General features: G+C 33.3%; 3 protein-coding genes across 3 annotated transcripts in view; all 3 read right to left on the bottom strand.

Moving 5' to 3' along the window:
* Nucleotides 1-5,628, bottom strand: part of LOC132271319 (serine carboxypeptidase-like 20) — a 7,373-nt gene extending 1,745 nt beyond the window's left edge. Inside the window, exons 1-11 of the mRNA XM_059772664.1 lie at nucleotides 5,133-5,628; nucleotides 4,851-4,999; nucleotides 3,584-3,660; nucleotides 3,337-3,456; nucleotides 3,146-3,248; nucleotides 3,019-3,056; nucleotides 2,784-2,885; nucleotides 2,135-2,215; nucleotides 1,171-1,434; nucleotides 639-704; nucleotides 394-506 (exon numbers count right to left, since the gene is read on the bottom strand). Of these exons, the coding sequence (XP_059628647.1) occupies nucleotides 394-506; nucleotides 639-704; nucleotides 1,171-1,434; nucleotides 2,135-2,215; nucleotides 2,784-2,885; nucleotides 3,019-3,056; nucleotides 3,146-3,248; nucleotides 3,337-3,456; nucleotides 3,584-3,660; nucleotides 4,851-4,999; nucleotides 5,133-5,272 (1,253 nt within the window). The 5' untranslated portion in view covers nucleotides 5,273-5,628. The remainder of the gene's footprint in view (nucleotides 1-393; nucleotides 507-638; nucleotides 705-1,170; nucleotides 1,435-2,134; nucleotides 2,216-2,783; nucleotides 2,886-3,018; nucleotides 3,057-3,145; nucleotides 3,249-3,336; nucleotides 3,457-3,583; nucleotides 3,661-4,850; nucleotides 5,000-5,132) is intronic.
* Nucleotides 5,629-8,791: 3,163 nt separating this feature from the next.
* Nucleotides 8,792-17,229, bottom strand: LOC132268601 (serine carboxypeptidase-like 20). The gene is made up of 15 exons (XM_059769431.1): nucleotides 17,070-17,229; nucleotides 16,802-16,950; nucleotides 15,702-15,778; nucleotides 15,453-15,575; nucleotides 15,260-15,362; nucleotides 15,129-15,166; nucleotides 14,923-15,024; nucleotides 14,353-14,433; nucleotides 13,678-13,726; nucleotides 13,463-13,647; nucleotides 13,003-13,068; nucleotides 12,754-12,866; nucleotides 12,148-12,261; nucleotides 11,984-12,029; nucleotides 8,792-9,030 (listed from the first exon to the last, which is right to left on the bottom strand). Exons 1-15 carry the CDS (start codon nucleotides 17,207-17,209, stop codon nucleotides 8,947-8,949), a joined length of 1,470 nt encoding a protein of 489 aa, XP_059625414.1. The 5' UTR covers nucleotides 17,210-17,229; the 3' UTR covers nucleotides 8,792-8,946.
* Nucleotides 17,230-19,768: 2,539 nt separating this feature from the next.
* On the bottom strand, nucleotides 19,769-36,543 carry LOC132271318 (aspartic proteinase 36-like). Its single transcript, XM_059772663.1, has 10 exons — nucleotides 35,758-36,543; nucleotides 35,157-35,286; nucleotides 34,784-35,031; nucleotides 33,180-33,404; nucleotides 30,100-30,262; nucleotides 29,942-30,015; nucleotides 28,275-28,365; nucleotides 23,896-23,971; nucleotides 21,992-22,063; nucleotides 19,769-20,286 (listed from the first exon to the last, which is right to left on the bottom strand). The coding sequence occupies exons 1-10, from the start codon at nucleotides 35,985-35,987 to the stop codon at nucleotides 20,138-20,140; spliced, it is 1,458 nt and encodes a 485-aa protein (XP_059628646.1). The 5' UTR covers nucleotides 35,988-36,543; the 3' UTR covers nucleotides 19,769-20,137.
* Nucleotides 36,544-72,089: the final 35,546 nt, after the last annotated feature.

Raw genomic sequence — 72,089 nt, 5'->3', positions numbered from 1 at the left:
TGGATACTCCATACGGGTTGCATCAAAACTCGTCCTCACTGGTGCCTTTGTTATTCCATACTCAATTGTGTATGCTTGCACTTCACTTAATTTATTTAAATTATGAAATGACAAAATTACCCTTCAACTTGTAAATTAATTAGAATACTTTTTTGATAATTGTAGATAGTGTAATAAACAAATAAATAAAATAAAATAAAAAACTGGGGTGCAAGTGCACAACATTGAAATGCGAATATCATCTTCTTATACAAATTCTGATATATATTTTAACTCAAATATAATTTTTCATACGCACTATAATTAAATTACACGTGATCATATATTATTTTACTCCATTTCAAGCCACATCAATCTTAATTATGAAATAAAAAAGGAGGATACTTAATTTACCTGAATATAAGAGCACGATAACCCTGCATGGTGAGGTTTTTGTGGTAATTAATCATGCTTCCAGCATCACTATAGTAAAATAGAGAGTTACATATGCTCCAAGCTCCACTTTCCTAATTTCAACAAAGAAACAAGAAATTGGGGTAGTGATAAATTAAAAAACACTTCAATTTAGTTTTGAAGAAGAACTACTAAATTAAATTGAAATTAATTTCTACAAGAAAATAAGTAGGAAGTGCACATACTGGACTTGCATGAATTGCTTTTCTAACTTCATCATTGTTCAGCCACACTGTTGCTATTGTATCATCCTGTATATATATATATACACACACACATATATAAAACCATTATTATGATCATTAATGAAGTGAGACAAAGAATTTGTTCCGCACACTTTTTTTTTTTTTTTTACTTGATAAGGAGAGTTAGTAGTTAGTGAGGTTAGGGAAAAGAGATTTGAACCTTATCAGACACTTAAGACTTAACACTTTACCACTCTAACATCACCGTCACACTCTTTAGAGCTACCAAATTTGTTATTAGACAAAGAAATGAAGAGTCTTTTTTTTTTTTTTTTTTTTTTTGGCAATACAATTCCGAAAAGAAAATTAATTAAAAGGGAGGTCAAAATAGCTATGCTAGGTTTATAAGGTAGTGAGTGTAAATTACCTTAATATTAAAAAGTTCAGACTCATCGGAAAAGATTTTCTTAGGCTTATATATATATATATATATATATATATAGAGAGAGAGAGAGAGAGAGAGAGTAGTTACCACACAAGGAACGCCACTGAGCTCCTCTGCCATTAACTGAGGCCAGGATTTCATAAGGCCAAATTTGACAGGTGCTCTGAAAGGCCATGCACGACCAAACATCCTTTTTCTCACTCCATCAGGCTTCTCACTATTATTTCCTAATTCCTTAAAGCTTGTTGGTAAGCTGCTTCTGCTTCCATTTACTTTTTTGTCTTTTCCACTTGGCTTGCCACCATGGTAGCATGGCTCAAGGATGTCATATATGTTTAGACCAGCCAAAGCCTGCCAATCATATATATATATATAAATAGTCACCGAAAAAAACAAGTACAAAATTAATTAGACAACTACTTTATATATATATATATATATATATATATATATATTAATTTTCTTACTTTGAGGAAAAGAAATGATAGTTTTTTTTTTGTTTTTTTTTTTTTTTTAATTACAAAACCAATAAATGGTATTAAAAAAAAAAAAAAAAAAAAACCAATTAATCATGAGGCTACAGTATAGTAAATGATACATTATCTTTTGATAGAACAATACTTGTCTCTCACCTGTGAGGATGAACCTTCTTCCAGCCATTAATGTGACATAATGATAGGGTGACATCCGTCAATTTGTAATTTTTAATATATAAGAGATAAAAAGTTGCAATATATATATATATACATATATATACATATATGTTTTCTTTTACATATTTTAAATTTAAAATAGAGAATGTGTCATTGCGCCACATTAGCAATGTGGAGGAGGTTTCTTTTCACTGGCGAGGAGGCAAGTATTGTTACTTTTCATATAGTAAAAATCATAATAACGAGGTCACTCTAATTGAGCTCATACCATCTAATTAGTCGTTAAAGGTTGTACGGATATATATCTCGATCCAACAATTGAGATAGAGTGAGCTATTGTTACTAGATATGGGCGCACGTGAAGTTAAAGAATATGTGAAATAATTGAGCCAACTTACACCATAGATTTTTCCAAGTATATTTGAACATCTCGTGCTGTTGTCATCATAGTAGTTACCTTTGCAAGCCGCTTCAGCTTCCTACAAACAGTTTTATATCATTTTACTGTCTTTGAAACTTATTTATAAAAGCAAGAACTACTCAACTTGGAAGCAAATGTATATTAATATGTGCACCAAACAATTAAAGTACATTAGATGTATGCATATACATAGTTAAACCTCAGTTTCATCCTAAGTAGTCTCACATGTAGCATTGAAAATAATTACTAATTAATGTTATATAGGAATGAGTCCAAATTGCATAATGTCCAAAACTTTGAAATGGTTATTTCAGAATCAAATGGATGATAAAGTGGTAAAAGTTTAAGGTCTGTTTAGTTCAATTTTTAGAAACCATTATTAAGAACTCATAAAACAGAAAATCGTTTTTGGATATCATTTTTCCGAAAAGATACCTCTTTTAACTGAATTTTTGTAAAACAGTTTTCAAAAACAGCAATCCAATAAAATATATATATATATATATATATATATATATATATATATATATATATATATTCTCAGAAAATTGAACCAAATATGCCCCTAACTGTTTAAGATGATCCATGCAACATTCAAATCATATATATATATATGTTTCACCCACCTCAAACATAGCATCTGAGATTAGGCTCATTCCATGTGCAAATGGGACAAGAGCATTGCCATCAAATACTTCGTCAGTGACCCCATTTCCTACCATGTAACCCTGCACAATGTGATTCAAAGTTCAAACCATGTATGTATGTATATATATATATATATACACAAACACACATATATACACACACAATTATACATATAACCTAATTCTTGAATTTGGAGTTGCCAAAGTTACAAACCTTGAAATTAATAAGGGGATTCACACCACTTTTGATTCCTGTCAAAAAGACCAATTAATGTTACACTAAAATTAAAAACTTGATCATAGAACATGAATGTGTCACTATATGTGTGAGCATAAAATACCTTCTGCTACATTTGAAGCAAGAGTTGGCACATAAACTCCGGCATAAGACTCTCCGGAGATGTAAAACGGATTGGAAAGGAACTCCGGATATTGTTCAAACCACTATATATAGTTTCAAAACAACACAAATTTATTGGATTGAATTCATCTTCAACTTTATCTCAAAAAATTCGAGAATTAACAGTATTACCTTGAGGAGAAAATTGTGTGTGTCTTTGGCTGTTTGTATGTCCCCAGTTTTGTATGTGGTGTTTGGAGAGTAAGAAAAGCCAACACCAGCAGGGGAGTCCAAATAGATGATGTTGGAAACCTTGGGACAAGAATTCGAAAATCGCATACATGAGAGAATTTGAGATTAATATGAGAAATAAATTAAATTTGGAAAAGTGAAATAAATATGGAATTATGAACTATTTTAGTTCAAGTCATTGTAAAACCTTAGACCAACTATATGGATTTAGATGTAAGGTGGGCAGGCTTCCTTTAGACTTTCCAGCTTCAAAATTGAATGGTCCTGCAAAATAAATAGTCTATTCCTAGTAACAAACCATTCTCTTTGTACGTACTTCTCAATCAATAAATTTGCTTTACCTTTCAAAAAAAAAAAAAAAAAAAAAAAAAAAAAACAATTGATGGAAAAAAGGAATCACAAACATTGATATATATATATAGTTATAGTTTAATGTATTACAACAACAACAAAGCTTTTTTCTAATTATTTAAAATTTGTTGCATGAATCAGGCGTGTGCTCTATTTAGTCATAGAGCCAGTCATTAATTCACATTCTATGAGCCAGCTTAGGTCAAGGGGGCAGGTGCCCTGATCCAGGTTGGCCCACTAAATCTTCTATACGTATAGGTATAAAATTTATAAAATATTACTTTGTGCCCCTTGAAAATTATTTTTCTTTCTAAAACACCCCTGAGCCTGATTTTATTTTATTTTATTTTATTTTATTTTATATATATATATATATATATATATATATATACACACACACACACATATAGGTATTTGTACCCCCCTAAATTAAGTCTTGGCTCCGTCCTTGCATGCTATCCTATCAATAACTCAATCCAGGTTAACCTTGATCTTCATCTTCTCTACTATTACTTTCAATGTAAAACTCTATCCAGCTTAACTTTGATCTTCATCTTCTCTGCTATTACTTTCAACGTGGACTATATCACTTATTTAACGTGAATGAATGGATTGAGAATACGTCTACATTCATGTGACTTGATATATATGAGGTAATTCATGTGACTTGATACACAATGCAGATTGAGTACCAGCTCTAATCAGTGAAAATGAAACAGCCCACCTTACAAAAAAAAGGGTCCTTTTGCAAATACATTGAATCACTCAAGCATTCCATTCTAAAAACTATTTTATCCCACCCTTCCAAAGGACCACAACCCTATTAGGCATTTAAATATTGAGATAAAAGGGACCCAAAAAAAAAGGGCCTAACCTATGAGACAAGGCATTTTTAGTGATCGAGTTTTAAATATTGCTTTGTAACCAAGTTCATGGGCAAACATACATGATGATCAATTCAACATATATAGAACAGTGACATGAAAATAATCAATTCACTCACCTTTTAGAATTAGAATATATATACATATATATATATATATATATATATATATATATATATATATAGAGAGAGAGAGAGAGAGGACATTAAGAAGAAGTACCATGTTCATAAACAAATCCATCAAAGCTAGAGCACCCTGGTCCTCCATTGAGCCACAAAACAACAGGATCACTTGATGGGCTTCTTTCAGACGCGACGAAGTAGTAGAACAGATTCTTTGGCTCTGGATTCCCATCTATGGTGACAAACCTTCACATCCCAATTCACAAAAATCAACCACAAAAACTCAGTGCTTAATTTTTATTTTTAATAGAATTAATATCGTATATATGCACGAGACATATACACACACACACACACACACATATATATATATATGTACCCTGAGTAGTGCTTTGAAAGGAAATTGCCATTGAACCCTGGAAGGCTTGTAATCAGAGCAGCTTCAGGAGCTGCTTCAATCACACCAAAACACAAAAGCATCCAAAGTACTAAAACACTGTAAGAGATCGAGTTTGCCATTGCTATTGCCAAACAAAGTCTGTAGGACTCCTCTTATATACAAAAAGAAATGAACTATAAAATAACTATGCAGTTTAAGATCTCTCTCACACACACACAGCCAAACAAGTAAAGACAATGGAGGGGAAGGAATTAACAAGAAAAGAGCTGTGATAAAAGCAACAAAAGAGCAGCTTGGATAAACCAAACAGGGAAGGACAGAGGAAAGAGGAACAAGAAAAGAAAGGAAGGCAAAAGAAATGGAAAATTAAGAAAAGTTAGAGCATGATTTTTTTAAAAATGTATATTTGGCTGGCTAATGGATTGTCCTTTCTTCATCGATCTCCAATGATCAGTGATTGCATTGACAAATTAAGAAAAAAAGAGTCTTGGTACTTTTGGGGTCCATATTTGCACACATATTTAATACAATTTCTGATTTACTTTAAAATATAAGGAAAATGATAAAAGTCCTAAAACAGTATTATCATAATGATAAACGTGTTCTTTTGTATCACTACTAATTAAGAGTTTTTGTTGCATACTATGATTGAAATAATCAAAAAATATATATATATAAATTCATGATTAGTTGATTCGGTAATTTATTGTAAATGTATGGACTTTTGACCTTATAATAATGTCCCATATTAGTAGCTGACTCTTTTTTTTCTTTTTTTAAGAAAGTCTTAAATTAGTAGTACATTTTAATAAGTCATCTATCCATAATTATTTTTAAAATTTTTCATAATTATCTTTTTAATTTTTTAAAAATCTTCTGAGGTAAGATTGACATGCCCTTAAAAAGTTATAAATTCAAAAATAGAATTAAGAAAGAGTATTAGCATGACCAATTCACATCTTTCATCACTTATAATAAATAAAAGGCAGAAGAGTAAAATATTCCTCTATACTGTACCTATAATGCATAATGCTCCCGGATTATTTTTTAAAGCAAATTGCTCTCTTCAATTATCAAAAGCAAGCAAAATGCCTCTTTAAAGGTCACTGGAGGCCGAGGTGATTGCTTTATCGCCGGGTACTCTAACGGCGACGAACCGATTTGTGTGCCAGATCTGTAACAAAGGATTTCAACGGACCAGAACCTTCAGCTTCACAGGCGATGCCATAACTTGCCTTGGAAGCTCTGTCAGCGAGTGAGTGGAGAGGTCCGAAAGAGAGTCTATGTCTGTCCCGAACCTACCTGCCTTCACCATGATCGGTCGAGAGCGCTTGGAGATCTCACCGGCATAAAGAAGCACTTCGGCAGAAAGCACGGTGAGAATATATGGGCAAAGTAGTCATTTGATGATAGCAGATATTTTGATTTATTATAATAAATTAATAAGTAAGGGTAAATTAGTAATTGTGTTATTATGTTGGTCGGAAATTAACTTCCGACATCCTTTAAGAGGGCATTTTGCTTGCTTTTGATAATTGAATGGAGCAACTTGCTTCAAAAAATAGTTAAGGTGCATTATGCAATATAGGTATGGTATAGGGGGCATTTTGCTTGCTTTTGATAGTTGAAGGGACAACTTGCTTCAAAAAATAGTTCGTATGCAACATAGGTATAGTATAGGTGGGTATTTTACTCTTTTGTCTAAATAAAAAATAATTTACTAAAAAAAAATGAAAGGAATTTCAGTGGCATTTAGTAAATTGCAGAGCATTGAGAGGGAAGTGATTGGCGTGAAGACCGAGAAAGGAAGGGCACGTGGGACCCATTAGTTTTGGAGATTGCAATATCTATTAGTATTTCATGAATCTAACTTTCAATTTTTCAAACTTGTAACACTTTTTACTAAACATATTTTGTTTCCAAAAATCTTGCAACAAATTTACAATACCAAACAAACTTTAAAATAGTGTTGAACACATTCTAAAGAAAAAACAATGCTTCTGCTACATGTCAAAGCAAAAGCAGTTGTCAAACGAGTGCTTTGTTATTCACTACCATAGACTTTAATTTATAGCGGACAAGGCAACTGTAGGCTACAAAGTTGTTTTTCATTTGATGGCACAATCCAAGAGAGTGAGAATATACTTTGTTAGAGCATCTCCAACGCTATTTTAAAAGTCTTTTCAAACTCAAAATATAGCAGGTTTCTTTTACAAATACACTCCAATGGTCGATTATAGAAACCTTTTAAAATAGGAGAATCTCAATAGTTTTCTCATATAGCAATATATAGCAGGTTGCCATATGTTGAGATGCCGAGACTTTTTTCGATTTTTGTGCAAACATGGGATGAAAAGTCAATAATGCATTGATGAAATACACCATTAGAGTAGAATTGCTAAAATATAATATTTTGACATTATAACTCATCTTAAAATATAGTGTTACCTTGAAAAAAAAGCACTTTTATTGGAAATATTCTTAGAGGTCTCAATCCATCCAAATTTTGACAATTCACAATCACAACAAAATGTCACTGCCAATCTCAAAGACCAAACATCAATATCCTATCCAATTTAGTTACATGTTGTCAATTAAATAAAAAATTTAAACCCGCGCGACCACATTAAATTGAGAATACAATAATAATAATAAAATATTACATTCTTGATTTAATAGTGATGTATGAGTGTGTTCATCAATATCATATAAATATTATATTCTTGATGTTGCGGGTTGCATTCTTAGATGCCAAAGAGGCAAAGAATTCAATTCAATACACTAGAAAGGATCCAAGTCCGCTAAACTAAGTCACTAAAATATTACATTCTTGATCACATACTATTGCCTGCAAATTCATTTTCTTGAATGGTCCATGTGTCTACTAACAACACATTGTAAAAACCAAGGCCAATTCAGGACATAGCATATATTATGCTGCCAACTGAATTTGAGAATAAAAATTGGAACTTAAGGAATTTGACAATTTTTGCGAAGAAAGAACTTGAATATTTTATTACCATTTTCTAATTCGTCTGAGAACTCAATTTAACCCACGGTTCAAAATTGGGGACCTTATGTAATGAACTTAAGAGTCATATCGGACGAAACATAAGAGAATTGACTATTACAATCGTAAAATGTTATTCTTCTTACATAACATCAAATGTGTTGATTCAATCTATTCTTAAAAATTCCACGAGTCTTTGTATTATTTTAATTCTTATTAAGTATTAGATTTGGACATCATTGCGATTTGATGTGACTCGATTTTAGTCTTGTTAAATGTAATGAAAAAGGTTTTATCCTCTACAGTCGGTCTCTCCCATCAACTGAATTAAAAATCAACTTTTGATGTGATCGTAACACATTTCTTGTACTTGTTGTACCAAGAAAGCATTAGGTATGAGGTTTCTAGCACTTTGTTTCGCAAACCCAACTCTATTTCCATAACTCAACTTTAGTTTTTCATTTAAGAATTTGTATCTGCATTTATCATTTTTATTTAAGGACTTGCATAAATATAATTCCCAATACATTATTTTATTTTATTTTATTTTTTGAATTGTGAGTTGTTATAGTACCAAATAATAATGATCAGTCAATTCAGAGAGAAGCGTTGATGAAACAAAGTGCATGATCTTTTCATTGTTGCCTTTTCTGGTGTATTTGAAACATTTATATATTATTCATTTTCTTGTGTAAATTAAAAATAATTTACATCTTGAACAGGGACTAAATGGAATGGTCAAATAATCAATCTTATTAGAGGTGGGGTCATAAATGTTGTGTATCATATTGCTTTTCCTTCCAACCAGCGGCTGTAGAAGTCCAATGACTCTCTTGGCTTGTATTCAGGTACAGTGTGTCCTGCGCCCTGCACAATTTCACAACAATAACATTTTAAATATATATATATATATGCAAAAAATAAAAAATGCTTAAGTGTTATGATATTATTGGACTACGTATCTTTTGTAACATTAAAAATTAATAAAAATAAAAGGAAATATAATTTCTTTTTTAGGTGAGACAAATGATACCAAATCTACTTATGTTTTATAATATTTTAAATAAATAAAAATTTAAAAAGAATATAACCTATTAAATGGGTTCAATTAATACCAAATTTATTAATATAGTCAAATCATATCATTACTCATAGATTTCACACATTAATGCTACTCGAGCATGAGGAGATGAGTTTGTTTAAAAACAAGCCAATAGGCCCCAAATGATGTTATTCCATCAATATTCATAATATCAATTTTATTTTGTTTGGTTATTTGACAATGACAGCAAGGTCAACATCAACAATAAAGCTTAAAACTTTGTTCTTAATTACCCACCAAGAAAAAACAAAATTATACGGCTAACACACAATGTTTGGTTGTTTTCTTTAATAGTTTTTTTTAGGTTGAATTGACTTGAGCCAAGTAGGCACATGTCAATTTTGATTTGAAAAATAATGTTATTTATAATTGCACCAAGTAACGATGTCTATAATAATTTTATATTATGTTTGGTATCATCGAATCGGTATTTTAAATTTAAAATTTGTACTAATTTTTTTTTAATTGCAAATTCAAAACACGAATTCAGTGCGACCAAATATAACATTAAAAAATTAGCTATAAAATAATAAACAAAAATTATAATTTCTTAGGTGTTATGATATTATTGGACCACGTATCTTTTATAACATTAAAAATTAATAAAAATAAAAGGAAATATAATTTCTCTTTTAGGTGGGACAAATGATACCCAAATCTACTAATGTTTTATAATATTAAAAATAAATAAAAATTTAAAAGGAATATAACCTATTAAATGGGTTCAATTAATATCAAATTTATTAAATCAGTCCAATCATATCATTACACGTCACTAGAGATTTCACCTTAATGATGTTATTTAATCAATATTCATGGAGTCAATGTTATTTGGTTTGGTTATTTTACAATGATAGCAAGGTCAACATTAACAATAAAGCTTAAAACTTTGTTCTTAATTACTCCCAAAAATTAAAAATTAAAAAGTTTAAAACTTTATTGAAAAAATGGATCCAAAATCATAATAATTTGACCCCACTAAGTTTTCATAATGTGATTATAATTTCTAGACTAATCAATTTAATTTGTAAGCCCGATTATTGGGAATTCTTCCTAAAAAAAATTTTAAAAATGCAATGGTTTTTAAAATCTTAGAGCTAACACAATGTTTGATTGTTTTTTGTTAATGGTTATGTTCCATTTATATCGAGTTTTTATAATAAAAGCTTTTTTTGGAGTCGAATTGACTTGAGTCAAGCAGACATACGCCAATTTTGACTTGAAAAGAGAGGATCTGCTTGGTTTGTAACTCTAAAAATAGTTTCTTCTAGCCCTTTGCTCATGGAACTGGAGGAAGCTTCTCCAACTGAGGGCTGCATTTAGACCTCTTGTCAACCTAGAAATTGGGGATGGAACACAAACCAATTTTTGGTTTGACAATTGGTGCTGCCTTGGACCCCTATTTCAGCTTGTATCTCCCCAACAAATAAGTGAATCAACCTATGATAACAAGACCAAAGTTAGTTCTTTCATCCAAGGATCTACATGGTCCTTCCCTCCTGATATTACCAACATCATTCCACAGCTACAGCAAATTCACAACCTTCCCTCGAAACCTTCACCATCTGGTAAATTCTCAGTTGCAATGACTCTCAAATACCTCAACCAACATTTACCCTCTGTACCATGGGCTCATCTTGTCTGGCCTAAGCTTTCAATCCCTGAACATTCATTTACCCTATGGGTGGCTATCAGACACGGATTACCAATACTGGATCGGAAATGCACGGACCACATCAATTCCACCACATGTGTTCTTTGCAATAATGCTTTCGAAAATCACGATCATCTCTTCTCTAAGTGCTCCTATGTTAAACCCTCGTGGACATATATCCAAGCACGTTGTGGGTATTATTTTATGCCTTCTAATTAGGGAAGCTTAATCTCATGGATCTCCTATAACTGAAGAAGGGATACTGCCTCACTTAGCAGCTTTCTTACCTTGTCTACCATATCTGGATTGAGCGTAATAGAAGAATATTTCAGAAGAAAAGAATGTCACAAAATACAATCTTACATCTCACTCTGGACACTATCCAATTGAAGCTGATGGCATCCACTTTCCCTAACTTCCCCGTCGGCAGAAGAATTGTAGATGATTGGGACCTTCCTCTGTCTGTTCTGAGACCTCCGGCGAAACCACCAGATATCTAGCTTATGGGAATTCGAGGCTCTGTCCATGCTCACCGGATTGTGAAGTTCCCTTCAATCTTCAACTGCTAACCGTTTCCTCTTTGGACTTTGTTCGCCTCCTAGGTTTTTGTTTTGACAACTTGGCGTATGGGGCCTGGTTGATCTATGATGTATTGCTTCCTATCCTAGCCCATTATCTTTATGGGTCTGTTGTATTGTTCATATTTATCTATAAATTGAAATTCACTTTTCAAAAAAAAAAAAACCTCTGCTTGGTTTTATTTTCTGAAAGCTCAATTATAAAAACGTCTGTTTTCAGATAAGTTCTCTGAAAACTGTTTCCTGTTATCTGAATTTTTAAAAACTGTTTTCAGAATTACAAACCAAGCAAGCCCTAATGCTCTTTACAATTACACCATATAATGATTTTTTGAATACTTTTATATTATGTTTGAGGACGAATTGAAGTTTTAGATTTGAGATTAGAGAAAGTTTAGTCTTCAAAATCTGTGCTAAAATTTTTTCAATTTTAAATTTAAAGGGTCTAAAACAATAAATAAAAAATACAATTTCTCTCATACAAACCTTGATGGTGAGATAAATAAGGTTGTTAGCATATCCTTGTGTGTACCTGCAATAGATAAAATTAATCCATTTGTTTTGAGTAAGTCTTTATCTTAGTGGTAGAATACAATGTCATTAATTAAGGCCATAGAAAGAAAATTAAGTGACACAGAGAGGGTGTGTACCCAGCAATTTGATCATTGGACACCCAAGACCTCCATTCATCCACAATCTGATATCCAAGTGATCTGGTCCATGCTTCACTCCCAGTATGTGGAACACACATATCATGATCTCCACTGTAACCAAATTATATAAACATGTATCATCATGTTTGTGCATGAAAATGCATGACGTTCACAATTGGTATTCTACAAAAGAGAATGGTTTTCTTGTTCCAAACCTATAACCTTCATGTTATAATAGAACAATTTTACCAATCTGCTAAAACTCACACTCTAATACTACATACGGGTTGGACCAAAACTCGCCCTCACTGGTATTCCATATTTGTGTCTATGTTATTCCCTAGTCAATTGTGTATGCTTGCACTTCACTGAATTTTTTAAATTTTGAAACAACACAATTACCCTTCAACGTATAAATTAGAATACTTTTTCTATAATTGTAGATAGTGAAATAAAAAAAAAAAAACTGGAGTGCACAATATTTTGATATATATTTCAACTCAGATATAGTCTTTTATGTTACACGTGGTCATATATTATTTTACTCCATTTCAATTCACATCAATCTTAATTATGAAATAAAAAGATGAGTACTTAATTTACCTGAATATAAGTGCACGATAACCCTGCATGGTTAGGTTTTTGTGGAAGTTAATCATGCTTCCAGCATCACCATAGTAATATAGAGAGTTACATATGCTCCAAGCTCCACTTTCCTAATTTTTAACAAAAAGCAAGAGAAATTGGAGTAGTCATAAATTAAAAAGACTTCAATTTAGTTTTGAAGAAGAAGAAGTACTAAATGCAATAGAAATTAATTAGTACAAGAAATTAATTAGGAAGTGCACATACTGGACTTGCATGAATTGCTTTTCTAACTTCATCATTGTTCAGCCACACTGTTGCTATTGTATCATCCTGTATATATATATATATATAACCATAATTATATGATCGTTAATGTAGAGAGAAAAAGATTTTGATGCAAGGGAATGGAGATTTATTTTTCCCCTTTTTCGCAAGGGAATTCCGAAAAAGAAAATTAACTAAAAGGGTAAATTACGCTCACATCTGGTAATGGCCAAAGTAACTATTGAATCAATACTGTGTAGTTGGGTGCACCCAATGCACTATACATCAGGCTCAGACTAAGTAGTACATGTTATGCACGTACGGCTCGAATAAGCTGGTGCACTATGCACATAGCGCACCCAATATCTATTCATTTCGGAGGCGGTGAGTGCAATTTACCTTTGATATTAAAAACTTGACTCATCGAGAATATATATATTGAGAGAGATAGAGTAGTTACCACACAAGGAACACCACTGAGGTCCTCTGCCATTAACTGAGGCCAGGATTTCATAAGGCCAAATTTGACAGGTGCTCTGAAAGGCCATGCACGACCAAACATCCTTTTTCTCACTCCATCAGGCTTCTCACTATTATTTCCTAATTCCTTAAAGCTTGTTGGTAAGCTGCTTCTGCTTCCATTTACTTTTTTGTCTTTTCCACTTGGCATGCCACCATGGTAGCATGGCTCAAGGATGTCATATATGTTTAGACCAGCCAAAGCCTGCCAATCATATATATATATATATATATATATAGTCACCCAAAAAAACAAGTACAAAATTAATTAGACAATTACTTCATATATATATATATATATATATATATATATATATATATATATATAATAGAGTAATTTCTTACTATAAGAAAAGAAATGATACAGTACGTGTTAAAAACCCAGTTACAAATATTGTAAATGATACCTTATTTTTTGATCCAACAATACTTGCCTCTTACTTGTACGGAGGAACCTCCTCTAATTAACTGATAACTGATGTAACATAATGATAGTATGACACGTGTTAATTTGAAATTCATTAATATAAGAGAGGCAAAGTTACGATATTTTTTTTATTATTATTACATATTTTAAATTTAAAATAAGTCATGTGTCATTCTATCATTGTATCACTTTAACATCACGGAGGAGATTTATATTCACCAGTGTCCCAGAATTTTTTTTTTTTTTTTTTAAGTAATATACCCTATTAATTTACATTTTTGATACAAAATTACACTACCGTCTCCACTAAAATTATTTAAAAAATTACACTATTGCCCCCCTCAAATGCTACTATACATGTGTGTGGAAGTAAAAGAAAATGTGAAATAATTAAGCCAACTTACATTGTAGATTTTTTCCATTATATTTGCACACCTCGTACTGTTGTCCTCATAGTAGTTACCTTTGCAAGCCACTTCAGCCTCCTACAACAGTTTTATAACATTTTACTATCTTTGAAGCATATTTATAAATGCAAGAACTACAAAACTTGGAAACAAATTAATATTTGTATATAGTATATAGTATACAAAACTTGCATATATTAACATATGCACCAAACAAGTACATTAGATGTATACAGTATATATACATAGTTAAACCTCAGTTTCATCCTAAGTAGTCTCCCGTGGCATTTAAAATAATTTCTAATTGATTTTATATAGGAATGAGTCCGTTTGGTTCAGTTTTTAGAAATAGTTTAAAAAATACACATTTTTTAATTGACTTTTCGTAAAACAATTTGTAGAAAACAACAATCAAATAGAAAACAAAAAATTATTCTCAAAAAAATGAACCAAATATGCCCTTGATTGTTTAAGATGATCCATGCAACATTCAAATCATATATATATATATGTGTGTGTGTGTGTGTGTGTGTGTGTGTGTGTGTGTGTGTGTGTGTTTCAACCCACCTCAAACATAGCATCTGAGATTAGGCTCATTCCATGTGCAAATGGGACGAGAGCATTGCCATCAAATACTTCGTCAGTGACCCCATTTCCTACCATGTAACCCTGCACAATGTGATTCAAACCTCATTAAACCATTATGTGTGTGTGTGTGTGTGTGTGTGTGTGTGTGTGTATATATATAATTTTGAGTTGCCAAAGTCACAAACCTTGAAATTAATAAGGGGATTCACACCACTTTTGATTCCTGTCAATAAGGCCAATAAATGTTACACGAAAATTTAAACCTTGATCATACAACAAGAATGTGTCACTATATGTACGTGTGAGCATAAAATACCTTCTGCTACATTTGAAGCAAGAGTTGGCACATAAACTCCGGCATAAGACTCTCCGGAGATGTAAAATGGATTGGAAAGGAACTCCGGATATTGTTCAAACCACTATATATATAGTTTCAAAACAACAGAAATTTATTGGATTGAATTCATCTTCAACTTTATCTCTAAAAATTCGAGAATTAAAAGTTTTACCTTGAGGAGAAAAGCGTGTGTGTCTTTGGCTGTTTGTATGTCCCCAGTTCTGTATGCGGTGGTGTTTGGAGAGTAAGAAAAGCCAACACCAGCAGGGGAGTCCAAATAGATGATGTTGGAAACCTTGGGACAAGAATTCGAAAATCGAATACATGAGAGAATTTTAGATAATATGGGAAAGAAATTACATTTGGAAAAGTGAAATAAATATGAAATTATGAACTATTTTAGTTCAAGTCATTGTAAAACCTTAGACCAACTATATGGATTTAGATGTAAACTGGGCAGGCTTCCTTTAGATTTTCCAGCTTCAAAATTGAATGGTCCTGCAAAATAAATTAATAGTGTATTCCTTAGTAACAAACCATTCTCTTTGTAAATTCTTCTCAATTAATAAATTTGCTTTACCTTTCAAAAAAAATGAAGACGAAGAAGAAAGAATTGATGGAAAAAAGGAATCATAAACATTGATTTATATATATATATATATATATTGTTATAGTTTAATGTATTACAACAACAACAACAAAGCTTTTTTCCAATTATTTAGCAATTATTTAGGGTCGGCGGCTCCATGAATCACGTGTTATTATTTATGCTCTATTTAAAGTCATAGCTTTAGTCAATTCACATGCTATCAGGGACGGAGCTAGCTTAGGACAAGGGGGTATGTGCCCTCTGGACCCAGGTTGGTCCACTAAATTTTATATACATATAAGTATAAAATTTATAAAATATTACTTTGTGCCTTCCTGAATTTTATTTTTCTTTCTGAAAGACCCCTGAGCCTGAATTTTTTTTATACATATAGGTATACAATTTGCGAATTATTACTTTGTGTCCCCCTATATTAAATCATGGCTCTGTTCTTCCATGCTATTCAATCACTAACTCTACCTAAGTTAACTTTGATCTTCTTCCCTACCATTACCCTCAACAAATATGAATGGATGGATATATTGAGAATATTCCTACATTCATGTAACTTGATATATATGAGGTAATTCATGTGACTTGATACACAATGCAGATTGAGTGATTCAATGTATTTGCAAAAGGACCATTTGTTTTTGTTGCCACCCTTCCAAAGGACCACAACGCTATTTGGCATTTTAATATTGAGATAAAAGGGACCAAAAAAAAAGGGCCTAACCTATGAGACAAGGCATTTTTAGTGATCGAGTTTTAAATATTGCTTTATAACCAAGTTCATAAACAAACATAGATGATGATCAATTCAACATAGAAAGTGACATGAAAATAATCAATTCACTCACCTTTTAGAATATATATATATATATATAGAGAGAGAGAGAGAGAGAGAGAGAGAGAGCATTAAGAAGAAGTACCATGTTCATAAACAAATCCATCAAAGCTAGAGCACCCTGGTCCTCCATTGAGCCACAAAACAACAGGATCACTTGATGGGCTTCTTTCGGACGCAACGAAGTAGTAGAATAGATTCTTTGGTTCTGGATTCCCACCTATGGTGACAAACCTTCACATCCCAATTCACAAAAATCAACCACAAAAACACAGTGCTTAATTTTTATTTTTAATAGAATTAATATCGTATATATGCACGAGACATATATATACACACATATATATACGTACCCTGAGTAGTGCTTTGAAAGGAAATTGCCATTAAACCCTGGAAGGCTTGTAATCAGAGCAGCTTCAGGAGCTGCTTCAATCACACCAAAACACAAGAGCATCCAAAGTACTAAAACACTGTAAGAGATCGACTTTGCCATTGCTATTGCCAAACAAAGTCTGTAGGACTCCTCTTATAGAAAAAAAGAAATGAACTACAAAATAACTATGCAGTTTAAGATCTCTCTCTCACACACACACAGCTAAACAAGTAAAGACAATGGAGGGGAAGGAATTAACAAGAAAAGAGCTGTGATAAAAGCAACAAGGGAGCAGCTTGGATAAACCAAACAGGGAAGGACAGAGGAAAGAGGAACAAGAAAAGAAAGGAATGCAAAAGAAATAGAAAATTAAGAAAAGTTAGGGCATGATTTTTTTAAAAATGTATATTTGGCTGGCTAATGGATTGTCCTCTCTTCATCGATCTCCAATGATATGTGATTGCATTGACATATTAAGAAAAAAGGATCTTGTACTTTTGGGGTCCATATTTGCACCCATATTTAATACACTTTCTGATTTACTTTAAAATAAAAGGAAAATGATAAAAGCCCTAAAAATAGTATTGTCATAATGACAGACGTGTTCTTCTGTTTCACTACTAATTAAGAGTTTTTGTTGGACACTAATAATTAGAATAATCAAAAATGTATATATATATATAAATTCATGATTAGATTCGGTGATTTATTGTAAATGTTTGGACTTTTGACCCTATAATAATGAATAAATAAAAATGAAACTCCTATGTAATTCGATGTCCCATATTAGTAGTGGACCTTTTTTTTTTTTTTTTTTTTTTTTTTTTTTTAAAGAAGTCCTAAATTAGTGGTACATTTTAATAAGTCATCTATCCATAATTATCTTTTTAATTTTTCATAATTATCTTTTTAATTTTTTAAAAATCTTCTAACATAAGATTATATATATTTAAAATTAAAAGAACAATTTAATAATTTAAAAGAAGAACAACATTAATTAATGAGATGCCCTTAAAAATTTATAAATTCAAAAATGAACAATTAAGGAAGAGTATTAAGATGATTAATTCACATCTTTCATCAGTCATAATAAATAAATAATACTAAAAAGAACATGAAAGCAATTTCAGTTTTTAGTAAATTGCAGAGCGTTGAGAGGGAAATGATTGGCGTGAAGACCGAGGAAGGAAGTGCACGTGGGACCCATTAGTTTTTTCCCCACATAAAAAAGAAGAGTTCACCATACATACGAGTATAATATAGTAGTTTGTGTGTGTGTGTGCATGTATAATGAGTTTAGATCAAAGGCAGCCTTTTTGGAACGCAAATATTATTATTTGGACTTTGGAGATTGCAATATGTATTAGTATTTCATGAATCTAACATTCAATTATTTCGAAAATGTTAAATTTAAAAAAGTGAAACTCATTACTTCAAGAATACAACATATTAACCCAGAAAGAATGTAACACTTTTACTTCAAATTAAATGAAATTACATTTTTATGTAAATAGTATCACATTTTTTAAAATAATAATTTTACATTCTAATAATGTTTTAATGCACAAAAAATTACAAGAAGCGTGCATTTATTTATTTTTTATTGTTTTATTTTATTTTAGTGTTTTTTTGTTCTATTGTAGTGGAGGGAGTTGGACACCACCCTTTATATAAAATTGTTTATTGTTTCCTTTTTTGGTGGTGGAAGGTAGTTTAGGTGGTCCAAAGTCCCAACGACATTAATGGTCCCACCCATTTAGGTTAATTAATTCCTAATCACATAAGTCGTGGTCGTCCTCCTCGTCATCATCTCTCTACACACAGAAGTGCAATAATTTTAGGACAATATGCTCGCGTCCAATTCAAATTGGATGAATTTCATCCTACTTGCTAATGTGACTCAACAAATTAAAAATAAGTGTTCAAAAATAAAAGTTAAAATAAGTGTTCAAAAATAAAAGTTAAAATTAAGTTAGATATTGTCTAACTATTCAGGTTTAATTCAATCTAACTTGAGTTGGACACAAGCATTGTCCATAAATTTATTTATTCGGATCTTCATGTGATCATGCAAATAAGTCATGTGATCTTCATGCCTTGTATCAAATGCTTTCTGGATTTAAACTGGTTTCATTCAAAGAAGAAAAAATAACTTTTGCACGGAATCCAATGCTGGCTCCGTGTTAAATTACTTGCTGTTTGCATTGAGTTCCGTGCACCAAAACTCGAACTCTTAAATAACATTCCCTATTAAAAAGAGTAGTAATAATTTGAACCGAATACATTCGACCAACAACCCAACTTTAAAATTATTTTTCCGTTATCCCGTCATAAAATTTCAATTTTCTTGGGGATAATCACACTAATGTTGTACATGTCCCACGCTTGCCAATAATCATGTGAACTTTCAACATTACATTAAGCCATTATAAAATTCACCAGTATCATACATATAACACAAACATAATAACTGGTAAGATGCCTCCCGTTGGCTCTTGGAGCGCATGAGTTCGAGTCTTGACACCAACTAATCCTTAACATTTACCCTTCAAAAAAAAAAAAAAAAAAACCGATGCAACCTTTCTGAAAAAAGGCTTCAACTGCATTAATGTAGTCATATCCCCAAAAAACAAAAAAATAAAAAAGATAAATGGTAAAGGAAAAACTTGAACTCCGTAATTGACAACAGTATCTAAAAACCAATTATATATTAAAAAAGAAACCCTGAAAATAATGGCCTCAGTCAAATCTTTTCTAAACTAATAAATTCATCACTATGGAAATCCAAAAATAACACGGTTTTCGGCCATCTTTCTCATCCATTTATCTGTGAATTTGTATATCCGATACATCTACCTTCCGGGAGGAAAGTCGAAAGAGTAAAGTGGCATCAACAATATCATTTCTAAACACTCGTGGGCTTATGATAACTTGGGGTGGGCATCTTGTGACTGAAGCACAGTTAAATAAGATGAAGACATCAAAGAATGAAATCAACCACATTTTCAATGGACACAATGGATCCTTATCTATTCATTTCAACCTAACTCAGTGTATGAAATTGAGTAGGATAGCCAATAACAACAATACTAGAGTAGTCCTTCCTGCATTCAGAAAGCAAGCTGAAGAAAGATTGTGGGCACCTACGAGATACACAGCTCCAGTCTCTTCATCCTTCACTTGGATGCTCGATGAGCCTGAAAACAAAGATCAACAATTAATGTTTATGCAATGTTGAATTCATTGAATTGAAATCATTCTAAGTCGACTGAAACATCATTCACATTCAAGGACGTTGTCTTCTAACTATTATTTTGTTCCTAGTTGAAACTCACACCCTCTTTTGCTCATATTGGGAATTGACACCCAACCTTCTACTTTGAAAGATGAGGAAGCACCACTAGGCTACAGCCTTGGTGGTTTGTCTTCCAACTGTTTCCTAAAACTGAATGAGAAGCACATGCCCATTTTTTGTGTTTGGGTTTCGGATCAGTAAAAAAATCCGTGTACACACCATGTGAATACATGCTATGAAATGATAGAGCCACATTTTTTTCGTGCAACAGAATCTTCATCTACCTGCAATCATTAAAAATTTAACCAAGACACAAAAATCTCATTCACATTCAAGCACCTCGTATTCCAAGTTCACTCTTCTCCGTAACTGGAAGAAAAGCACCTTGTACTACTGCTAATGTTTCACTTTCCTATCCAATAACAATGAATTACTCACTACATAGCACATTATTTCCTAAGGGAAAACAGAATAAGAAGAAGAATCTCTCACTACCTAGCACTCATCCAAGACCAAGAAGATAGAAACACTCTACATCCTAATTTTAGGAACACAAGTATATCTGAAAACAGAAATGATACTCAAATTTATTTTTGGAAAACCAAAGAAGAAAATAGGGTTGTGCCATCAGTGAAGTGCAAATGCAATATAGAATCCAACTCCCAACAACCTACCAAAAGGCCAAAGGTCTTTCACTTTAACAGTGCCCTGAGCATATTCAGAACCATAGTCAATCAACTTTATATCAAAGATCAGAAACAACTGTTACAGTTTACCAGACAATATGAGAGCATATGGACTGATGGGTAAACACAACATACTCAAGAACATGGCTTAAGTTAACATGATCTGACAAAGATCTTTTCTTCTATGCAAAATAATCCAAGTGTTCTCCTCTGAACTTTCCATTAAACACCCTTCTACAAGATTCTCGAGTTTCCACGAAATATAAGAACCATCCCAAACCTTTATCATAACCTTCTCGAACAACTCTTTCTGTAAAGTTTGGAGCTTAGGTTTGTCAATTGAATTAAAAAAAAAAAAAAAAAAAATCACACCCCAGCATCAGTCAGGTAAGTCAGGACTCTGATGATTAACAAAGCGGCTTCAAGTTGACAAAAAAAAACACCATATTCAGCCACCCCAAAACAATAGGAGCCATCGGGAAAGATGATGAAGCCTTGACTGGTTTCAGCAATATTTTAGTTAGAAACATGACTTTCCACCAGAACTGTATTATCGTTCCAGAAGTCTTATGTGGCTAAACTTACTAAAAATTCCTTAAGTCTTTTATCTGAAATACAGCACACCCCTTTCAAAAATCTAGAAGTCACGCCATGGATTAACAGGTATAAGAGATTCTACCACTCAGTATATTTTCAGTATAGTTGAAGACACAGGAAAGTGCCAAAAAAGGTTCTGTAGAAGCTTATTAGCAGTTACTTGATGACAAGAACGACCAATACCACTTTTAATTATATAATGAGAATTTAACCTTAAAATTATTTTTCCCAATGCGTAGCGAGTAGTGTCAAACAAGAGAAGAAAAAAGTAGTTACGAAATCAACCGGCAATGCAGAAGTAACAGAACAGTAAATTGTACTCACAGTTGTATTTAGCCCATCCAATACTCTGCTTTTCGAGATCATACAAAACTAGCTTATTGGATAGAACAAAATCTGCAATTGGAAGCAATGAAAAAGGTCAAATAAAATTCACCACCTCTTTTTTCTTTTAATGCAAATTCAAAGATCAAGACATCAAACTTTGCACAATTATGACTAAGGACCTCCAACATTTTCAGTTCATACCTGGAGAGTGTTTAGTCAACTATACCAGATCTCAACAGGATGGCACACAGTGAAAACAGAAGAATATTGAGAAGTTATGGGAAATTTCTGCCAGGTATATTAACATGCTAGCAAAAACAAATTAGAACCTATTTCGTGATGAACCAGCTTAATTAAAAAGGATATTAACCTATTAGGCACATCATATCAAATGGCAGTTTCAATTATTTTAAAAAAAAAAAAAAAAAAACAAAAAACAAAAAACATGAGACTCAATAGACCTTCAAAGAGGACAGCCATACTTTACAAATTGTACACAATTGGTGAAATGGCAAGGAGAACGATACAATTACCCATATCACTGGGTCTTATACTCTTGTATCTAATACCTTCCATGTTGACAGAATTTTTGAAGAGGTCAGACCTTGATTACAAGTTTAAACCACATAACTAATAGAATGTTTCCAACAGTACATTTCAAGGCAGACAACCTCTTGCCATCAACAGGTCTCCAATAAATTTGGTATTGATTCATATAGGATTGACATTATTGTCAGAGGCAGTCAAAAGTAACTCCAAATTTAATTTTCATAGACTACTTGTAAAATTACCTCATATAAGTGTCATTAAAGCTTATTGATTCTGGTTCTGGTTTGGTCTCATTCACCATCTTACATAGACAAATTTAAAATGTTCGAATGTTTAAGTGAACACAACAGAAAAAAGCATATCATGAAAACTAGAGAGGCACAACGCTATTTTTTTTTTTGGTAAGTGAGAGGCACAACGCTATTAAAAGAGCACCCATCAAACAAAATCAATATATGCAACCAAAAGGGAGGGAAGGCCAGAATAAATAGTTCACTGTTAGTACAACAGATAATCAATTCTCCATACACTCAATGGATAGTAACAACGTCACAATACATTATAACAAAGATAAAGATGGTCAGGAAAATGTGTTCAAGAAAGAAAAAATGATAGAAGGAAGGGGGCAATAAATTGTTACAAAAAGAACTTAGCTCGAGTAATATCTCTAGGCTCTAACCACATCAAAAGGAGAAGATGTAAGGTTCAAGACTTCAAGTACCAACTCCCAATTAATAGATGGATGTGTATGTGTGCTGAACTTAATAGGGAAAAAAGAGAGAGAAGCCCAAACTGAGCAACCATTAAATACAGGACAGGAAAGAGAGAAGTGGGGTTGGGGGTGGTTGTGTGTGTGGGGGATTGCAGAACATGTGAGCAAAGGAAGAAATAATAAACAACATGGTCTGTATGTAACCAAACACCTAGCCAAAGATAAAAGGGATTGCAGGTCATGATTGGTGCAGTTTATCCGAAATACAAAGGGAATCATTGCTGAATTCACTGGAATTAAGAATTATTAACAATCGAAGACTTTACAATGATAGATTTTCTAATTTACTGAAGTTCTTAAATCTTAAACAATTTTAGCAAAACAAATTTTATGCTCGAATAATCACTAGTAGAAATTCCCAATGAAAATGACTAAAACACACAGGTTTTATAGGGATCTGATGAAACATTAATTTATTAGTGATGCAATAGTTCATAACATTAGTACTTGATCTATCACAATCTTGGATTGAGCATAATCTACATTGACCAACATGCAAATTCTGGAGTCAAGATTTTAAAAGGCTGTTAAAGTGTATAATAGCCAAATTCAATAATTACGAATAAAATTTGAATCGCACCGCCCAAAAGGGTCAATTCTTTTCCATCCTTTGACTGCATCCCGCTGTTCTGCCAACCAACACACCACACATCTCTCTGCAAAAAATGACAACCAAAAGATATAAATTGAAAAACCTTTAGAAGATATTAGGACAAGAAATAAGAAAATGAAGTATAATAAAAATAAAAAAAGGTAATGTTGACAATATTACGCGCCATGGAAATGTATGTCACCAAGAATATACCATTCTATAGGACATTTTATGTACAGATGTGAAGACGCTCGCCACTTCTAAACCAAAAAATATTCTCACCCAAACAAAAAGCCAAGGACATGACAATCATCTTACAGAACGTTTCCTAGTACTGTCCTTGATTTGTGTGGCTTTTAACTTTTCATGAATGCATTCATTTTTCACCCTCTTCTTCCATACCTAATCATGCATACCAACATCATGTAATTATCTATAGCCATCGCTAGGCACTTCATCTCTTAACTACCCTGCATTCCATACCCCAAAATGTGGCTAACCTAAATTCTCAAAGCCTTGGTATTCTCTACTATAAAATATGTTTATATGGTTGTTCTCATATATTAACAGTCTTAAAAATGCCTTGAATTCCAACTAATTGATGTTGACTGCATGAATTCTTATTTATGGTTCAACTCTATTAGAACCCATAATTTATGTTCAACTGAAATTCATTTCTATGCCCTCATCCTGCTTTCATTTTAGCCTCTCTTATCCATGCATTGCCTCTTAATCTTTTAGCTGACTCAAGTCAAATCAAATCACTTCTCCAAAGAAGTGCCTTCATGGGTCATGCACAGACCATAAATAAATCACAGACAACTTCCTCGCAACTTATTGTAAATTAGTGCCCTCTCTAGCAATTCATCAGTGCAGTCATTTTAATTTCTTTTCCTTTTCTTTGAGTTATTGTTTATCCATTTCATCACCTTCCTTTCAAGACGATCATTCTGTAAATTAGTCCTTTGTGATTCCGATGGCAGCGACTAGATCAACGCAGTATTGCTTCAAGAGAAACTCCCATCAAAGTTCACTATGAATCTTTGAAAGAAAAAAAGTATAGTAGGATCAAACAATCTAGATACTTTTACCTGACTTAGTAGGACTGGTTGCACAAAATTTCATAACCACCTTGCTACTTATCCATCTTGTTCTAATTTTATGCAATGTCTGGGGGGACCATGTGGCCTTACTATTCAACAAACTGCTGGACCAACCAGTAGAATTTGGTTGACGTTGTTTAACTTGTTTCTCACTCCTCTTGATTTAAAGAGATCATTTTTTTTTGAAGGGTATCTTAGAAGTGATTTAGTACAATTATTTTGATTATTATGGGTTCAAGTGCTTTTCTTGTTTGAAATTAGTTAAATTTCTCTTTGGAATCCTTCAGCCATCAGCAGTTGCTAAATCTGAAAATTTCTCACTTTCAGCAATGATATTATTTGAATAAGTCCTCAAAAGAAAATTCAGTAAATTTTGATCAATTTAATGGTGAGAATTCATTAATCTCTTCTTGGTATATATTTTATCTTTTGTTTGTTTTCAACATTATTGTGCACACTTAATAACCACAGCCTGAAGTTAACTTTTTCCTAAAACCACAACACTCTGGTCATGTACAGTGGCCCTAATTCACGTCAAAGTTCTAGCATTTCAATCATTTAATTCCTTCTTGCCAATAAGCTCCAACAAACAATTGCTTTGATTCTAAATCAAACTAAACTTGGACTCACTCATTGGGCAAGTCCTGACGCCTTCGTTACAACTTACATGGGCTCTCCTATTTTTCTTCATGCACCAGTTTTGAATAGGATACGTGTCCGACACATGAACTCAAATCGGACACTTCGATCCTTCACATAAGAAAAAAAAAAATCAAATTAAATAGCAGAACTGAGATCCACCACATCCCATCTAATTTGAGTATTAATTGAGTATATTCTTATAAAACAACATTAAAAATAACACTATAGTAAAAATATATAGTGTATTTAAATGCATAGAGCATGTCCATGTACCCATATCTAGCTTTGAGACACATACCCGTATCTTGTGTTGGGAGAAGATCATAGGAGTGATTTAAGCTTTGATAGAATATTAGAATATTGATAGGAGTGATTTATTGGATTGATTTTAGAAAACCTCCATCAATGTATTTTCAATATTTATCATTAGTATTCTTTCACCTATAAATAGAAGTGGTCATTGTAAACCAAACTGAGAAAGAATAAAATAAAGGGAAAATTATATTTTAGAGACTCCTAAAAAATATTTGCTTAATAGTGACCATAAAGTCAAAAAATAATAATAATAAAATAAAAATAAAAAGATTAATAGTGACCAAATCTAAAACTTAAATGCTAATGAGTGACCATTTAATCTTCTATTACATAAATGTCCTTAAAATAAATTATTTTATAATTAGACAAATTTACTCCTTCGTTCTTTTTTCGGCCTGTAGCTCAAGTTTGTGAAAGGCATGAGAAAACTATGTTCACAGCCTTCAGTTCTATTGTTAGCAGATTTCCAATCAAGACTTTTAAGTAGTTTTAAGTGGCCTACAATTGTAGACATTGTTCCAGTGAATTGATTGTGTGCTAGTTCTAATGAAATGAGCATGGAAGAATTGGACGTATATATTTTTTTGTTTTTTTAAATAAGTCGAATGGAGATGTTAAATAGAGAATCAGAGGTGTGGTACCGATGTGAAATATTATCACCCAAGATATGACTTGAACCTGTCTGCTTAATTTAAAAAAAAAAAAAAAAAAAAAAAAACAGAAGAAATTTGTAAACTTGCCGGGTAAGAGAAAAACAAACCCAACAAAACCCTAATCTCTCTGATCAGACATGGCCTCCCCAAAGAATGCGACAACTTCAAAGCCAGGTAAGGGAGGGAGGGAGCAGGGATGGAGACCTCCAGGCCATGCCATGGGGCGGTGGCTGTGGTTGCTATGGTGTGGGGATTGACGTAGAAGATAAGGTGAGGGCTGCTTCGCGGTGGATGTTGTGCCACCGAACATAGAGGAAGTACCAGATGATGATAGGACTAATATTGAAACACAAGTATTTGTTACCCATAGAGAGAAAGGGCCGAGGATGGAGATTAGAGTATTCATGTTCAGTGCTCCTTGCGAGGTCACTTATTACTATTTAAGTTTTAGATTTTGTCACTATTTATCTTTTCTTAATTTTGTGGTCATTGCAGAGAAATTTTATTTAGGTTAGGTCACTTAAATCTAATTTTCCCTATGATAAAAGTGATGTAGCCCTTTGGGCTTTGCATGCCGTGGATGTAGATTGTAGTGACCGAACCACCTATATCTTTATGTTCTTTCATTCTTAATTTCTCTCTTCAATCTTTTTTCTTTTTTTTTTTTATCAACATGGTACTAGAGTAGGTTTATCATACCCTACTCTAGACTGTCTCAGATGTTCATATCTACTCGTCTTAGATCTTCAGAACTACTCGTCTCAGATATCATGATCAACTCATCTTGGATCTTCAAATCAATTCATCTCGGTTCTCAAGATCAACTCATCTCAGATCTTCAAATATCCATACCAACTCGTCTCGAATATCCGGATCTACTCGTCTCGAATATTCACAACTTCGTATGTAATTTCAAGTTAGAAACTTGAGTTAAAATTTCCGTCTACCAACTTGAGAGGGGGTGTCGGGAGAATATCATAGGAGTGATTAAGCCTTGATAGCAATGATTTATGGGATTGATTTTAGGAATCCTCCATCAATGTATTTTCCATATTTATCACCCGTATTATTTCACTTATAAATAGAGGTGGTTATTGCAAACAAAACTAGGAGAGAATATAATAAAAGTAATGCACCCCTTTGGGCTTTGTATGCTGTGGATTCAGGCCATAGTGGCCGAACCACGTATATCCTTATGTTTTTCATTCTTAACTTCTATCTTCAATCTTCTGTATATATTTTTTTTTACCACTATTAAGATTTGGGGGTTTGACGAGGTCTATCTTAGACACACACCCGCACCCGATAAACTTACCCAAGTCTGGGTAACATAGCCTAAAGCTAACCAAGCTACATTTACAATAGCATTTCCCCATTGAAATTTATAGATTTCATTGCAGTAGCCATTACCACAACTTTAAACCAAGCAAGAAAATTTTAATACAGTATAACAAGAACCTAGTACTGACATAAACATGACCTTGTTACCATTAGATATTTCACAAGCCTTGAAGTCACATGCATAATTTATTAAATTAATTGTGAATATTGTGCAATACTACACGCTCAAGCACTTCTGAGAACGAACATGTTACTGGATCACGGGGAAAAAAAAGTAGGATTTTCATTAAGTTCTGAAACACAAATTACTTACTTGAATTTGGAACAAATACTCATGAGGATAAACTGTCAAAGAAAGTGAATTCTCAAAATGAAAAGTGACATCTGGAAATCCATCATCAACACTGCAAGAGAACAGGAAAACGCAAAACAAGTAGAATCTTCAGCTCATAATTGCACCAAATGATTTAAATTGCATTCAGAGAAAACTTGTGTTCAATAGTAAAATACAGTCAATAATGATACTCTGGTTTAATATACATTCAACAACTTCGAATTTTTTGGATGAGCAATATCAATGCCTGATGCTCCATCAACTGATATGCCAAAACAGACTATCAGTTTATAATGGACTTTCCTTGTTCTGTTCTGTAATTCTTCATTGTTTCCACTCTTTTTTGTTGGGTTTCGGGTAGAGATTATAGATCTATTGAGAACATTGTTGATTTTGTGGCCTCTTTAAGGCTTAGTGGTTTTTGCTTTTTGTTGTTCCTTTGGGATGTGCTCCCCTTTTGAGCCTTTTTTTTATACAATTCTTACTTATCAAAAAAAAAAATGGACTTTCCTTGTTTGGTTCTTCTGATAAAAAAAAACCACTGCTACATTAAAAGAAAAAAGAAACAGCCCTTTTACCATCAAAATTTCTTCTTACTTAAAAGGAATCTAATATCGATAGAAAAACTACAAATTCTTGCTTACCACAATCAGAAAAAACTCAAATTTAAGAGCAGAGACAAGTTTCCTATCTGTGAGATAGACGGAAACCCTTTTCTTATACCACATCCCATTTAATTTGAGTAATAGTTGAGTATATTCTTATAAATAACAAAAAAATGACATTAAATCAAAATAAAACATATAATGTTCTTACATGTGTAGTACATCTCCACATACCCATATCCAACATCTGGACACATGTCCCTGTACCCTAAGAATGATTTGCTGTACTACTATGGAGGGAAAACTTCTCAACACTACCAGATTTTCATGAAATTGAACATAAAATTTACAAAACTATGATACAAAATTCAACCGTTAATGCATACATAGCCTTTGGACTGAAACATTACTACTGCCCACTAATTGTACCATTTGTACTACCTTTTGGATATAGGTGCACTAATTTTACTAATCTCAGGAATTGGATAAAAAGACAATTTTGGTAGTGGTTGCGAATTGACAAGGTCTAGTTGAAAGTGAAACCTTCAAGAAGATACTCGAGCGATAGCAGTTTTAGTAGTAATCATTCCATTAATTCATTACCCTTATTAAGAGCACGTTACTTATTTCCTAGTCACACTTCTCCCAGTTATCTTCGAGTATTCTCTACTTTCACTTTACTGCAAGATTTATAAGTTCGCAAAATACAATTGCAAATAGTGTTCTTCATCCAATAATAAATGCCAGCGCATATGCTAAAATATTCAAGAAAATATTCTCATGCACCTGAATTACACCAAAGGGAAATCCATTCTACAAGTAAGCCAGAGTTATATTTCCAAACACCAATGCCTTTCTTGGTCAATGGAACAGACACACGACAGGTTAAAAACCTGAACCCTATAACCATGCAAATGAAAAACCAATACCGAAATTTTTAATGCTAATCAATTTATTATTATAAGCATAATAACCTTCAGAAACTACGTAAAGAACACATTTCTTCAAACAGAAAAAATAGCATGTGGTAAGGGTGCTTACTTGCCAGCATACTGAAAGCATGTGAACTGTTCCTCCACAGTATGAAGTTTCAAATTAAGTTCCGGGACCAAAACCTAATTAAAAGGGATAAGAAATTATTATATGCAAGTATTTTGCAAACAAACTTCAAATGAAGGAGTTTTGAATTCCCCAAATACCTTTCTCATTAGTGGGTCAAACACCTCCCTTGGAAGATAAGCCAAGGTTGTGCCACTGTCAATTATAGTCCCTTTCCCCGATTCAGTGTCAAATACATCTGTGGGAAGGTCTAGAACATCACCACCCACCTCAATTGCCTTCATAATAACATTGTAATGTGCCCTAATATGGTAACAAAACCAAAATTAAGACGAGTCTCAGATGAATAACAGACCAAATTAAAGAAATAAAAGCAAGAACTCATGTAAGAAAAGAATGCCACACAATAGCAAATCTATTGTATTATTCATGAATTTAACATAATGAAAAAGAAAAAATACAAACACAAAATAAATATCTATATGTATAAAGTAATATTTTATATACATATGTAGTCGAGATTCAAGAAAATAATTTTCTCATGTGTTTGTATATGTGTATACTATATAGGTCAAGACCAAGCACGAGTTGTTAGTATTTAGTGTGTTAAAAGCTGAAGAAAGTGTGCACTACCACAAAGGACTCAACCCAAACATGCAGTATTTTCGTCTAATGCCTTGACTTATATATGAGAAAAAGATGAAAAAGAGAGATTCTTGACCCTAAAATAAAAAAAAACAATAATTAAATAATATAATTCTAAACTAATTCCCCATAGAGCACGCCTCTCAACGAAATAAACTACTTCAGAATTAGATGATCTATTGATCCAAGGAAAAAAAAAAAAAAAAAAAAAAACTTATTTCCAGAAAAATCTATGAACATGTTGAAAATATTTCCTTAACCCTCCAATTCCATCAGTACCCTGACTGACAAACACGTTAAAGCAAGCAGTTTCACATGTAAATTGACAGAGTTACATTGTTTTGCCTCATTTTACCAAAAGCAAAGGGAGATAATATATGTGACATAACTTCTCAAGTAAAAGCAGTCTACAGACATTGAGCAGAAAATATTCCCAATGATCTCATAATACCCTCTTATACCATGTCGAAAAACACCCAAAGATTAACTATCAAATTTATCTAGACCATGTACAAGAAGAGGACTCTAAGGGTGATCAATAAGGAAACACCTAGACGCTGACGGAGGAGTTCCATTTTGAAGCTCAAAGTCCATAGAGACGACCATGACATGCTGTCCCTGAGGAATCAGTTGTCTCATTATCCAATTCTGTCATCTCAGATGAACAAGAGGCAACAAAGTTATTGTTCCACGATAATCTACTTGAGAAACCCCCTAAAACCAGGAAAAGGAAAGGAGAAATGAATTATGTACACATCCCCCCATGGAACACAAGCATAACCACTAAACAGGAGCTACAACACTGAGCAATCAGGGATCCATTCAATGAATAAGAAGTTTTTGATCTCTCGAAGATTCCACATCATGCACGAACTTGGTTGAGATACCAGGCTTGGGTATATGTGTATAAGAGCTATATATTCATATAATCCCCTAATCCAACTAAATAGACTGAGGTTATATAGACAAAAATGTTAAATAACTTTTCTCATCTATTGCCATGTAAAATATATTGTCTTTAACTCGGTTGCTTCACTTCTTCCAAAGCAATAAAGTGAGAAAGACATCAAGAAAGAATTCCATGGAAATACCTAGTTATTTTGAAGTATAGCCCTGTCTTCTGTTGCTGTAAATACATACTTGTATTGAAATGTTTAAGGAGCAACAATGCAAGGACATATGGTATTGTAAGCTATACTATAACTACTGTAGAATCAGAAAATAGGCTCATTTGCTGATAAATTGTGCACCCAAGTTCTTCCCATACAAGAAGAAACCACAATACACCAACAAGTCAAAAATGCCGTCATACCTTGTCAGTAATCAACCTGCTTCAGCATCATATTTTGCTGTCTTGATTTGTTTCTTATTTCTCAAGATTACTTAATTCCCTCTGAAAAGAGTGTGAATAAGAGATTCAAGTTATTTCTAGAAATAAATGCATAATCTACAGAAACGACATGTAGACATCTACAACTTATCTCACCATAACCCATCTGCATATGCATTCTAGTCACTAATATCTCAATTCTCATACAACCATGATCAGTTGTGTAACCTTTTCCAGATCCACTTCTTTTATTGAACTTCAGTATTGCAAGATTATTGCATGAGTGTCAAAACTCACAAAGTTGTATTGGCACTTATTGGATAATACGAGAATGCAGAAGGCAACAGAGTGGGAGCACACTGCATCTTCTGTGTGGAGGCCACAAAACTATCAGTGTCACAGGACAACTGTAATAGCAGTGCACATGCTCCTCCTCTGTCATTTAGGCACAAAAGAAGAAAAAACTCAAGTCTAGAAATGCAGCAGGTTTGACTTGTTGCTTAAACTGCCACAAACTATTGAAAAAGTTTAAAAAATAACCACACTACTATAAGAAAGAAAACAGATCTGCTCTCAAAATTTGCTGATGGCAATTTTCTCCAGAAAGAGAGAACAAACATGAAGCACTAGGATAAGTGGACATTAAATTTTTTTCCCCCCTCCCTCTCTTTCTTTTCTTTCTTCTTTTTTATCTTTTTTTGTAAAAGGGATGGTAGACCATTACCTCAATCTCCTCCAATGTATCATAAATATAATGCATATATGCGGCCATTGGAATTAATTTCAAGCTGATTAAAAAGCAAATCACATAAAAGAGGACATTATTCAATGTGTCACCATTGATCAAGGCTGCAGGAAGGAGTGGATTGGTATACACCTAACGTTTGACGCTATTTGCACAAAGTTAAAAACTTGAACCCATATTATCACATTTAGTGGTCCAAATTTTTACCATTGCAACCAAAAAAAGGCTCTAAGAAAGAATAAAAGGATAGACAGAAACGAAAAGATTAAAAGAAATCAGAGATAAGTACGAAAAGAAAGATTATATGAGAAAAGATTAAACCATGAATTACAAGCAATCTTCAACTCAAATCATCAATGCTGAACTAAACCATTATCATCAAAAAGATGCCAGTAATTTTTAAGGACATTATAATTGTAATTAAAACAAACACTATCAAATTTGTAAAATAATCCAAATTGTCACCAATATATAAGAAATCAAAATATGACATCGCTTACTGATTTGGGACCAATGGAGTTGAATTTAGTTTTGGCTGCACCACTTCTCCAATAGCAAAGATTCCCCCTCCTTTATTACCGTCCAAGCAATGTGCAAACATTTTTTTCACCTTTCCAGCTGCAGCTAGCTGCGAAATCATGGACGAATTTGCTTGACCAAAACCTAAAATTCCATCAAGCGCTTCAGAAGATGAACCTAGCTCCCCAGATTGTCTAGCTCCACACCTATCTTGGACCACAAAAATATATAAACCACAGAAGCAACATGACAGAAGTGATTGTAATTAAGTGGATCATTTTTCAGAACAGACTAAGCCTGAGAAAGAACAACAGATGAAGACCTGGAAATGAAGAGCTTAATACATGTTTAGGAACAAATAACCATGAGAAAAAAGATACTCCCTACGTCCCATATTAGTTGTCCACTATAGTTATTGTAACTTTTTAAGGGAACATGCAATTAATGCATTGTACCCTTTAAAATTACCAAGTTGTTTTTTTAGTTTAATTATGTATATTACTAAGTTGAGAGATTTTTGAAAACTTAAAGGGCAATTATGCAAAGATGGCATGTTTTTGCTTTGACTTTTCAAATGGGACAACTAATTTGGGATCCCTAAAAGGAAAGAGGGGCTACTAATATGGGACAGAGTGCATACAATATAAGGACAACAACAGGAACGGATCGAACGCAATATAGACATCATCCAGCAGACTAAAACTCATCCAGTGCATCGTTTATATTGTTCTTTACAGGAAACAAGTACCACAAATAATTTATGGTGCCATGATTAACACATAGCCACAAATAATTAGGTCAACCACCACAATTTAGTTACAGAAAGAAAATAAATAAATAAATGGGTAAGCAATCACTAAAATTTGCTGAAGATATATCAACTTTAGTAAATATAAAAACAGTCCTTGGTGAAAAAACTCGCATACAAACCTAATTTATGGTAATTTTAATCTTTTTTTAACAACAAATCTTGTAACCAAGATCATAATTTGTGTGTTATTAGTTGGAGTATCTGAGATCAAGATTACTCTAAAGCCAAATACTGAGGAATTTGGCAAAAAATATGGATATGTTTGTAGAAGAATTCCACATACATGGTGTATGCAACATTTGCATAAATGGTACCTCAATCCTGACTATACTCGCCTGGTAAGGTTAATTATGATGAAGCCAAGAAGCATGCCTTTCACAAGTTACTCAGGATAAGGAGGAAGTCATTGCTGGATATCGACAGTTCTTACACCCAAAAAGGAAGATTCTTGTTGTAACAACATAAAGGTTGAGGATAGTTTTAATTCCTAATTAAAAAATATCTTATACATGCTAGTATACTCAAAGCCACTAAAAAATGGATCACAGAAGTTTGTATTAAATGCAAACAAACCTAGCAACAAATGGAAGACAACCTCAAAGAAATGGTAAGGCTTCTACGGTGTTAATAAGCATGCAGACAGGTCATGAGCAGGACAATTAATCTAGTCCCTACGAGGTAGTTTGGTTATTTGATGCATATACCAATTATTTACATCTGGAAAATGGTTATATGATATTACACTACACTCTTAAAGCAGAATTGTGAACTCACCCAAAGGCAACTGTTCCATTCATCGACATAGTTTGAAGGTTTCCAGTCACTTTGTCTAATAGTACACGATCTTTGACAAAGTATCCTGCAGTTGAGCTCCCATCTCCATAAGTAACACTATACTGACAGAGTGTTCCAACCTTGCAACCAGAGATAGGAGCTTCAAATGCAGTGTTGCAAAAATCTTCATCACAAGTAACCATATTCCCTGTTGAAGAGCCCTTTGGGTCGTACAGTCTCAATTTTATCTGCAGTACAATAACATGATAAACAATTCATCTTTTTTCACATTTTCAGGAATCATGACGAAAGTTATAACAGATACTAGTCAAAAATGATTAAATTCAAGACATGAAGTAATAAGAACTCATACACCAATGTCGCTTTTCGTAGGACACTTGTCACAGCCAACACAATTAACCCATAGAATGTCACTTCCCGTATCCACCTGCACGTAATAGTCTTTCGATGGAGTCCCGATGCCAATCTTAGAGAAATATAGCCTAAATTCAATCAACCATATACACCAAATGAAAACACATAATTACAGGTAACCAATGCACACATTTTGAATTTATCAACAGAACACTAGAAATAACTTGAAAATAATACATGTACTATAATCCAAGACTTCCTTTTTCTATTTCTAACTGGAACAATAGCAAACATTTAAATTCAAAAACAATACATGCTCTTCACTTTTCCTCTGAACTAAAGCAATCAAAGAAAGAATTAAGGAGATATATATATATATATATATATATATATATATATATATATATATAAAACCCAGACTCCGGCTGTAGAAATTTAACGGAAAATGAAAAGGGTTATTGGATCTACACATGTAAGTCAAATATATACATATATAACATCAAAAGAATACTTAGACTAACTAAAATAACAAAATTGACAATTATAGGACAAAATAAATGAGAATTCAATAAAGGGGTATAATTATAGAGAGAACTGACGCTGTATCAGTGGGATGACCATTGCCGCCCAAGGGGAGATCGACGGCCGAGAGAATTCTCCGGTGTCGGTGGGCATCATGGGCCTTGAGTGCACCCAATGAACTCTCACGCCGCGCAAATTTGTGCTGCACGTTGAACACTATGTTGGCCGACACAAAAATTGAAGCCAAACCCAGTTGCAGCACAAACACAATCAACACACCCAACCTTCCTATTTTGAGATCCATCATAAATACATATAATACCTATATGTATGTATGTGTGTATACAAATATATATATATATATAGACAGATGTATAATTCAAAAACCAACAATGAATTGTATCTGAATCAAATCTTGGTGAAATTAATTCTTAGTTTTAGGTTTCAAAAAGTGGAGAGAGAAGAGAAAATATTCGAAGAGGAGAGAGACGAGGAAGATGAAACAGAGAGAGAGAGAGAGAGTTGGGAGGAATAGACCTTACGCGTTTCAACTTTCAACTACAAACAAAGAATGAAATTATATATATACTCCGTGTGTGTGTATATATATATATGTATATATACAGTTACTAATGGGATTAATCTGAGTGGTAGTGTGGATCTGGAAGCAAAGGATATATATATATATAGAGCTGGTTTAAACTCTGTACGGTGCTCAGAATGATCTGACTGGGACTATAGTATATCTTATTAGATCCACCAGAAGACTCTTGAGTTCTGTTTGGTCGGACGGAAAGTGTGGGAAATGAATATTTTAGTCAATTTGTAAAGAAAGAGGAAAGAAAATCTATTTGAAGAGAAATAATTTTTGGCTTGGTCCTTTTCCCCAAATAGAGTCCAAGGGCTTTGAGAGTTGTAACTCCTCCTTTCGTGGGTCCGATTCGAAATATGCTTTTTGTGTTTTTTTTTTTTTTTTGTTTTTTTGCTAAAATAAAAATAATGTTTTTGTTATAAGTATGTTTTGAAAAAAAATAAGATTGTTTTTTTGCCTGTGTTGAGCTACTATTATGATTTTGGACCATTAACAATTGTAAAAACTAAAAACAATAAAAAATAACTTTTTTTTATGTTTTGGTTTTGAGTCACTTGTTCACGAAGTATTTTAGCACTGTGTGAAATAAAATAAAATTGCACCAAATATGCTTTTGTTGCCAAAATCACCAACCTAAAAACAAATACAACAGAAACAAAATGCATGCCAAACAAGCCTCAAGCTTAAACCTGGCTTATTATGATTTTGTTGGGTTTGACTCCACTCAATTTGAATTTGCTTTCAAAATCATTATGTTTATCGAACATCTATGAGTTCATATTCACTATTTTTAATGAGTTGAGTTCAATATTATTCAAAGTCAGTTAGTTTAGTCAACTAGCCTATAAATTGTGTTCAATTTATTTGGCCAACGAAGGAGTCCAAATCGAGCCAAAAACTATTTATGAACAGTTGATTTGGCGGGTATTTAATAACTAGTATCGTATATTTTCCCGTATTTCACATATTAAAATGTTTCATGATTCAAAGAACCAAAACACATGCCAAATGAAAAACTTCTTTGTTTTTTTTTTGATTGGTACTTACACACATATTTCTACTAAGGCTCAAATTCCTGAATTCCTTTTAAAAAATAGGAACTAGGTCACTGGCCTATTAGTTGTCTAATGAAAAACTTACCAAACAAACAAATATATATATATATATATATATATATATATATATATATATACTGTTAAGACTGATGATGCCTGCAGAAAGTTTAAGTACAGATTTTGATTTATGAAATGTCAAAGAGTTAGGGAACACAAATCTGTTATTCCATTCCGTTTGAAAGTTGAAACAATAATGAACTCATCAAATTCTAAAATTTAATTATAAAATGCCGATTGGAATATATACTTTGAATTGTTATAAAGGAAAAGTGATGAAACTTTAAAGAGAGAATCAATGCATTAATTGCAAGGTAAATCAAAATTACTTCAAACTCATTTAGAGGGAATTAAAACTTTCATGTGAAAAAACAAAAAGTACATTTCAATCAATACGTGGCACACACATACATTAATGCATGTATTTAATGCATTTATAACTTATAAAATGCAACTTTCGGATAGGAGAAAAAATTTTGTGTGTTCATCTCACGCTTTAATGAATATATTCAATTATTTATTATTATATGTGTAATATACGTATATCACCGTTACAACCGTGGCCAAAGTTTTTCTCAACAAAGGGTGATATGGTTAGGATGATATGGTTAGGAAGATGAGGATTTGCGTGAGAGAAATTAAAAGACATGTCGATATACGTGACAGCCATGAAAGTAAACGTATTTGTAGGCACTAGCAAAGTCTAATGATGTCTAAACTCTACTTTTAAGATTTTATAATGTCAATGATTCTTGGTCTTTGACAGATAAAGAAAGTTCTACAAAAGGGAGAATTTTGGTTTGAGTTGCATACTTTAACTAATATATGTATTTTAGTTATATTCTCCTTTCTTTTTTCTTTGTTTTTTTTTAAGTCAAGAAATACTTTTTAAGGGAATTGTATAAATACTCCACTTTCTACTTGACTAGCATTTTTCAAAAAACGCTCTAAAAAATGGAATTGTAAATATGTGAAATTTATTATTTTGAAATATTCTAATTTTATAAGTAAATAATTATTATTTTTCAAATAACACACTTGTTTTTTCAAATTTTCTCTCTTTGTTTCTAATCTTTAATATTTTATATAAATACCCCACCTTTCCCTTTCTCAGGCAATGTAGGATTGTGCACCGGTGTGATAGCTTGTCAGTGTCTCGCACCCATCCACGGCACAGTCATCACAATCCACCTCCCTGGAAGCCCGATGTCCCCGTCGGTCAGGCTCTGATACCATTTGTAAGGACCCACTCCACCACATGGTATGATATTGTCCGCTTTGGACCTGCGACCGCGCGGTTTTGCTCTTGAGCTTTACCCCAAAAAGCCTCATACTAATTGGAGTGACACGCTTACATATAATTACTTCACCTTTCTCTTTCCCAGAGGATGTGAGATTGTGCATCTGTAACTCGCCAGTGTGGTAGCCTATCAGTATCTCGCACCCGTCCACGGCACACCCGCCCATAAGGTCATCACAATTTAAGTCTTTTTTGACACACACACAAAAAAAAAAAAAAAAAAGTTTTCCCTGTTGAATAATAATTTTTTTTACAGGACTTAAAAAAAAAAAAAAAAATTTATTTAGAGAGAGGCTATTTTTTTATATATCATGTCCATAGTAATCGAGTTATATTGAAGTCCAATTTATTGGACCTAGTGGATGTTGAGAAAACAAAAAAAGACAAATCAGGTATTGATGGAACCAATACCAGAAGCTAGTGAGACAAACACCTACCGCCGGCTTAGAGAAACCAAAAAAAAAAACAAAAAGTTCGTTGTGAAAGAGACAGGTCTTGTTTTTGTCAAGTACTACATTAAATAAAAACATTGTTACATTGTGAAAGATGATCAAAATCGCACCAAGAACACTTACAATGCTATCGATAAGAACGATAAGCTATCCACCTCTTGCTTTTAAAAAAACCAATGATCACTTAAAAATGCAGACAATAAATCCCACAAAAAATTATTAAGTACTATATTATTTTTTTCATACTTTAAAATAAAAATTATATAGACCCTAATAGTGAAAATATAAATCCTAACATCACTTAGAAGTTCAGGAGATAAATCTCACGAAAAACTCTCACAATGCTATTTATAAGAAATGTACTATCCACTTTTTACTTTAAAAACAATAATGATCTACGGACCTAGTAATTATAAGTTATATATCCAAACCAATTATTTGAAATTTCCAGAAGTACAATTTGTTTCGCGTTTCTGGAGGTAGCCTTTGGGTATCTGTGACTTGCGTTGAAAGAAATATGACATGAATATTGAAAATTTTAATCTGGCACTAGTAATTTAGAGTCCGTCATAGATTCATGTTTCTGTTTCTATGAGATGATATTCCATCACTCTTCAAAAGTACCTGTAGTTCAACCTTAAGAAATATATTCATAAGAAGTTTAAAATCATTGTATAAGTTTATCTATGGTCGATTTGGTTAAATGAAAAATGAAAGTGGCATGCTTTTCATTAGCTTTACAAAATATTATAAATTTGTGAAAAAAATATCATTTCATGATTTAGATAGTATAAAAATTACAAGAAAATATATTATTTTGTCTAAATTGTCCTTATTTTTATTAAATAAGGAGATGATTAATGAAGGAAAAATGAAAAATTAAGGGCCCGTTTGGCAATCACATTTGTTTTGTGCTTTTGCTTTGACTCGAAGCAGAAACAATGTTTTCGCTTTAGAGTGTGTTCAATATTATTTCGAAATTTGTTTGGTAACATAAATTTGTTACAAGATTTTTAAAAGCAAAAACATGAGAGCATATTTGGTAAAAAGTGTTCTAAGTTCGAAAATTTGAATGGCTAGTTAAAAATGTTAATTTAAAAGGAAAAAAATAAAAAAAAAAAAATCATTCCATCAACAAAAGAAAAAAAAACACGAAACATTGTTGTATCAAACAAGCTTGACGAGGAGGGAAGGCTAACATCATTCCATCAACAAAATGTTGCACCCCAAGGTTATCTTAATTAGATAGCAAACGAATCTTCTAAATGTCAAAACATTCTAAATTTATCTACACTTATGTTAGGTATTGTTTTTACACAAAACAGTCGCTGGATTCATGGACCTTAAAAATATCATGTTAGATATTGTTTTGAAGTATTGAAATTATGTAGATTTGAATAAAATACTTTGGATTTCTCGAATTGTTTGTAATCTATATTAGATATTGGATTCATATTCACGGATATTGTTTGTACATATGTTAGAATATAGATATTGTTTCAAAGTACGGAACAATTTTTCAACAGTTGGATTCATGACACTTGAAAGAATATCATATGTTTTTTTTGGAAGTATTGAAAGAATATCATGTTAAATATTACTAATTTGTATAAGTGTTATATATAATTTTGAAGCACTCTAAAAATTTTAAGTGTGAATTCATGACGCTTAAAAGAATATCAAGTTAAATATTGTTTTAAGGAATTCTAGATTTTTCATCTTAATATTGTTATCAAATATGTTAGATATTGTTTTAGAGTATTCTAAAACCTTAGAGCAGTATGGTTCTGTCTCATCCCTGTAAATAATAGTTAGCAATCCTCTAGCCATGTAGCTTTTCGAAATTCAATTTGATTTCCATATATATATATAATGCTTCACATTTGGTTTGGAATGTTTTAGATACTTTGGTTGATATGGAAGGATTATAGGGTTTTCAAAAGACTAAAACAACACTTTCCATTTCTCATTCATGTTAGTTGAATTAAGTTAATATCTGATTCTAATTCATCATCATCTCTGTTGTTTCAATTCTTTACACATATCTGAGTGGCTCAGTTTAGTTTGATATAAAATATCTAAAAATATTTTCTATATAAACCTTTTTTAAGTAATTTTTTTTAATTTTATTTTTTGATGCGTCATTAAAAATTTTTATTTATCTTTCTTTATTAAGTTTTAATAAAATATTTTACTTAATTTTTTTAAAAAAAAACATTGCGGGAAACTTATGTCGACCAAAATAGCTATTTAATGTACATTTATATACACTGTTAATAGTGAAAATATAGACGCTAACAACACTTAAAGCTCAAACGGTAAATTGCACGAAGAACTCTCGCAATGTTATCGCGAACTATGCACTTCTTGCTTTGAAAAAAAGAATGATCTACGGACCTAATAATTATAAGTTAAATATCCAAACCAATTATTTGAAAATTTAAGAAGTTTTAAAGTACTGTAGTTCAACCTTATGAAATATAATATTCATAAAAAGTTTGAAATCATTACATAAGTTTCTCTAAGGGTCCGTTTGATTAGCTAGAAATTGATGATGGAAAGTAAAATAAAAGAAAGTGAAGTGAAAGAAAAGAAAATTAATTTTCTATTATGCATTTGGTTAACAAGAATTTTTTTGAAGAAACTTGTGAGAAAATATTGTTTAATTAGTTTGGATAGCAAGAGAATGAAAGGAAAATGATTTTATATGTCAAAATTATCCTTATGAATTTAATAGTAAAATAATAATAATATATACCATTAAATAATAATAATATTAGTAAAATAATATATACAATTAAATTACCCTTATGAATTTAATAATAATAATAATAATAATAATAATAATAATAATAATAGTGATAAAATAATATATATAATTGAATTTATAAATAAATATATATGTCTAGATATGTACGTGTCTCTTTATATAGTTTTTTTTTTTTTTGGAAGTTTTCATTTTATATTAGGACTCTGCTATTAGATTAGTTTACTTTGTTTTGTAAATGTAGCCAAGAATTTTAATTTCAAGAGTAAAAGAGTTGTAATCAATTTAGGAGTATTAATTTATGAAAGAAAATTCTACTTTTATGAGTATGAAGAAACAAAAAAAACATTTTATATAAGGATATAAGAGAAAATTAATATATAATGATATAACTTCCACGTGAAACTAAAATTTTCGCGTGTTTTATAGATGGAAAATCAAACAGTTGCGGGAATATTATTTTCTTAAAATTTTTTCTTTTAACACTACCCAAACGACTAAAAATCTTAAAAAATTTATGTTTCTTTTCCTTTCTCGTTAATTCACGCCCACCAAACTAACCTTAAGGTCCAATTGGTTAAATGAAAAGTGAGAGTTGCATGTTATTCATTATTAAAAAATTTCAAGAATCTATGAGAAAATATCATTTCATTGTTTGGATAGTATAAAAATTACAAGAAAATAAATTATTTAATTTGTCTAAATTGTCCTTATTTTTATTAAATAAGAAGATGATTGATGATGGAAAAATGAACTATTAAAGAAAGGACAAAAGAAATAAACTAACTTTGAATTATATCAAACAAACTTGATGACATCATTCATGGACTTAGAGGTATTAATATCTTATTTTTTAAAGAGAGATCATGAGTTTAAGCCTCAAAAGAGACAAGTATGTATAAATACCAACTAGGAAAAAAAAATATACGATGAAATTAAGTAACATAAATCTTCTAAATGGCAAAACATTCTAAATTTATCTACACTTATGCTGAATTACATAGGTTAGAATATTCTAGATTTCTCTGGTTGTTTGTGAATATTGTTAAGTATTGTTTTACACAAAACAGTTCATTCATGGACTTTAAATTATGTAGATTTGAATAAAATTTTATGTTTTTTTCTATATATATGAAAAAGTTTATATAGTGTTCCTAAATTTTGTGGTTTTTAAAATTATCTCTTTATTTTTTTCTTTTATTCAAATTTCTTAAATTTTCTTTCTCAATTGAAACTCTAAACTTTTTTCCTTAATTTTATTTCCTTTTTCTTTTTCTTTTTCTTTTTCTATCTCTTAAAATTCTTCTTTTTAATGTGCAGAATAATTTTCTTTTTCTTCTCTTGTATTTTGTTATGTTTATATATATATATATATATATATATATATATATATTGTACAGTTCCCCTCTCTTGAAATCCTGCTCAAGCCTCAAGCCATTGGTTTCAAAGTATTCAACATTTTTTCAACCATTGAATTCAAGACACTTATAAAAGAATATCATATTAAATATTATTACGCCTCAAAAAAAAGGTGTCGTTTTTAGAGAACCGTAACAGTTTAATTTTTGAGAGTCACGGCTCTCCAAAAATAACACTTTTAATGGGATGGAGGGAATACTAATGTGTATATGTGTAACAAATTATTTTGAAGCACTCTAAAAAATTTCTAGTGTGAATTCATGACACTTAAAGAATATCAAGTTAAGTATTCTTTTAAAGAATTATATATATGTCGAGCTTTGAATTCATGACACTTAATATGATGCAGAACGACTCCCAAACATGACTAAAACCTTTAAAGCAAGTAGCTAGCAATAGAAAGATGGGTGTGCTTGGGTTTTAGGAAGAAAATATGAGAATGGGAGCTAGCAATAAAAAGAGGGTTAGGAAGAAAATATGATGCAGAACGACCCCCAAACATGATGCATTTATGGATGTGACCATAAAATCAGGAGCGGAGTCCGGATATGAATTAGGGGCATAGTGGAAATTTTCTTTTCAAAAAAATAAGAATTAGAAGAAGAAAAAGAGAAAAGAAAAATGAATTTAGAAAGAAACAAATTAAATCATAATTAAATAAGGGAAATTTAACTTTTTTAAAAAAATAATTAAAAAAATTTAAAGAGTGAATGAAAAAAAATAAAAAAAAACTTTTAAAATTTTTTGGAAACTAATAATTTTAAGAGACATAATATACAAATTTATATATATATATATATATATATATATATATACCAGACCATAACCCCTGGGCAGACATGGGCTCCTCATCGCATAAAACAAGAAGTTTGAAAGAGCTATTTATAATTATTTGGGTTAAATGCAAAAAAAATTCCTGAATTATTGGTAAATTTGTAACAAATCCCCTAAATTATAAAAGTTACAAGAAACCCACCAAATTATACATTTTTGTTACAGATGACTCCTTCGGGCGGTGCTAACCCTCACCGTTAAATCCACAATATCTAATTCAATGACTATAATGCCTTTTAAAAGCATGAAAAGACTATTATCCTTCTTGCACCCCAACTTCTCTTTAACTTACTTTTATACCCAAACACGCCCTTATGTTCTGTATACACAGACGCATACATATATATATATAGATGTACTGGTCATCTTCCTCGTGTCTTTCTGGTAAAATAAATAAATAAATAAATAATATATTACCGACCTAAATCTCTCTATGGTTCCCTCTATCTTTATATACACACACACACACACATCTATATTTGGAATGTGATTCATCCATCACAATTTGTCCGGAGAATCGAAGAATTTTCAGAGGAGAAGAAACAATCGAATGGGTCACGTGAATATAGAGATGGATCAACAAATTCAGAAGCGGGTTTGAATGAAATAGAGTATTTGAAGCCCCAATTAGAGAGAGTGAAACCCAAACAGGACCACACTACTCCTGTCGGCCGACGCACACACTCCTCGTCGGAACCCTAACCTCGCGACGACACACCCCCTTTCCGTCTTCACACTCGCGGCCAGATTTAATTTCAGATTGAGACCCAATTACTTGTTTTGGCTAACCCAAATCGAGAGCATGCTCATCCGTTGTTCTAGCGACACAAAGGCTAAGCCAATAAGGGCAAAGCGAGTAATTTAAAAAAAAAAAAAAAAAACTAGTACCTCGTACCATACTAAAAAAGATTCATTTAATTGATCATTCTGCCCGTGGCTTCACATTCACCATAAGGGGATCATCCGTTGTCATCGAGACTGCTTCATCAGTCACGTCTTTTTCCATTGACTGAGAATATGAATGATTGGCAATGTCCAACATATATATCCCAGCCCTATGCATCTCCCTGTCTTTGTGTGCGCATATATATATATATATGTGGGAGAGATTGGGTTTTGGTGGGATTGATGTTTGTAGAGAGAGAGCATGCAATGGTTAGAGAGAGAGAGAGAGAAACGATCAGTTTGGTACAAACATGGAATGAAAGGGCTTAGAGTGAGAAACCATCAGATGGGTTTGTGGTGACGGTTGGCTGTAGAGAGAGAAAGTGGGAGAGGGGTTGGTAGGTGAGTTGTCCCATTTTAATTATAACTTTTTTATCATAAAAAAAATAAAAAATAAATGTATAAGTGTCATATAGTCGTTTTAGAAGGGCAAAATTGTCTTTTTATTTTTCCAATCAACTCAACCACCTGAATGTCCATAATTGCAACAAATTTATAATTCAAGACAAAAATTTGTAATTCGGAAAGGTTTGTCCATTTTATTGACTGAGAAATGGGTTAGAGAGAGACAGAGAAACGATCAGTTTGTGTACAAACAGGGAATGAAAGGGCTTAGAGAGAGAAACCATCGGATGGGTTTGTGGTGATGGTTGGTTGTAGAGAGAGAAAGTGGGAGAGGGGTTGATAGGTGGGTTGTCTAATTTTAATTATAACTTTTCCCTCATAAAAAAAATAAAAAATAAATGTATAAGTGTCAAATAGTCCCTGTAGAAGGGCAAAATTGTCTTTTTATTTTTCGATCAACTCATACACCGAAATATCCTTAATTACAACAAATTCATAGTTGAAGAAATTTTTTTGTAATTCGGGTAAGTTTGTTGCAACACAATAGCTCAGAAATTTTTTTGCATTTAACCCTAATTATTTTGAGAATCTCCTAGTTTTGATAGTATCACCATGGTAAGGAAAATTTAATGGCGGCTAACTGCTCATTCGAGTCTTTCAACGCCACCCTTCATATTTTCTCAATACTCTTGAATTCATGGATTTCTTTTGCAGTAAGATTATTAGTTTGTACCAAATGGCTTTTTGGTCTAATGGTATAATTTTCTCATCTTCAAAGAATAGGGGAGGAGTTCGAACCCCAACGTGGGTAAAAAAGTGTATGTGTTTACTTTACTATCTCAAAAAAAAAATTATTAATTTGTTGAATATGATTGGGGAACTCATTATTTTTTAATTAATTTTTTTGGAATTACATTTACCATATAAAATTAAACAGTATAGTATAATTATCTGAATCTTCTTATAATTGAATTAAGTTATTATCGATTCTAATTCATTATCACAAATCTTACAAATTTTTTGCTTCAATTCTTTACCCATGTCGTTGGCTACATTTATTTCAATGTAAAAATATTTTATATATGAAACTTTTTAAAGTAAAATATCTTTTTTATTTTCATCTTTTCTTTAGCTATTTTTATTAAGTTTTAATAAATAATTTTATTTAAATTTTGAACAACCAAATACAAAAGATAAAATATATATATATATATATATATATATATATATATATATATATTTTACATCCGAGACATTTATATTCGTAGCGACCTACTCTACCGCATTAACTAGAATTTTCTTTAAAATATAGGGTTTTTGGATGATTAATCTTCAGATTTATGATACTTATATATATCTTAGCATATATATTTGCATTTTTTTTTCTTTTACTTCTCACATATTTGGTCTTTCCATGTATCTTACTGGTTGAAGTGGAAGGAGTGATCAAGACATCGTATTGATAAAAAAATTACTCATGTTACTTATTTTGTATTTATATTTAATTCATCGTATTTATATGTATCTTACTCATGTTTCTTTATTTTGTAGATTTATTAACGAGATCAATCTAGTTAGTTATATATATATATATATAAGGTCGGTCCCCACGAAGCGACCCTTACGGACCCTAACATGTGGCACCAAACTGGAGGTGTAGGACTGCCCCCACCATACACCTGGTGAGTTGAGAGAATCTTAGCAGGGGAAAGGCTCGAACCTGGGCCGAGTGATGACCCAAGCCAACACCTTACCATCAATACTAAGCCCCCGGGGCCTTTTTTTTCTTTTGTTATATGTGTGCATTATTATACATAAATTTGTAAAAATTGATAAAATATCCCCCTAAAATTAATAAAATAGCCCCTCTGCCACTTAATTCACTAAATTTTATTTCATTTTATGCGTATAATTTGTAAATATCTATAAAACACTCCCATAAAATTTATAAATTATCTCTCATAGAATTATCTATTTTTAAAAACATCTTTAATTCTACAATTAAAACATATTTTTTTCCTTCAAATTTCTCTCATATTTTTTTTCTTTTTATTTCATTTTCTTCTTAAAAATTTCTTTTTTCTTGCACTCATTTATAATTTATGTGCAATAACTTTCTTTTTTTTTTTTTCTTTTTCTTTTTTCTCTTCCTATTCATTTTTTATTCACTTATTCTAATGCACTGATGTTACACTATTATATTTTCGGCCAGTTTGAAAAAAAATTATTTTGTTAGTGTTAACATGCCCCATGAATCAAATTTCTGGTTCCGCCCCTTATTATGATAAGTCATTTAATTATGGTGCTGAATAACATTTGATTGATATAAAATGAGAGATGGAATGGAATTTAAAATATTTATTCAATAGGAATATATGATTGATTCTATACTGGGCTTTATAATAGTGGAAAAGAATAAACATGCCATTTGTATTAATGAGATTATAATCTAATTAAAGTATGATTGTGTTTGGTTGTATGAAATTGGAGTTTTGAAATTTTAATCGATAGAATTGGAGAAAATTTTAGTTCAATTTTTTAAGTTGTTTTTCTCCATTTCCACCTGCTCTAATTCCAAATCTCTAATAATTTCATACAACCGAACATATATGATTTTACTTCCTTTTGATTCAAAATTCAATTTTTGTTGCCAACCAAAAGAAAAACTCTCATTTTCATTCGAAGATTCAATCTTCGCTCTCAACCGACTATATTCCTTACAAGAAGGATTGTTGGACTCTTCAATGCATTTGACAACATGGAATACCATTGGAAAAAAATTAACATCTTTGATATAACATATGAGTTGCACAAGGCGGAATGCTTGTGGAATAAAAATATGGATAAATAATCTAAAGGCGTGAATATGTTCAACTTACTCTTTTAATCAATTTTTGCTAAATTTAAATTTTACTGAAATAAATAACATTATTCAGTGACTTAATTGGTAAAGTAGTCAACTTTCTGAGCGGCTGTGCCCGTGTCGAGTCCTTCTTCCCCCTCCTGTAAAAGTAAAATGAAAATAGGTTTTGTAGTTAGACTATGCAAAACTATATCCGGTAAATATATTGTTTTGTCTAAATTGTCCTTATTTTTACTAAATAAGAATCTAAGATATAAGATTTTTAAAATATAAAAAGGTATAATTATAAGTTGACACAATTTTGTCAAGAAAGCAAATTTTCAAGTGTTTAAAAAACAATGAAAAAAATTAGGTGGTTATGGAAAATAACTCTTTCACAATTTATTTATTTTAAATTCTTTTCATGCAGTATATCTATCCCTTTTTTTTTCTCTTCTGAAAAATGGGTTTTTAAAGATAGATGACAATTGAATAATCTTTGGTACTTGCATTATAAAATAATAATGATAATACCATTGAGTTGTGCCTTTGGTGACCTGATGACCTAATACCACCAGAACTGCGGTAGCCACTTTTTTTTTTTTTTTGGGTATCAATACTCTCTACATACCTTTTCTTCTTCTTTTTTTTTACTTGCTGTTGAGCTACTTAGAATGAGGAATGCAAATGAAACGACTATTCACGAACTCAGACTCGACCGAGTTTGAACACATTTTTTAGGTCTGTTTAATAAACGAATCAAACTTGAATAAATATTGAATTCCGCTAGTGAACAAGCTGGTTTAGCGAAAGACTCAATTTATTTTTAAAAAAATCTTATATACAATTGTTTAGTCCATTCAGTATAAATCCAAGTCCGAACTCACATATCTTTCACAAGCCACGTCATTTACTTTAAAAAATTCCAAAATTACACGTTCATAAGCCCAACTCCACTTAACCTTAAGCCCAACTCCATTTAGCCTATTATCCATTTATCTGTCTTTGTATCACTTGGATTGCTTGAACAAGTTCATTATATTTGTGATGAAACATTTTTATATATTGTAACACACTTAAATTAAGATGGCAGAGAGAGAGTGAGTGAGATCAAAAGGTCCAACGCATCATTCTCTATGGTTTTTTTTTTCTTTTTCTTTTTTTTTTTGTGTAGAGTGTAAAAAGAAATTACTAGTGTTTCAAAAAAGTCATTTTTTTTTTTTTTGGTATTTTATAGTGGTTTGATTTTCGTATATTGATTACAATGGTTTTACAGCTCAAAACCCTCGAAAAAAGCTTGCACAACGTTTGTATATCAAGGTTTGAAGTGAATCGGCCCAAATCGGCTCAGATGTATACGGGAGAAGAGAGAGAAACGAGAAGCACAAAATGCCCTTAAAAAAAAAAAAAAGTTATATACCTGATAGCCACTATAGTGTTTTGATATAGAAAGTTGATATCAGTTTGGGATGAATTGCGGCGCTACATTGCCAATATAACCCAATATCACCAAATTAGGGATATGGGTTTTGGCCCAAATTTGATTTATGTTTTGACACTATTCAATACCACATCAGCCCACACCAAACATGATAAAGGCCCAAAATACAAAACCAAAACACCAAATTCAATAACAAACACAATGCCTAACAGGCCCTTCGGAATTCTGTTTTCAACATCAAGGAGTTATTTGTAAAACAATAATGAGAAAAAAAAATTTGTAAAACAATAATACTTTTATTTTTTATTTTTGCAATTCATCATATATATAAATATATATGTATATATATATATATATATATGTATATATAGACAGATGCATAATTCAAAAGACCATCAATGAATTTTTTTCATTATCTCATATTAGTATAATATATTTTTTTTCTATTTTAGTAACTAATTTTTTTTCTCCCACCATAGGTGAAATCCACTATAAGTAGTTCCTATCGCTACAAACTCGACAACACTTACCCAACTGGTTGGGTGAATTGTTTCGGGGACGAACAGACAAAAACCCATTTTTTTTCACTATCTTAACACTTGTATAAACGAGTTATTTGTCCTAGATTCTGCTAGAATTTCAAAAACAGTAAGAATAAAATATCTATTGTCCATTAAAGACGTTGAGGTGGTCTGGGATCGAATCATTGATTGTCACGATGATTTTAAGTTATTTCTTCAACCCTGGTTGTCCCTGAACCCACACAAAAAAGAGCTTTTCGATAGCAACGGAATGTTAACTGAATTCTAGTGTAAGTCCATAAAGTATTTATTTGTATCTTTTTTTTTTTTTTTTTAAATCTCGAATAATACATTAAAGTATTTGTTCGTAGATTCCGAGGACATGGATTTAGTAGTAAATTGCATCCATAGTGAATGTGACTGGACTGGCCACCAACAGTGAATGTTGCTGCACAAGCAGTTGAAGATCACATTCCAATTCCAATTTTGTATTGGTATCAAGTGATGTATCCTCCTACTTGTGAAAGACCAACCATACATGTAAGCTTTTTTGCTGTTTCATTGTCTCATATTAGTAAAATATATTTTAGAAACTAATTTTTTTTCACCCACCGTAGGTGGAGTCCACTATAAGTAGTTCATATCGCTACAAACTCGACAATACTTACCAAACTGGTTGAGTGAAACGTTTTGGGGACGAACAGACAAAAACCCATTTTTTTCACTATCTTAACACTTATATGAACGAGCTATTAGTCCTGGATTCCGTTAGAATTTTAAATACAGTAAGAACAAAAAATCTATTGTCCATTAAAGACGTTGATGTGGTCCGGGATCGAATCATTGTTTGTCACGACGATTTTGAGTCCTTTTTGTAACCCAGCTGTCCATCAACCCACACAAAAAAGAGCTTTTCGGTAGCCATGGAATGTTAGCTGAATTATGGTGTGGGTCCATAGATCTCAAATAATACATTAAAATATTTGTTTATAGATTCCGAAGACATGGATTTAGTAGTAAATTGTATCCATAGTGAATGTGACTGGACTGACCACCAACGGTCAAGAGTTGTTCACTCTAAGACATGTCAATATGTCGTTGCACAAGCTGTTCAAGATTAAATTCCAATTCGAATTTTGTATTGGCATCTAGTGATGTATCTTCCTGCTTGTGAAATACCAAACATACATGTAAGCATTTTTGTTGTTTCATTATCTCATATTAGTATATAATTTTATTTTATTTTTTATTTTATTTATTTATTATTATTATTTTTTTCTGTTTTAGTAACTAATTTTTTTTCGCCCACCACATGTGGTGTCCTCAATAAGTGGTTCATATCACTGCAAACTCGACAACACTTACCCAACTGGTTAGGTGAAACGTTTTGGGGATGAATAGACAAAAACCCACTTTTTTTTCACTATCTCAACACTCATATGAACTAGTTATTCTTCCGGGATTCTGCTAGAATTTCAAATGCAGTAAGAACAAAATATCTATTGTCCATTAAAGACGTTGATGTGGTCCCGGATTGAATCATTATTTGACACGACGATTATGAGTCCTTTTATCAACCCTGTTAACCCTGAATCTACACAAAAAATTGTTTTTCGATAGTGCTAGAATGTTGACTGAATTCTGGTGTTGGTCCATAAAGTATTTGCTTGTATCTTTTTTTTTAGATCTCGAATAATACATTAAAGTATTTATCCGTAGATTCCGAGGATATGGATTTAGTAGTAAATTGTATCCATAGTGAGTGTGACTGGACTGGCCACCAACAGTCAAAAGTTGTTCACTGTAAGACAAATCAATATGTTGTTGCACAAGCTGTTGAAGATCACATTCCAATTCCAATTTTGTATTGGTATCAAGTGATGTATCCTCCTACTTGTGAAAGACCAAACATACATGTATGCTTTTTTCTATTTCATTATCTCATATTAGTAATATATATATATATAGTAACTAATTTTTTTTCGCCCACCGCAGGTGGAGTCCACTATAAGTAGTTCATATTGCTACAAACTTAACAACACTTACTAAACAGGTTGGGTGAAATGTTTTGGGGACAAACAGACAAAAATCCATTTTTTTTCACTATCTCAACACTTATATGAACGAGCTATTAGTCCTGGATTATGCTAGAATTTTCAATACAGTAAGAACAAAAAATCTATTGTCCATTAAAGACGTTGATGTGGTACGAGATCGAATCATTGTTTGTCACGACGATTTTGAGTCCTTTCTGTAACCCTGGCTGTCCATAAACCCACACAAAAAAAGAGTTTTTCGGTAGCCATGGAATGTTGGCTGAATTCTGGTGTGGGTCCATAAAGTGTTTGTTTGCATCTTCTTGTTTTTATTTTTTAGATCTCAAATGATACATTAAAGTATTTGTTTGTAGATTCTGAAGACATGGATTTAGTAGTAAATTGTATCAATAGTGAAAATGACTGGACTAGCCACCAACGATCAAGAGTTGTTCACTCTAAGACATGAAAATATGTCGCTACACAAGCTGTTCAAGATCAAATTCCAATTCCAATTTTGTATTGGCATCTAGTGATATATCTTCCTACTTGTGAAATACTAAGCATACATGTAAGCATTTTTGCTGTTTCATTATCTCATATTAGTATAATATATATATATTTTTTCTGTTTTAGTAACTAATTTTTATTCGTCCACCGCATGTGGAGTCCACCATAAGTGGTTCATATCGCTACAAACTCGACAACACTTACCCAACTGGTTGGGTGAAACGTTTTGGGGATGAACAGACTAAAACTCATTTTTTTCACTATCTCAACACTCATATGTATGAGCTATTCGTCCTGGATTCCACTAGAATTTCCAATGCAGTAAGAACAAAATATCTAATGTCCATTAAAGACGTTCGGGAATGAATCATTATTTGTCACAATGATTTTGAGTCATCTCTTCAACCCTAGTTGTCCTGAACCCACCCAAAAAAGAGCTTTTCGATAGCAATGGATTGTTGATTGAATTTTGCTGTGGGTCGATAAAGTATTTATTTGTATCTTTTTTTTAGATCTCAAATAATACATTAAGGTATTTATTTGTATATTCCGAGGACATGGATTTAGTAGTAAATTGTATCCATAATGAATGTGACTGAACATGCCACCAACGATCACGAGTTGTTCACTACAAGACATGTCAATATGTCGCTGCACAAGCTGTTCAAAATCACATTCCAATTCCAATTTTGTAAGAACAAAATATCTATTGTCCATTAAAGGTGTTGATGTGGTCCGGGATCGAATCATTGTTTGTCACGATGATTTTAAGTCTTTTCTTCAACCCTGGTTGTCCCTGAACCACACAAAAAAAGGCTTTTTAATAGTGATGGAATGTTGACTGAATTCTGGTGTTGGTCCATAAAGTATTTGTTTGTATCTTTTTTTTAGATTTCGAATAATACATTAAAGTATTTGTTTGAAGATTCCGAGGACATGGATTTAGTAGTAAATTGTATCCATATTGAATGTGACTGGACTGGCCACCAACGGTCAATAATCACTCACTGTAAAACATGTCAACATGTCGCTGCATAAGCTATTCAAAATCACATTCCAATTCCAATTTTGTATTGGTATCCACTGATGTATCCTCCTGTTTGTGAAATACCAAACATACTTGTATGTTTTTTTACTGTTTCACTATCTCATATTAGTATATAATATATATATATATATATATATATATATATATATATATATATATTTATGTTTTAGTAACTAATTTTTTTTCACCCACCACAGGTGGAGTCCACTTTAAGTAGTTCATATCGTTACGAACTCGAGAACACTTAACCAACTGGTTGGGTGAAAGGTTTTTGGGACGAACAGACAAAAACCCGTTTTTTTCACTATCTCAACACTCATATAAACGAGATATTCGTCCTGGATTCCGTTAGATTTTCAAATACAGTTAGAACAAAATATCTATTGTTCATTAAAGACGTTGATGTGGTCCAGGATCGAATCATTGTTCGACACGACGACTTTGAGTCCTTACAACCCTTGCAATCCACACAAAAAAGAGCTTTTCGATAGCGAGGTAATGTTGACTGAATTCTGGTGTGGGTCCATAAAGTGTTTGTTTGTACTTTTTTTTTTTTTAGATCTTGAATAATATATTAAAGTATTTGTTTGTAGATTCCGAGGACATGGATTTAGTAGTAAATTGTATCCATAGGGAATGTGATTGGATTGGCCACCAATAGTCTAGAGTTGTTCACTGTAAGACATATCAATATGTTACTGCACAAGTTGTTGAATATCACATTCCAATTCCAGTTTTGTATTGGTATCAAGTGATGTATCTTCCTACATGTGAAAGACCAAACATACATGTAAGCTTTTTTACAGTTTTATTATCTCATATTAGTAAAATATATATATATATATATTTTCTGTTCTTGTAACTAATTTTTTTTCACCCACCGCAGGTGGAGTCCACTATAAGTAGTTCATATCGCTACAAACTCGACAGCACTTACCAAACTGGTTGGGTGAAACGTTTTGGGAATGAACAGACGAAAATCCATTTTTTTCACTATCTCAACACTTATATGAATGAGCTATTAGTCTTGGATTCCACTAGAATTTTAAATACAGTAAGAACAAAAAATCTATTGTCCATTAAAGACGTTGATGTGGTCCGGGATCGAATCATTGTTTTTCATGACTATTTTGAGTCCTTTCTGTAACCGTGGCTGTCCATCAACCCACACAAAAAAGAGCTTTTTGGTAGCCATGAAATGTTGGCTGAAATCTGGTGTGGGTCTATAAAGTCTTTGTTTGTATCTTCTTGTTTTTATTTTTTAGATCTCGAATAATCCATTAAAGTATTTGTTTGTAGATTCCGAAGACATGGATTTAGTAGTAAATTGTATCCATAGTGAATGTGACTGGACTGGCCACCAACGGTCAAGAGTTGTTCACTCTAAGACATGTCAATATGTTGCTGCATAAGCTGTTTAAGATCAAATTCCAATTCCAATTTTGTATTGGCATCCTGTGATGTATCTTATTGCTTGTGAAATACCAAACATACAAGTAAGCATTTTTGCTGTTTCATTATCTCATATTAGTGTAATATATATATATATATATTTCTGTTTTAGTAACTAATTTTTTTTCGCCCACTGCATGTGGAGTCTACTATAAGTGGTTCATATCGCTACAAACTTGACAGCACTTACCGAACTGGTTGGGTGAAACGTTTTGGTGATGAACAGACAAAAACCTATTTTTTTCACTATCTCAACACTCATATGTACGAGCTATTCGTCATGGATTCCATTTGAATTTTCAATATAATACGAACAAAATATCTTCCATTAAAGACATCCGGGATCGAATCATTGTTTGTCACGATGATTTTGAGTCCTTTTTTCAACCCTAGCTGTCTTGAACCCACCCAAAAAAGAACTTTTCGATAACGTGGATTGTTGACTGAATTCTATTGTGGGTCCATAAAGTATTTGTTTTTATCTTTTTTTTTTTTTTTTTTTTAGATTTCAAATAATACATTAAAGTATTTGTTTTTATATTTCAAGGACATGGATTTAGTAGTAAATTGTATCCACAATGAATGTGACTGGACAGGCCACCAACGGTCATGAGTTGTTCATTGCAAGACGTGTCAATATGATGCTGCACAAGCTGTTTAAAATCACATTTCAATTCCAATTTTGTATGAACAAAATATCTAGTGTCCATTAAAGGCGTTGATGTGGTCCGAGATCGAATCATTGTTTGTCACGATGATTTTAAGTCCTTTCTTTAACCCAGGTTGTCCCTAAACCCATACAAAAAAGGGCTTTTCAATAGCGATGGAATGTTGACTGAATTCTGGTGTAGGTCCATAAAGTATTTGTTTGTATCTTTTCTTTTAGATCTCGAATAATACATTAAAGTATTTGTTTGCAGATTCCGAGGACATGGATTTAGTAGTAAATTGTATCCATATTGAATGTGACTGGTCTAGCCACCAATGGTCAAGAGTCATTCACTGTAAGACATGTCAATATGTCGCTGCACAAGCTATTCAAAATCACATTCCAATTCCAATTTTGTATTGGTATCCATTGATGTATCCTCCTGCTTGTGAAATACCAAACATACATGTAAGCTTTTTTGCTGTTTCATTACCTCATATTAGTATAATATTTTTTTTCTGTTTTGGTAACTAATTTTTTTTCGCCCACCATAGGTAGAGTCCACTATAAGTAGTTCATATCGCTACGAACCCGACAACACTTAACGAACTGGTTGGGTGAAAGGCTTTTGGGACAAATAGACAAAAACCCGTTTTTTTCACTATCTCAACACTTATGTGGACGAGATATTCGTCTTGGATTCCGTTAGATTTTCAAATACAGTAAGAACAAAATATCTATTGTCCATTAAAGACGTTGATGTGGTTCGTGATCGAATCATTATTTGTCACGACGATTATGAGTCCTTTCTTCAACCCTGCTGTCCCTGAACCTACACAAAAAAAAGTATTTTTCGATAGCGATGGAATGTTAACTGAATTCTGTTGTGGGTGTTGGGATTTATATGCCCTGACATAGCAAATTCCTATTTGGATTATAGTGACATATGTTCCTGACGTTTCTGAAATATTTATGCTATATACAATTGGTGAATTCAATGTATTATGTTTCGATTCATTATAGAATTGAAAGTATCCACTTGATTACAAGAGATATTTATATATGTATGTGATGGCGATCAATACATGATTATAAATAGTAATCATAAATTATTCATAGTCGGTAATTATGGATGGACTCATAATTAATTAAGACTTAAACTGAATCCGCGTTAGGTTGAGATATATTGCGAGAGCCGTCGTATGCAATTGCTTCCTATCACCGTCATGACATTTGACTCTCAAGCATGAGAAAAGTATAAACTCTTTTATTAATTAATAATTACTTTGATTTGTTCGACGGATTCTTCGGAATCCTTAGATCGACACTTTGGGTAGTTATGTAATTAATAGTTAGAGGGTTATATTTTTAATATTTGCATAATTGCTACTTGTATTTATTTTGTATTGATTATGGTTGATCACAAAGTAAATTCGAAGGCCTTCGTGTGTTTTTAGACAAAATGATTTATTATATATTTATTTATTTAAATTATTATTTTTGTCAAACAAATGTTTTATTGTGATCGAGTCAGAAATAATCAAAGGTATCAAAATAAATGTATTAATTAAATAGTCGGATTGATGGCTTTATTTATCCGATAACTAATTATGCATAGAGGGGTTAAAGTGCAATATTGACTTAGAGGTTATTTATTATTTAATTGGAGTTCAATTAATTTCTTTTAGTGGAGTAGAAATTAATTTATGAATTAATTGAATTGGGTCCATGGATCGGGCCAATTATTAATTCATTATAGCTAATAAAATAATAGGCCCAATGGATTCTCACTCATAGCCCAACTTGATATTAGAATCATATTAGATTTGAGACATGTGAATTAGAGATTGAGAAGGATTTGTTGTTTCCTTTTCTTTATCTTTATGTTGCCTATAAATATACATGGTCTATGTATATTTTAGGGGTGATTTTTTGGGAAGAAGGAAATGGGATCTTATTTTCTCTCTCTAGAAAATTAGGGTTTATATTCTCATCTAATGAAGGCTCCCACAAGCCTAATTTTCCAAGGTCATTCATGGAGGCATATGAGTGATTCCTAAAGGCAAAACAATTAACAAGAAGATAGAGATCCTAAGAGAAGGCATCTTGTTAAGGGATCTACAACAAGTGAGAACATTCACTTTAGAGGAAAGATTTAAAGGTTTACTCAGACCTTTGATGTAAGTATTCAATCTAGTTTTATTGAATGAGACATCATATTTTATTTTTACATAAAACTTGTCTCTATGTGATGAATCAAGATCTATGAATCAAAATCCCTCGAAAGTTTAGTTTTTAAAACTTGCACGTTTCCCAACAGTGGTATCAGAGCATGGTTTGATTCATTACTAGATATCATGTTTTTATCAAAATTCATCATTCATGGATCCAAAATTATATTCATATATATTTTTATTGATGTATGTTAATATATGATTTAATATATTGATATATATTAATGCATAATGATGTATGTATAATTGTGAATGAATGATGACGTGTGTTTGAGTCATGGATGAAGCTTATAGGTTATTTGAATGTAATTTTATCTTTGAATGAACGTAATTAAGGCTTTGATTTAGCCGTTTGAAAGTTCAATGATGTAATTTAATTTTTTCCATTATATTTCAAATTGTAAATATTTTTAAAGCCATGTAATCTTCGTCAAAGGATGCTATGAAGCTTCAAGAAGGTCCAAGAGGGTTAAATTAGGCTTCAGGAATTTTTTTGAAATTTTTCAGAATTTTTCTGGAATTTTTTAGGGTTTTATTTAATTTTTTCTGATTTTTCTGCAATTTACGGCGATTTTCCGGTCACCAGAGCTTCGCCGGCGGCAAGTACAGCGTTGGAGGAAGGCTATGGGATCCGGTGCGGTGCGGCACACCTCAGTACCGTGCGCCCGGATCAGTAGCCATTGGATCAAGGGATGCGGCGGGAAGCTATCCTGTGTGACGCAGAGACAGTGCGCACCATGAGCACCAATAGGCAGGCGCGTGTTGGCGCGTGAGGAACAAGCACCTGGTCAAGCCGGAGCCAAAAGGCTCGTGCCGGCGCGTGGAACGCACGGGCTATTCCCATACGCGCGTATAAGCGCGTGAGACTTGCTGCAAGGCCCCACCAGCGCGTGGGGGCGCGTGGCAGGCGCTGGGAACCTTCCTAAGCGCGTGCAGGCGCGTCCGATTAATTTTAAGGCATCCAATTGTGTCTGGTGGCGCGTGGGGTCAGGTTACAGCCTCCTGCAGGTGTTTGCAAGCCGATGGAAGACCCTTGCGCAATTTTTAGAGCAATTAAATGTTAAAAGTTGATTCCATTGGCCATTTTATTTGCTTTATCTGTTATTTATTTATTTATCTGATGCATGGAATAATTAATTATTTATAATTATTGTTCATGCATTGGATCCATGATATTTAATTAAATGACTTGATTTATATTAATAAAATTATGAAAATTAATTGGATTTGATTAATAATTAATTTGAGGGCACTTATTGAGAAACGAAAAATTATTTTTGTAAATTATTTTTAAAGTGTGCTTCAAATTAAATATTAGTGAATCATTTAAAGTCCAAATATTTTCTAAATTTAATTGGATTAAAATCAAGACATTTTGTATGCATTATATCATGTAAATGAATAAAATGAAAACCCTAATTATGAATGATTAAAAATTGAGTGGGAGCGGAGATTTTTATACATTGCTCCATGGCCTTCGTTATTAACACCATTATTATCAGATCTTAAAAAATAAGGCCCCATGCATGATTTGAAGAGTCTTAATATTACAAGAATGGTTGTCTCATGAAAATAAAAATATTAAATGTTCATTGTAATTAGATCTTTAAAAATAAGGTCCTACGTATGATTTAAAGAGTCTAGATTATAATGACAAGATATTTAATATTTTATTTTTCATTAGAGCTTTAATAACGTTATACACTCAATCTAAAATCAATAGTGTTAGCTCCCCAACGGAGTGGTCTATACTAGGTGATTTTAGAAAGGCTAACCATAATCGGGAATCATTTCATATAGATAGACAAAGCATTGTCCGGATCCTTCTTTTCTTCCGAAAAAAGGGAAGGAGAAGGATCTTCTTCGGTGGATTCCTCTTGTTCCTGTTTAGTCCCCTTCGTTTCGGAAGCTGTTTCTATTTCTACATCTGTTTCTTCCGCACTTTCCCTCATTTCTTCCGTTTTTGAGGTTTCTTTTATGGAGATTATGGGATTTGCCCGCCAATAGCAATAATGAACTTCACCAACCGAATAAGTTATTGGCGTATTGGTTATCCGATTTTTCATGCAGTGGTTAAGGGACCCACATATTATTATGAAAGTGCTCACCTAATAGCAAATGAATCTCTACAATAGTAATAATGAACTCCTCCAACAGGATAAGTTATTGACATATTGATTGGTTGATTTATTATGCTACAGAGTTGAGGGACCCGCATTAATTAAAAGGGATTGTTCACCAATAATGATAATGATCTCTTATTCAATTGAGATTTATTATATTATGTGGCTAACAAACTCATTTTAATTTTGAATGTGCATGATAGTATTAATAATTCACCTTACATATTGTATGAATGCATTTATATTCAGATTAATTATGTCTAATCTATGTTATCTGCTTGCTAACATATTCAATGTATGTGGACCTCTTTTATAATGACTGGAAAAGGAACTTAGTTATTTTATTCACAACGTAAGGGTACAAAATGTATTTAATACTCTTATACCTAATTCTTTTATTTTAAGATACTTAATGAGATGTTTTAGTGAGATTAGATAGGGTATATGCCTAAGTACTGTGTCAAATTTAAATACCATCAAGATAGCCTGAGGAACTCCAGTTTGATATCGGATTTTGAAAAATGATTGTTTATTATTTAAAAATTGAACTGGAGGTCAATAGGGCTAACTTGAATGGTAAGTTTCAAATTGACATGATTATTGCCTTGTTACCAAAGTGATTCGGTTTTTCCAAAGTGAACTAAATAAGGAATCAGTTTGAGTTCACACTCGCTGATATTCTTATAGAATTGGTAACAGATATAGGAATAATCAAAAGTATATGCGATCCTATTAATCTAACCTAGTCTATACCATCTTCTTCTAGGCCCAAGTGGAAGGGCAAAGTAAAGAAGAAGGATGATAATAGGACTAGGCTAGCACAAAACATGGGTATTCAAAAAGGTTAAAGGGAATAAGGCAGTGTATGTTGAGGGCGAAGAAAACTGTTTCTTTTGTTGCTAACTAAGACACTAAAGGACGAACTGTCTAAGCAATGACGTGGCATAGAAAAATGTATATTTAATCATTGAGCCATGTTATGTGGTTGTATCTATTAATTCCTGATTGATAGATTCTGGAGCCACTAAACATGTTTGCAATTGTTGCAGGGATTTCAGGAATCCAGAAGCCTCGATAATATGGATATATATTTATACTTGACCTGATGTCAAGGTTGTAGCTAAGTCAGTGGGAGTATTACATCTGAAATTAGAGAGTATGAGGATATTAGTATTAAAGAATTATCTTTATGCACAGAAGTTAGACGCAATCTAGTTTGTGTTTCACTTGTGGTTTATAAAACTGTATTGTTATTTTGTAAAACTGGTTTTATAAAATTGAATAGATATGTGATTGCTTCTGGTGCATTGAAAGATGGTTAATATACTATAATCACAAGCTCTTAAGATTTGCAGGATGTAGAAACTAATGTTGCATCTTCTAGATTGAATGTTAAGAGAAAATTTGTTATTCCTGACTTATTGTATTTTTAATGTCTATTTTTGGGTTGTTATCAATCAAAATGAGATTCAAAGATTGGTCAAAGAAGGTTTATTACCTAGTGAGGCAGAGGAGTCTAAACCAAACTTGTGAATCATGTTTTGAAGGATAGAAAACTTTAAGGGTTTAATCAGCCAATTGAAATAGACATAAAGGACAATTGGAGTCGGTACACACAGACACGTGTGGTCTTATGAACATCCAAGCAAGATTACTCACGTTTTGGATAAATTTATCTTATGCGACACGAGTCTTAAACTTTTGGTACATTCTGAAAGTGTCAAGACTGATGTGGAGCACAGATTAGGTAAGCTTATCAAAACAATCCGATCTGATCGTGGAGATGAGTATTTCTTGGGATAGTGCAAAGACTATATGGTCAATGAGGGTGTGGTGTACCAGGTTTTCTGCAATTGACGCTAAATGGATTTAGGTGTCAAATAGGAATAACAGAATTTCGCTTAACATGGTTAGATCTATGATCTGTTATGCTATATTATCTCTTTCATTTAAGAGTTTAGCGTTAATGACATCGATGCCTATTATGAACTACATTCCATCTTAGTCTGTCTCAAGGATACCGTTAAGCTGTGTTTTTTACTAAATCTTAGTTTGAATCACATGCACATATGGGGTAGTCTTGCACATGTGCGCTTGATATGGACAAGTAAGTTGGAAACAGATCATACGCATGATAGATTTGATAGCTACTCTAAAAGTCACTAGGACGGATTATTTTATGATCTCAATGATAAAAGTTGATTGTTTACACTTACTGTTTATCTATAGGAGAATCATATTATGAATCACATACCTAGTAGCATAGTGTTAGAGAATATGGTATGAGTACCAAATGTACCACATATGAACACACTTAGTATAGAGATTTAGAATTATAGATGAATTCCCTATTGATGCGTCAGCATCATCTAGTACACAGATTCCTTCATCGGTACATTGATGTAGTGGGAGGATAATTATCCAATCCGACAGAATCATGTTTTTAGGTGAGACCGTTATGGACATCCCAGTAAGCTACACGGAAGCGTGAACCGATATGGATACAGATCGTTTTGGCGAGTTACTATGAAATCAGAGTTGGAATCTATGTATTCTAATAAATTCTGGGATCTTGTAGAACTTTCTAGTAAGGTGATACTTATGGAAGGCAAGTTAATCTATAAAAAGATACCAAAAGATTTCTTAGTGAATAAATCATGAGTGTACAAGGGAATGTCATTATTTTTCTGATTCTATATATATTGACATTTAGAATGATGTGGAAGTTTTGTCATCAATAAAGAGGTAGTTATTCAATTACTTTTAAATGAAGGATTTTCAAGATGTAAGCTATATTCCTAGGATCAAGCTTGAGCAAGACCAGGTTAAAAGGAAAATTGGCTTATCTTAATAATCCTACATTGATAAAGTTTTGACCAGGTTTGGTATGCATAACTCAAAGAATGAGTTATTACTTTATTGATATGGATGGCTCTCTTTAGTAAGTAGTTTTTCAAGACTATCAAAGGAGATTGAGCAAATGAGACTGGAACTATATGCTTTGGCATATGGAAGTCTCATATATGCCATGATCTATACCAAATAGGACATTCGCTACATAGTAGGGATAGTCAGAAGTTATCAATCCAATCCTAGATTTAATAACTGGTCTGTTGTGAAAAATATCATTAAGTACCTAAGGAGGACCAAGGATATCATACTCATTTATGGATGTGATGATATGGTCCTAGTCAGGTATGCTAGTTATGATTTTCAATCAGAAGTAGATACAATGAGGTTCATGACTTAGTGTATGTTCACTCAATGGAAGGGAAATCAGTTAGTAAATTGTTAAGCAGATTTCAACTGCTGACTTAAACCTACAGGTGGAGTACATTGCAGCCTTAAAGGCGGCAATGGAAGCCTTTTTGGTTTGATCTCACTGATTTAGAGGTTGTGGAGCATACTACCCTACCTATCGAGATATATTGCGACAATAGTGCAGAAGTAGTCCAAACTAATAACCCAAGGTTCCATAGAGGAACACGATACACTAAGAGGAAGTATCATGTTCTACATGATATTGTCCGGCAAGAAAATGTACTCGTGGCTGGAACATTGCATTAGAACAAAACTTTGTTGATCCATTAACACGGGTGTCATTGATCAATAATTTTGATCGTCATCTGGATAACATTGGAGTTAGATACAATTGGAATTGGCTATGAGGGCAAGTGGGAGCTGTTGGGATTTATATACCCTGGCATAGCAAATTCCTATCTGGATTATAGTGGCATATGTTCCTGACGTTTCTGAAATATTTATGTTATATACAATTGGTGAATTCAATGTATTATGTTTCGATTCATTATAGAATTGAAAGTGTCCACTTGATTACAAGAGATATTTATATATGTATGTGATGGCGATCAATACATGATTATAAATAGTAATGATAAATTATTCATAGTCGGTAATTATAGATGGACTCATAATTAATTAAGATTTAAACTGAATCCGCGTTAGGTTGAGATATATTGCGAGAGCCGTCGTATGCAATTACTCTCCATCACCGTCATGGCATTTGACTCTTAAGCATGAGAAAAGTATAGACTCTTTTATTAATTAATAATTACTTTGATTTGTTCGGCGGATTATTCGGGATCCTTATACCGACACTTTGGGTAGTTATGTAATTAATAGTTAGAGGGTTATATTTTCAATATTTGCATAATTGCTACTTGTATTTATTTTGTATTGATTATGGTTGATCACAAAGTAAATTCGAAGGCGTTCGTGTGTTTTTAGACAAAATGATTTATTATATATTTATTTATTTAAATTATTATTTTTGTCAAACAAATGTTTTATTGTGATCGAGCCAGAAATAATCAAAGGTACCAAAATAAATATATTAATTAAGTAGTCGGATTGATGGCTTTATTTATCTGATAACTAATTATGCATAGAGGGGTCAAAGTGCAATATTGACTTAGAGGTTATTTATTATTTAATTGGAGTCCAATTAATTTCTTTTAGTAGAGTAGAAATTAATTTATGAATTAATTGAATTGGGTCCATCGACTGGGCCAATTATTAATTCATTGTACCCAATAAAATAATAGGCCCAATGGATTCTCACTCATAGCCCAACTTGATATTGGAATCATATTAGATTTGAGACATGTGAATTAGAGATTGAGAAGGATTTGTTGTTTCCTTTTCTTTATCTTTATGTTGCCTATAAATACACATGGTCTATGTATATTTTTGTAATACCCCTAATTTTAAAAAGGATATTTCTGGTATTTAATGGTATTTAATTTATTATTTAAGTGCATTTTATTTGATTATGTGTCATTATTTTTTTTTATTAGGTGCATAATTGTTTTCTTTTGTGGTGATTTAATTTATTTAAATGATATTTATTTTTAGTTATTTGATTGGAATTACTTGTTAGTGTTTTAATTATTTAATTGACATTAATGGTTTAAGTGTAATTGGTTTAGTTATTTGATTGAAATTACTTGTTAGTGTTTTAATTATTTAATTGGCATTAATGGTTTAAGTGTAATTGGTTTAATTATTCTATGTGTGTCTTATTTTATGTGTGTCTTATTTGGTTTACTAATTATTATTTTGTTCAATTAGATTATTTGTTAAGTATTTAATGGTGAATAGGGTAATTAGGTAAATACATCTAACTTGGGTTTTAATTACAGTATAAATTAGGGTTTTATATTATAACCGTCGTAAGTTTTTACGTTAATTGGATGGGCCGGTTAGGATTGTGAGTTGGACTTAAATGAACCTAGGGTTTAGGAAAACTCTATAAGTATAAGGTAGACGTCTGTGTAAGGTTTTTTAAATAAAGCACACGTTTTGTGGAAGTGGAGAAGGAAAAATGCAGTTTTTCACATTCTGCCAAGGTTTGATCAAAGCTCAGATCTCGCTTCGTCCGTGGTCCGATCGAGCTAAATTTTGGAGGAGAGGTTCACGACTCAGTGACGCACAATTTGAATGGTGGAGATCAGAGTTTGACCTCAGGAACAGTGATTCGTACTCGTGAACAGTAACTGGGTCGCACAGGTTTTTTTTCCATTCTGCCCAGATTTCATCAAACATCCGATCCCGCTTCGTCCGTGGTCCGATCGAGCTGAATTTTGGAGGAGAGATTCACGACTCAGTGACGCACAATCTGGACGGCGGAGATCAGAGTTTGACCTAGGGAACAGTGATTCGTACTCGTGAATAGTAACTGGGTCGCACAGGTTTTTTCCATTCTGCCCAGATTTCATCAAACATCCGATTCCGCTTCGTCCGTGGTCCGATTGAGCTGAATTTTGGAGGAGAGGTTCATGGCTCTGTGACGCACAATCTGAACGGTGGAGATCAGAGGTTTACCTCGGGAACAGTGATTCGTACTCGTGAACAGTAACTAGGTCGCACAGGTTTTTTTTCCATTCTGCCCAGATTTCATCAAACATCCGATTCCGCTTCGTCCGTGGTCCGATTAAGCTGAAATTTGGAGGATAGGTTCATGACTCAGTGTCGCACAATTTGAACGGTGGAGATCAGATTTTGAGTTTGGGAATAGTGTTTCGTACCCATGAACAGTAACCGGGTTTTGGAACTCGCCGGGATTTTTTAAGAAGACGACGTTGAAACTTTGAACAAAAGTTTCTGAGGCAAGATTCTATCCTTACTCTTTCCCTTAGGCTTCATACTCTTTGCACTCTTAAATGATTCCAGGATTGATGAAGATTAAACCAAACTAAAATGATATCTGTTTTGCTATGAAATTGGTAGTTACAGTAGTGTTGTATGCTTGTTCAACCTAGACTAAGCATGTTTGTGGATGCATTGTTGTTCTGTGGTTCACGTTTTTCCTTACCACTGCTAGTATAAATTATTGGAAGGATGGGTCTAGATGATAGCTATCTTAACTTTTGTAATAGCGACTGTTGGAACTTAAATACTAGGAGGATTTGAGTTTAACACTAGATCGGTTTTGTGGAACACTATAATTTGAGCATGTCTACATACATACTGTGAATATTGTTTTGATGCTTACATTATCACAGTTAGTATCAACTGTGGAGGTTAGGATTTTGTGATATATACCCTACATATCTGTATGTCATTTGTAAGGTGTTAAATGGAAGTTTTAATTAATTCTGTCTTTATATCAGAATAAAGGGAACAACTTAAATTGGGCATGTATATGTTGTTGTTGTGACCCTGTTTATCAATGCTTATTTTATCACTACTAACATTGAATGTTGGATGTTGGAATTTAGTTGATATATACTTGATTTATTGGTATTATTGACTACTGGAGGATTGGAAAGTAGGCACTGGTATGGGACGGTGGCATACTAAGGATGTGTTTGGTTTTTAAAACAATACCATTACCCACCTACTTGGAATAAGGATGGGATTAACTAAAAGTTAAGTCCCGTGGATTTGTATTGTCATGGCAACTACTTGTTGAGCGGCAATACCAGGGATTTTGGATGGATTTTATATATGTACTGTTATGGTGCCTCGGTATGAGCTTGAGCCTCAGGACCGATGGCTAGGGAGCGTATATGCATCGGGATGTGTAGCTGGCTATGATGGTTGGAGGTGTACCCTGTTTAGGTATAGGTACATATGCCCACTTCGTGTGCGTTTTAGCATGTTACCTCTATTCAGGTTGAGACCGGCCTGTAGTCCAGTGAGAGTCCTTTAGTGTGACTATATATATATTTACGGACTATCAGCTATTGTTGAATTGTTTAGGATGTACATGCGTATCGGGCCTCTGTTTGGATTGTAGTAGTATAGAACTTGCGCGTGGGCCTGACCCACTTCTATTTTTTCAGGTACACGACAGTTCCAGGCTTAGACGTGTTCGTGCTGAGCAGAGGTCTCTATTCACTCTTCCGACGATGTAGGGCTCTCTCTATAGTTTTATTTCTGGACGTTAATTACAGTTGTTCTATCTTCCGTTTGGCTGTTTAATAGGGGTCCACTAGAAATGGATTCCCAAGTTGTAAACTGATGGAGTTTTGGAGTTTGGGTTTGATGGATTTTAATAATTATAATATTTTGCGGATTCTATTTTTAGTTCCTTCCAACTTTAATTTCATTTCTTAATTTATTTTGTATTCCGTGTTCATTATAAAATATTAATTGTTTGATATTCCCTCGGGTTTGGGCCTGGGCCTGATCAACCCGTGTCTCGAATCCGAGGGTTATCACAGTTGGTATCAGAGCACTCCAGGTTCAAGTGTCTCTAGGATGTTTTCGTATTAAGTCTTCCGCGTAGTGTTTTCTCTTGAATAGAGCTTAAGTTAGGATTCATTGTATTCCTTATGGTTCGTATAGAAAGGGTACTGACGTCTGTCTTTTCGTGTTAACAGATGGTTAACGCTAGAAATGGACAGAACATGCAAGGAACTAGGAAGGAAAGGAGAACGGCACGTAGGCAACAATATCTCCTACGGCGTCAGCAAATGGAGGAAGAGCAGCAAAGGCTTGGGTTTCATGATGACATGGATCAGTTTCAGGAGGAACAGGAGAATGTTCAACAGGCTCTGGACCAGGTCAGAGATCTAGAGATTCCTCCTCACCTCAATGACCTCGTTGCTCGGGCTATAGAGGCTGGGGTAACAGCTGCACTTCTGAATCAGCCTCAGGTACAGCCGGCACCTGTACCAACACTAGTGGTTCAGACGGATTCTTGGGGAAAGGCTAGGAGCTCTTTCACAAAGGGGAGTCCACCTGTGTTCTCAGGCTCAACCGATACGAGAGCAGCTTACCTGTGGAAACAGGACATTGAGCGTCATCTTCATTTGGTTCAGTACACGGAGGTTCAGAAGCAGATGCTTGCTACTTTCAAGCTAGTTGGGGATGCACTACAGTGGTGGGAGTCAGTTACCACCTCAGAGGAGAGGATGCCATTGTCTTATGATGAGTTCAGTGCTCGCTTTGATGAGAAATATTTTCCCTATGTAGTCAGGGCAGCTATAAAGACCGAGTTTCTAAGTCTGTAGCAGGGAAACATGACAGTGGCGGAGTATGAGCAGCAGTTCACACGCTTGTCTCTCTTTGCACCGGAGGAGGTGGATACAGAGGAGAAGAAGCGCAACAATTTTGTCAAGGGACTGATGTGGTCTATCAAGAGAGCTATTACAGGTAGTCCAGCCTATACTACCTATGCTCAGGTGGTAGACGCCGCTCTACAACAGTATCAGTTGACTGTGGACATCAGACAGGCTCATGGTGAGAAGCGGGGAGATAAAGACTTTACTAGTCAGTCAGCTGAAAAGGGGAATGGCAATGGTCACCGGCAGAATGACAAAGGCAAGTTCCAGGGACAACAGCCTTGGAAGAAGCACAAAGGTGGTTCAGATGCTCACCGGAATGGGGCACCTATTCAGAGGCAACAGAATGGGGGACCACAGGCAGGACAGGGTCAGCCACAGGCTAACCGACAGAGGAGGCCATTTGGTACTTTCCAGGGTAGTTGTTACACTTGTGAAGAGTATGGTCATACCACCAGGCAGTGTCCTAAAGCAAGACAAGGACAGGGACAGGACAGTATGTGCAGCAGGGACAGAGGGCGCCAGTGCCTCTACCAGCTCCACAGGTTCCACGGATTCAGGGACAGACACATCTGGCTTTACCGGCACCGCCGCAGACTCAGGGACAGGCACCACAGCAGTTGCACTATGGCACGGTGTATAACCCCATGCCACAGGATGTTTAGGCACCTCAGACTATTGAGGGTAAGTTTCTTATTCATGGTTTGCATGGACGTGTTTTATTTGATACGGGTGCTACACACTCATTTGTAGCTAGGACTTTTGTTGCTTTGTCTGGGTTGAGGACGAGGGTATGCACTAGACCTCAGGGTATTTCTACACCATTGGGTGATACAGCTATTATACATGAGAGTGATAGGCCTGTGACACTAGATATTGGCAGACTCAGATTTCTAGCCAATCTATTGGTCCTGGACATGCACACTTATGATGTGATACTTGGGATAGATTGGTTGTCTCACTACCATGCCCAAGTTGTTTGTTTTAATAGATCTATTATTTTTACCATACCTGGTCAGGATATGTATGTAGTAGCTATGCCACATTTTAAAGGGGGCGGTAGCACCTATTTGTTCCATGTGGAGGAAGAAAATGAGGAGGGGATTACTGTGTCATTGGATAACATACCGATTGTACAGGATTTCCCGGATGTATTTCAGGAGATTTCAGGGTTGCCACCTAGTCGCGAGATCGATTTTGTGATAGACTTAGCTCCAGGCACTGCACCTATTGCTAGGGCACCCTATAAGATGGCACCGGTAGAGATAAGAGAGCTGAGGGATCAGATTCAGCAGTTACTCAGCCAGGGTTTTATTCGTAGGAGTACATCACCTTGGGGAGCACCGGTTCTGTTTGTAAAGAAGAAGGATGGTTCGCTTCGTCTGTGTATAGATTACAGGGAGTTGAACAAGGTTACGATTCGTAACAAGTATCCTTTGCCCAGGATTGATGACTTGTTTGATCAGTTAAGGGGAGCCACATATTTCTCCAAGATTGATCTGCATTCTGGGTATCATCAGCTGAGGGTCAGGGAGCAGGATGTTCCTAAGACAGCATTTCTCACGCGATATGGTTCTTATGAGTTTCGAGTTATGCCTTTTGGGACGACTAATGCACCTACAGTATTCATGGACTTAATGAATAGAGTCTTCCGGGCTTATTTGGATCAGTTTGTTATTGTCTTTATTGATGACATCTTGATCTATTCTCGGTCGGAGGATGATCATGCTAGACATCTTTGCATAATCTTACAGACGCTTCGTGAGCACCAATTATATGCCAAGTTCGAGAAGTGTGAATTTTGGCAGCGGGAGGTGAAATTTCTGGGTCACGTGGTGTCAGAAAAGGGGATAGCAGTGGATCCGGCCAAGGTTTCAGCGGTGGTTGAGTGGGGACAGCCTACATCACCTACTGAGATTCGGAGTTTTTTCAGTCTGGCAGGATATTACAGGAGATTCATCCAGGGGTTCTCCAAGATAGCAGGACCACTCACTCATCTGACCAAGAAGGGTGTACAGTTCGTGTGGGATGAACACTGTCAGCGAGCTTTTGATGAGCTGAAAAGGAAGCTGACTTTTGCACCGGTTCTGGCTACTCCGCAGAGCGGGATAGAGTATCTTGTTTACACGGATGCTTCGTTGCAGGGTCTTGGATGTGTATTGATGCAGGAGGAGCGACCGATTTCTTATGAATCTCGGAAACTTAAGCCTCATGAGCTTAATTATTCAACACATGATTTGGAGTTGGCAGCAGTGGTCTTTGCCTTGCGTATTTGGAGGCATTATCTGTTGGGTGAGTCCTTCAGATTATTCAGTGATCACAAGAGTCTGCAGTACTTGTTCACTCAGCGGGAGCTAAATATGAGACAGCGCAGGTGGTTGGAGTTTGTAAAAGACTATCATTTTTCTATACAGTACCATCCAGGGAAAGCGAATGTAGTGGCGGATGCACTCAGTCGCCGACCTGTTGGTAGTCTTTCTGCTCTATTCACTACTGAGTGGAATGCTTTAAAGAGTGTGGATAAGTTATCGGATGCTTTTATGGCTTGCATGGTGGTTACACCTTCCATCATTCGCAGGGTTTTACAAGCACGACTCACCGATCAGCAGTGTGTCGATAAGGTCGCAGAGATAGCTTCCGGAGAGGTTCCATTCTACTATGTTGGGGCTGATGGAGGTTTAAGGTACAAGGGACGGTTAGTGGTACCTTCTGCTGATAATTTGAGGAAGGATGTGATGACTGAGACTCATCACTCTGAGTTCTCTGTTTATCCAGGAGGCGATAAGATGTATCACGATATGAAGGGGCAGTTTTGGTAGGCAGGTATAAAGAGGGACATTGCTCTTTTTGTTTCTCAATGTAGTACTTGTCAGATGGTTAAGATTGATCATCAGAGGCCGCCAGGAGCTCTACAACCACTACCAATTTCGGAGTGGAAATGGGAGAGCATATCTATGGATTTTGTGGAAGGGTTGCCAAATTCTTTCAAGAGGCATAATTCCATATAGGTCATTATGGATAGGTTGACCAAGTCAGCTCATTTCTTGCCTATTTGCACTGACTACACTTCGGAGCAGTTGGCGAGGCTTTACATTTCAGAGATTGTGAAGATTTCAGAGATTGTGAAGCTACATGGCATTCCATTGTCTATTATATCGGACAGGGATTCGAGCTTTGTATCTGGATTTTGGAAGAGTTTTCAGCAGGCTTTAGGTACGGAGTTACACCTTAGTACTGCTTATCATCCTCAGACTGA

Source organism: Cornus florida, unplaced genomic scaffold (genome assembly GCF_030987335.1).
Source record: "Cornus florida cultivar Cherokee Brave unplaced genomic scaffold, ASM3098733v1 CherokeeBrave_3.0.0_Hap2_Chr08, whole genome shotgun sequence".
NCBI lineage: Eukaryota > Viridiplantae > Streptophyta > Magnoliopsida > Cornales > Cornaceae > Cornus > Cornus florida.
Note: the sequence above shows the minus strand (reverse complement) of the source record. Positions and strands in the feature narration are given on the sequence as shown.

Bases quoted from the DNA above. Each gene is read 5' to 3' on its own strand.
- LOC132268601 (XM_059769431.1), bottom strand. From the start codon at position 17,209: ATGGCAAAGTCGATCTCTTACAGTGTTTTAGTACTTTGGATGCTCTTG. The intron at 15,167-15,259 runs GTATTTTATGCT...CCTTATTGACAG, and splicing joins TGCTTCAAATGTAGCAGAAG to GAATCAAAAGTGGTGTGAAT. The intron at 9,031-11,983 runs GTTTGTATGAGA...GAAATTGTGCAG, and splicing joins TTATTTATCTCACCATCAAG to GGCGCAGGACACACTGTACC.
- LOC132271318 (XM_059772663.1), bottom strand. From the start codon at position 35,987: ATGATGGATCTCAAAATAGGAAGGTTGGGTGTGTTGATTGTGTTTGTG. The intron at 35,032-35,156 runs GTATGAGTTCTT...ATTGTACTGCAG, and splicing joins CTACGAAAAGCGACATTGGT to ATAAAATTGAGACTGTACGA. The intron at 28,366-29,941 runs GTAAGCACCCTT...GTTCTCTTGCAG, and splicing joins TGCTTTCAGTATGCTGGCAA to TGTTGATGATGGATTTCCAG.